The 60948-nt window shown below is 42.1% G+C and overlaps 2 long non-coding RNA genes and 1 pseudogene across 3 annotated transcripts; all 3 read right to left on the bottom strand.

The window, feature by feature from the left end:
- Positions 1-20197: 20197 nt before the first annotated feature.
- LOC131393774 (calicin-like) lies at positions 20198-22233 on the bottom strand (annotated as a pseudogene).
- Positions 22234-37779: 15546 nt separating this feature from the next.
- LOC131393126 (uncharacterized) lies at positions 37780-39413 on the bottom strand. 2 transcript variants are annotated; one of them, XR_009215868.1, is made up of 2 exons: positions 39091-39413; positions 37780-38418 (listed from the first exon to the last, which is right to left on the bottom strand). It is a non-coding gene; the product is annotated as an uncharacterized LOC131393126 (long non-coding RNA). The 2 variants fall into 2 exon arrangements; XR_009215869.1 differs by having other exon boundaries at positions 39095-39413.
- Positions 39414-45438: 6025 nt separating this feature from the next.
- LOC131393125 (uncharacterized) lies at positions 45439-55906 on the bottom strand. The gene is made up of 3 exons (XR_009215867.1): positions 55830-55906; positions 50209-50387; positions 45439-45721 (listed from the first exon to the last, which is right to left on the bottom strand). It is a non-coding gene; the product is annotated as an uncharacterized LOC131393125 (long non-coding RNA).
- Positions 55907-60948: the final 5042 nt, after the last annotated feature.

Below are 60948 nucleotides of genomic sequence, written 5' to 3'. Positions count from 1 at the left end.
CTTAGAGTGTGACATCAGCAAGATGGAGGGCTAGGAGGTCCCAACACTCATCTCCCCCACATAAAAACAAGAATATAAATAAGCAACTACAAACTAGAGAAAACAGCTCCGGGAAAGCTCTGGACTACAAGGAAAAAGCTGCAAAACCCTATGGAGGCAAGAGTCGAGGATGGCCACATAGAAAAATACAGGAAGCATTTTGCCTGCATCACCCCATCCCCTATCTGGGAGCAGCTCAACACCAGGAGGGATCTCTTTAAATTCAGTCCCTGGGGAAAGGAGAGCAGGAGAACCCCAGCAAGCCACCCCACCATAGATATTTGCAGCCTTTTTCTACAAAGGTCTCCACAGTCTTCACTGATGCTGATCCCAGTTGAAGGAGCAGCCCTAGAGGGCCCCTCTCTGTATCTACTCCCAAGACTGGAGTTGTCACTGTGGTGGGACTTGCCTTGGGCTCCAGTCACTGCTGTACCCTGCTCTCTGGGATGCAGATGCCACAGCACCTCATCATATATGACACCGGAGCTGCCACTGCCTTTTGCCTACAGGGTCCCAAGTCATGCTTTGCTGCCATTATCAGGGCTGTGCTGCTGGTGCCCTGAGTTCACATCGGATACCAAGTCACAGCTTTGAATCATCATTGTGAGCGGCCCCACCACTGCCTTGAGCCTCCCCCTCATGCCAGGTGGAGACTCCGACCCATCATTGCTGAGACTGGGCTGCTGCTACCCTGAGCTCCACCCCCAGGTCCCAGTAATGACTCTGACTTGTCATTTCCAGGGCTGCCCCTCGGATCCAAGATCATGGTTCTGAACCACCATTGCTGAGGCCATGATGCCATTACTCTGAGCCCAGATCCCCAGGTCTTGACACACAGCTTTAACAGACCACCACCAGGGACATGCTGCTGCTGTCCTCTGACTGCCCCCTGGGGCCAGAGTTGAGACTTTGACCCATCATCCCCATGCTGTGCTGCCACTGCCCCTTCCCCCTTTGCCAAAGCCACCACTGCATCTTGTCATCCTATGCCTCTGCTGCATTACCCCTTGCCAGCTGGAGTCACAGTTGTAAGCCTTGGAGCCCCAGGTACTGGTTCCATGATATATCTGCACACATCTGTACCCTAGACACCAGTGCAACACCACAGCTAGTGCACCTGTGCCCCAGGATGCAGGTGCTGTGGTAGTTCTATGTGCACCTTATCCTGAGACCTCAGCTCTAATACTGCTCTGAGTGCCAGCACACCAGAACAGGTGCTGAGAAGGATCCCCTTGGCTATAAATTCCTCCCATGGGCAAAAGAAGAGAGAACAGGAAGATCCCAGCAGCCTTAGCGTCCAAAGATCCAAGTTCCCTACCTGCCACTGGCACCTGCATGATGTCTGCATTTTTGGCCACAGAATTCATGCAATCAGGCCAATGTTGACCTCAACTGACAGAGAAACATGGAGACTACACCGCTGTGCTTTCTCAGGAACCAAAGATACTGCATCCCACCCAGCCCTTAAAGCTGCTTCCAGGTGAAAGTTTTTCTCCAGCAAAGCCAGTCCAAAAAGAATGGAAGAGGTGACTGAGCTCTCAAATGCACAGACATCAACTCAAAACCAAGAAACATGAAAAAGCATGGAAACATGACATCACCAAAAGAACACACTGATATTCCAGTAACTGATCCCAAAGAAATGGAGATCTGTGAGTTATCTTAAAAAAGAATTCAAAATAATTACTTTAAGGAAGCTCAGTGAGATTCAAGAGAACATAGATTGAAAAATCAATGAATTCAGGAAAACAATACATGAAAAAAATGAGCACCTCAACAGAGAAATATAAATCATAAAAAGGAACCAAACAGAATTTCTGGAGCTGAAGAATACAGTGAATGAAATGAAAAACATAATAGATAGCTTCAACAGCAGGCTTAATCATGCAGAAGAATGCATCCATGAGCTTGAAGACAGATCTCTTGATATTATCTAGTCAGAGGAGAATAAAGAAATTAAATGAAAAAGAGTGATGAAATCCTCCATGAACTGTGGGACAGCAGTGAAAGAATCAATATCAGTATTATGAGAATCCCAGAAGGAGAAAAGATGGAGAAAGGGACAGAAACCTTATCTAAAGAAATAATGTCTGATTACTTCCCAAATCTGGGGAGAGATATGGCCATCTAGGTGCAGGAAGCTCAAAGCTCCCCAAACAGATTCAACCCAAAGAGATCATCACTGACATACATTATAATCAAGCTCTCAAAAATCAAAGGCAAAGAGAGAATTTTGAAATCGGCAAAAGGAAAAAGACTCATCACATAAAAGGGAATCCAGCTAAGGCCATGAGCATATGTCTAAGCAGAAGCCTTGCAGGTCAGGAAAGAGTGGGATGATATATTTAAAGTACTCAAAGAAAAAACTGTCAACTAAGAATTCTTTACCCAGAAAAGCTTTACTCAGAAATAAAGCAGAGAGAAAGACTTCCCAGATAAACAAAAGCTGAGAGACTTGATCACTCCTAGACTTATCCTTGCCCTAAATGCTAAAGGAAGCTCTTCAAGATGAAACAAAATCTAACTAGTAACATCAAAAATTATCAAACAATAAAATCACTGGTAAAGCAAATATATAGTCAAATTCAAAATACTCTAACACTGCAGTGGTGGTGTCTAAATCATTCTGAAATCTAGCACATAAGTTAAGAGACAAAAGTGTTGAAAATAACTATAGCTACAATATGTTAATGGATACCCAATATAAAAAGATATAAATTGAGACATCAACATAAATTGTTGGGGGGAGGCAAGTAATGGGTAGAACTTTCTTATGCATTTTAAGTTAAGTTGTTAGCTTAAAATAGATGGTTAAAACTATAAGGTGTATGATGAAAGCCTTATGGTAACCACAGAGCAAAACTTGTAATAGATACACAAATGATAAAGAGAAAAGAATCAAATCATACTACTACAAAAAATCATCAACTCCCAGAGAAAGACAGCAAGAGAGGAAGAAAAGAACTAAAGAACTACAAAACAATCAGAAAGCAATTAACAAAATGATGATATTAAGTCCTTACTTATAAATAATTTATTTAAAAGAAAATGATTTAAAGTCTTGAATTAAAAGACATAAAATCTCTGAATGAAAAAAACAAAACAAAACTGAACTATATGTTGCCTACAAGAGACTCACTTAAGCTTTAAGGACACTCACAGGCTGAAAGTGACGGGATGGAAAAAGATATTCAAAGTAAACTGAAACCAAAAGAGAGTAGGGTAGCTATACTTATATTAGGCAAAATAGACTTTAAGTTAAAAACTGTAACAAGAGTCAAAAAAGTTCATTATATAATGATAAAGGTGTCAGTTTATCAGGGGATATATCAATTGTAAACATATATGCACCCAATATTGTAGCACCTTAATATATTAAACAATAACAGATCTGAAGGCAGAAATAGATGGCAATGACTAATAGTAGGGCCTTTAATACCCAACCTTCAACAATGGATGGATCATACAGACAGAAATTCAATAAATAAATAATGGGCTTGAATGACAGTCTAGATCAAATGGACCTAACAGACATGTACAGAACATTCCATCCAACAGCAGCAGAATACACATTTTTTTTAAGCCCACATAGACATTCTATAGGATAGGTTACATGGATGGTCACAAAACATGTCTTAGCAAATTCAAGAATATTGAAATCATGTCAAGTATCTTTTCTGACCACACTATGAAACTAGAAATAAATAATGAGAGGAAAGCTGGAAAATTCACAAATATGTGCAGATTAAACATGTGCTCCTGAATGACCAATGGATGCAAGAAGAAATACAAAAGGAAATCAAATATCTTGAAACCAGTGAAAATGGAAGCACAACATCTCAAAACCCATGGGATGCTGCAAAAGCATTTCTAAGAGGGAAGTTTATAGTGATAAATACCTACATTAATAAACAACAGAGCTCTCAAATAAACAACCTAACTTTACACCTCAAGGACCTAGAAACAGTAGAATAAACTAAGCCCAAAGTTAGCAGAAGAAAGAAACTAACAATGTTTACAGCAGAAATAAATGAAGTAGAAAGTAGAAAAATCAATAAAAAATATCAATGAAACTAAGAGCTGATTCTTTGAAAAGATAAACAAAACTGGAAAAAATTTAGCTAGATTAACAAAGAAAACTAGAGAAAAGACACAAATAAATAAAATCAGAAATGAAAGAGGAGACATTACAACTGATACCACAGAAATAAAAGGGGTTATGAGAGACTACTATGAACAATCATATGTCAACAAACTGGAGAGCCTAGAGGAATGGACAAATTCCTAGAAACATGTGACCTACTACGACTTAATCATAAAGAAATAGAAAATCTAAAAAGACCAATAACAAGGTCAGTCAATCAGTAATCACAAACCTCCAACACAGGAAAGCCCAGGGCCAGATGGTTTCACTGGTGAAATCTTTCAAACATTTAAAGAAGAATTAACACCAATCCTTCTCAAACTATTCTAAAAAAATGAAGAGGAGAAAATGCTTCTAAAGTCATTTGATGTGGCCAGAATTACCCCGATACCAAAGCCAGATAAAGACATTATAACAAAAGAAAACTGCAAGTTAATATCCCTGATGAACACAAATGCAAAAATCCTCAACAAAATATTAGCAAACAAAATTCAATTAAAAGGATCATTCACCATGATCAAGTGGGATTTACCCCAGGGATGCAGGGATAGTTCAACATGTGCAAATCAATAAATGTGATACACTACATTAATAGCATGAAAGATAAAAATCATACTATCATCTCAATAGATGCAGAAAAAGCATTTGACAAAATACAACATCTTTTCATGATAAAAATGCTTAACAAATTCAGTGTAAAGGCATGTTCCTAAGCATAAAAAAGGGCATATAGGAGAAGCCCATGGCTAACATCATACTTAATGGTGACAAGTTAGAATCCTTTCCTCTCATATCAGGAACAGAACAGAATTGCCCACTCTTACCATTTCTAGTCAATATAGTACTGGAAGTGTTAGCCAAAGCAATTAAACAGGAAAAAATAAATAAAAGGTGTCCATATCGGAAAGGAAGAAGTTAAATTATCTCTGATCACAGATGACACGGTTGTATACATAGAAACCCTAAATACTCCACTAGAAAAAGTTAGAACTAATAAATGAACTGAGTAAAGTTGCAGGTTACAAATCAACATAGAGAAATCAATCGTATTTCTGTACACTAACAACAAACTATCTGAAAGAGAAATTACCAAAACAATCCCATTTATTATATAGCATAGAAAACAATAAAATACTTAGGAATAAATTTAACCAAGGGGGTGAAAGACTAGTACATGGAAAGCTGTAAGACAATAATAAAACATATTTAAGAAAACACCAATAAATGCAAAGATATCCCAAGTTCTTGGAAAGGAAGAATCAATATTGTGAAAATGTCCATACTACCTAAAGCAACCTACAGATTCAATTTAATCTCAATCAAAATTGCAATGGCATTTTTCACAGAAATAAAAAAACTATTCTAAAATTTGTTGGAACCACAAAAAACCTTGAATAGCAAAAGGAATCCTGAGAAAGAAGAATAAAGCTGGATGCATCACAGTACCTGATGTCAAGCTATGTTACAAAGCTATAGTAACCAAAACAGCATGGTTCTGGCATAAAAACAGGAACAAAGAGCAGTCAGTGGAACAGAATAGAGACCCCAGACATAAACCCCCACATGTATGGTCAACTAATTTTTGACATGGATTCCAATTACACACAGTAAGGAAAGGACAGTCTCTTCAATAAATGGTGCTGGGAAAACTGGATATCCACCTGCAAAAGAATGAAGTTGAACCCCCTTATCTTACAACCTTACAAAAGTTAATTTGAAATGGATCAAAGATTTAGTTGTAAGACCTGAAACTGTAAAGTCCTAGGAGAAAACATAAGGAAAAAATCCTTGACATTGATCTAGGTGATGATTTCTTGGTTAAGACACTAAAAGCACAGGAAACAAGTGAGATACATTAAACTAAAGAGCTTCCACACAGCAAAAGAAATAATCAATAAATTGAAAAGGCAACCAACAGAATGGAAAAAATATTCTCAAACCATGTATCTGATGAGGGGTTAATATCCAAAACATATAAAGAATGATAACAATTCAATAGCAAAAAATAAATAATCCAATTAAAAAATGGGCAGAGGACCTGAATATACATTTTCCCAAAGAAGACATGCAATTGGTCAATAGGTATATGAAAAGATGCTCCATATCACTAATTTTCAGGAAAATGCAAATCAAAACCACAATGAGATATCACCTCACTCCTGTTAGGATAACTTTTATCAAAAAGACAAGATAACAAATGTCGGCAAGGAGGTCGAAACAGGGGAACCCTTATACACTATTGGTCAGAATGTAAATTGGTACAGCCATAATGGAAAACAGTATGGCAATTCCTCAAAAAATTAAAAATTGAACTACCATATGATCTAGCAAACGCACTCCTGAGTATATCCAAAGGAATTGAAATCAGGATCTCGTAGAGATATCTGTACTCCCATGTTCATTGCAGCATTATTCACAATAACCAAGATAGGGAAACAATCTATCAGGAAGGACAAACTGGAATTTCTGGGAATTTTCAGGAATTTCTGGGAATTTTCAGGAATTCCTGAAATCATACATTATTCCGTATTTTTCATAACATTTTATTTACATGCTTTTAAATAATAAATAACCATAATAATAAACAGTGAATAATTTTCTATGGTAGTATGATGTTAAGTTTCAGACATTTTTCAGTAAAAAATATGGTTTTATAGTTTATTATTATGAACCAATATATTGTGACAAGATTATTTCAATAACACGTAAAAATGATCTCTACCTGATATAGACACCAGATATAGAAAACCTTAAAAAGGAAACATTAATGCAAAATAAAATCACATAAAAATTGAAAGAGAATACCACAAATATTTGATATTTAAAAGTTATCATTTTAAAAATGAACTTTAAAAACACAAAGAATTAATTGCTTCATCCAATAGTTTCAATCTTTGCTTTGTGACAAATATTACAGACGTAGAAATCTGTCATTCATTTTGTGTTGATGTTGGTTGAATTAAGAGTGCGTCCCAGGGCCGGCCCCGTGGCTTAGCGGTTAAGTGCACGCGCTCTGCTGCTGGCAGCCCGGGTTCGGATCCCGGGCACACACCACTTCTCCGGCCATGCTGGGGCCGCGTCCCACATACAGCAACTGGAAGGATGTGCAGCTATGACATACAACTATCTACTGGGGCTTTGGGGGGAAAAAATAAATAAATAAAATCTTTAAAAAAAAAAAAAAGAGTGCGTCCCAAACCTCTTCAAGTTGGGCGTTAGGGAGCATGCTGCTTTGGAGAAGCACATTTCCTTTTTTAACAATAAACATTTTTTGTCTGCTTGCCCTCCTCTTGATTTTGCTGTTGAATTCAATATTGCGCTTACCGATTCAGATTTTAGAGCAGTTTCTAATTTCATGTTAGAGTGTTCTTGTCTACAATAATCACATCTTCTTTTGCAGCTCTTCTGTTAAGTATTTATAGTGAACTCAGCCTATGGCGAATACACAGACACTTGGAAATGCCAGCAATCATTACTGGGAAGTTTTCAAATAACATTAACGTTCAGACCCACTAGCAAGGTTAATAGCACTACACAGAATCACTTGTTGAGGGCCGGCTCTGTGGCTTAGCGGTTAAGTGCGCGTACTCTGCTACTGGCAGCCCAGGTTCGGATCCCGGGCACACAGACGCACCGCTTCTCTGGCCATGCTGAGGCCCCGTTCCACATACAGCAACTAGAAGGATGTGCAACTATGACATACAACTATCTACTGGGGCTTTGGGGAAAAAAAAAGGAGGAGGATTGGCAATAGATGTTGGGTCAGAGCTGGTCTTCCTCAGCAAAAAAAGAGGATTAGCATGGTTGTTAGCTCAGGGCTGATCTTCCTCACAAAAAAAAAAAAGAATCACTTGTTGAAATTGCCAATACAAGGACATATGTTGCTTCCAAAATTTATTTTTTTCTAATACTGGTCACAGGATTTGTATAAGTATCCTATGTGTATAAACTGACTTATATTTCTATTATTTTTTTTTTCTTCCAGAGATATTACACAGTGTCTTAATATCTTGCTTTTGTCACTAAACAATATACCTTGGAGAGTTTTCCTGGAAAAAACATATATAGGACTGCTGCATTCTTTTAATTGGCTGCATATATTCATTATAAGGAGGTACCACGATTTAATTACCAGTCTCATATTGATGGATATTTAGATTTTCCAATCTTAGGCTATTATAATCAGTACTACAACAAATACCCTTGCGCATTTATAATTTAGCACATGTTGTAAAATATACGTTTTCTGTACGTTTGTAATTTTGATAGATATTGCCACATTTACACATTTCTGTCATCAGTGTGTGAGGATGTCTGTTTCCCACACTCTGCCAACAGGATGTTGGTCTGGAGACTTTCTGGTCTTTGCCAACCTGATAGGTGAGAAGTGACATCGCATTATGTTTAAAACTTTTGGTTTTTAAAATAATTTAGAATGTGAAATACAGCATACACATATATAAGTGAATATAAAAGTATATAAAACACATACTTTAAATTTCAATAATAACAAAGTAAGCACCACCTAATTTAAGAAACAGAACACTGCCAATATGTTCGAAGCTCCCTGGCTGTCCCTTCCCACTCCTAGTCCTCTCTCTTCTCCCAGAGATAACCTCACCCCTGACTGAAGTTATAATCATTTCCTTGCTTTTCTTGAATTTTATCACCTATGATGCATCCTTAAACACTGTAGTGTAGATTTTCCTCTTTGTAAACTCTGTATAAACTGAATCATTTGTAGATGTTCTTTTTGACCTGTTTCTTCAATATCATGTTTGTGAGGATTGTTCATGTTTATAAGTGCACCTAAGTTCTTTAATTTGTATCAATAAATTCCATTATATCAATGCAGCAGTTATACATTCTACTTTGATGGATAATTGGGTTGCTTCCCGACTGAATGTTCTTATAAATGTTTTATACATTTCTCCTGACACACATAAGTATTCCCAACTGTCCTAGTTACGTTTACAACTCATCCTTTCTCCACCAATCTGCAATACCATCTCTGTCACATATCAAGTCTCCAAACATGAATGGGTCTGTATCTGGTATCTCTATTCTTTTCCACTGGTTTGTCTATTCCTGTGTCAATGCTACACTGCCTTAACTAATATTGCTTTATACTATGTTTTGATTTCTTATAGGGCAAGTCCCTTTTTCCCCACACAATACTTCTTCAAATGTATCATGGCTGTTCTTAATCCTTTGTTCTTCCATATAAGTTATTGAACCAGCTTCTTAAATTCTACAATAATTCTTTTTGGGATTTAACAATTGTGATTACATTGAATCTATAGATCAATTCGGGGAGGACTAACATCTCTGTAATATTGAGTTTTCCAACCAATGAAAGGGGAATATTTTTCTCTTTAATATCATATAAAATATTTTATAATTTTATGCATAAAGATCTTGGAACTCTTTTCCAGATTTACCCCGTATGTTGTTATTTATTTATTTTTTATTGAGGTCATATTGGCTTATAACACTGTGTAAATTTCAGCTGTGCATTATTATATTTCAGTTTCTGTATAGACTGCATCATGTTCATCACCAATAGTCTAGTTTTTAATCTGTCACCACACATGTGTGCCCCTTCATCCCTTTTGCTCTCCCTCCCACCTCTCCTCCTCTGGTAACCACTAATCTGTTCTCCTTATCTATGTGCATGTTACAACATGGATGAACCTTGAAAGTATGCTAAGTGAAGGAAGCCAAATAAAAGGACACATATTATATGACTGCATTTATATGAAGTGTCTAGAATAGGCTAATCCAGAGAGACAGAGAGTAGATTAGTTGTTGCATAGGGCTGGGAAGATGAGGGGGTTAGAGGGTGACAGCTAAGGGGTACAAAGTTTCTTTTGGGGGTAAAGAAAATGTTCTAAAATTGATTGTGGTAATGACTGTATAACTCTGTGAATATACTAAAAGCCATTAAATTGTACAGTTTATTTATTTATTTATTTATTTATTTATTTATTTATTTATTTTGTGAGGAAGATCAGCCCTGAGCTAACATCCATGCCGATGCTCCTCTTTTTGCTGAGGAAGACTAGCCCTGGGCTAACATCTGCGCCTATCTTCCCCCACGTTATATGGGACGCCACCACAGCGTGGCCTGACGAGCAGTGCATTGGTGCGCACCCGGGATCCGAACCCAGGCCACCAACAGCAGAGCGCACGCACTTAACCCCTATGCCACGGGGCCGGCCCAAACAGTACACTTTAAATGGGTGAATTATAAGGTATGTGAATTATATATCAATAAAGCTTTTAAAAATATGTCATCATTCCATCATGCTATTTAACATTTCTGAACAACCCAACTTGGACCAAAATACCCCAGTTTTTAACACCAGACTTCACATCTTAACAGAAACACTGCATAGATAAGACAGAAAAATACAACAAATTCTTCTTTGGATATTGGTGTCTTGATGAAAGGAGGCTTCGCTGGCGCCTCACTGACATGTTTACACTCTTACGTGGCATCCTGGGGCAATGCCTCCTAGGAAGATTTGGGATGGGTAAAGGTTGCTCTGTGTGTGTTTGTGTGTCAAGTTTTTGAAAGATAATTTTCAAAGGGAAGGTGGGAAAAGACAACTAGAATGAAATCTCTAGGTGTATTTTCAGGTAGGTCAATTTTAGGAAAAATGTGAGGATCTGGAAACTCATTCCCTTAAAACCATGCAGGTTTGAACTTTCTTGGAAGACCTTCAGGTACCCAGTGTGAAGATCTGAGCTGTAGTTCAAAACTTTGTCTTTCGGAGGAGTGATGTCAGCATCATGGCAGAGTGAGCTTTCCCGTAAACTCTTCCCCCGATAAGGTACAACAAAAGGGACAGTTACAGACCAACAAGGGACTCTCACACAGCAAAAAGGAAGAGTGGAAAGACCCACACTGCCGCACATCTGAGAGTGGACGTGCTGGGGCCCCCAGAGAAAGTGGGGAAACGTAAGGAGAAATCCTCTCCCTCCCCATCAGACCAGCGATTTGGGTCCACACGGCTCCCGGGGCGGGGAGGGGCGGTGCTCTGCGGGGAAACTGTAGCTCTTCAGGATCTCTCAGCCAGTGGGAAACCCCCATACAGAGGACTCAGCACTGCTGCAGGGGTGCCATCAACATTTGAGCACTCCAGGAGAGCGGATAATGAGGGGAGAGTGAGAAGCCCCCCACCCCAGTGACCCAGTGGGCAAAAGAGAGAGCCACACCCCCCACATGCCTGAAACTGCAGCTCAGCCAACCAGAGCAGCTGGGGTGGATGGCAGGGGGCTCCGATTACACAGCCCTTAAACCCCACATGGTGGCGGCAGGTGGAAACTGCAACCAGATATTTCCAGGATGAGGAAAAACAAAGCAAATACAGGAACCACAATGCAAAGGTAGATTAAATCGCCAGACCAGAGGGAAAATGACAAGCACCCAGAAATCAACCCTGAAGGCACAGAAATCCATAACCTAAACAACAAAGAATTCAAAATAGCTATCACAAAAAAGCTCAACGAAATACAAGATAACACAGACAAACAATTCAACGAGATAAGGAGTTTCTTGACAAGAGATTGAAATCATAAAGAAAAACCAATCAGTATTACAGAGATGAAGAACACAATGGAGGAGATAAAGGAGAATCTGGAATCTTTAAAGAATAGAGCTGACAATTTGGAGGAAAGAATTAGCATTATAAAGGATAGGAATACACATATGCTCCAGATGGAGGAGGAGAGAGACCTAAGACTAAAAGGAAACGAAGAAAGTCTCCAGAGAAATATCCAACTCAATTAGGAAATGTAACATAAGAATTATAGGTATTTCTGAGAGAGGAGAGAGGGAAAGAGGAACAGAGAGCCTATTCAAGGAAATAATAGCTGAGAACTTCCCAAATCTGGGGAAGGAGCAGGAAATACCAGTAAGTGAAGCCAAGAGGTCGCCTGAATACGCCAACAGGCAAAGGCCCACCCCACAGCATATAGTGGTAAGGCTGGCCAAAGTCAATGACAAGGAAACAATATTAAGGGCAGCTACACAAAAACAAAAAATAATGTACAAAGGAACTCCCATCAAGCTTTCAGAGGATTTCTCAACAGACACTTTACAGGCTAGGAGAGACCGGAATGATATATTCAAAATACTGAAAGACAAAAACTTTCAGCTAAGAATACTCTATCCAACAAAAATATCCTTCAAATGTGATGGAGAAATAACAACTTTCCCAGATAAACAAAAGCTAAGGGAGTTCACGAGACGCACACTACAAGAAATGCTCAAGAAGAGAAAAAAAGAAGAGAGAGGAATGCAAAGCTTGGAGCAAGGAGAAAAACAGATAGACAAAATCAGAGAAATATTAGATCTTTACCAGAATAGGTTAGCAACCACTTAAATACCAAAATCAAAGATCAAAGGAAGGAAAACACCAAAAATAAATATCATCTCATCACTGTAAACACACACCCATAACACAAGATAGAATAAGTTGTAACAAGAATAACTTAGAAGGGGAAGAGGAAAGAGGTCGAATTGACTTAAGATAAGGAAATAAGAGGCCATCAGATAACCGACTATCTCATACACAAGACTTTTTATACAAACCTCAAGGTAACCACTAAACAAATAATCAAAACAAAATCACATATGATAAATAAAGAGAAAACCAAAAGAGTCATAAGACAGAACAACCAAACTGAATTGGCAATCTGAAACACATGGGACAAGAAACAAACAAAACGCAAAAGAACTGAAAAATAAGTGACAAAACAGCAACATTAAGCCCTCATATATCAATAATTACTCTAAATGTAAATGGACTGAACTCTCCAATCAAAAGATACAGAGCGGCAGGATGGATTGAAAAGCAAGACCCGACAATATGCTGCCTCCAGGAAACACATCTCAGCTCTAAAGACAAGCACAGGCTCAGAGTGAAAGGATGGAAGACAATACGCCAAGCCACCCAAACAAAAGAAAGCAGATGTTGCCATACTCATATCAGACAAAGTAGACTTCAAGATAAAACAGGTTAAGAGAGACAAAGAAGGGCAATATATAATGATAAAAGGGACACTCCACCAAGAAGACATATCAATCATAAATATATCTGTACCCAACATAGGAGCACCAAAGTATATAAAGCAACTATTAACAAACCTAAAAGGGGATATTAACAACACAATAATAGTAGGGGATCTTAATACCCCACTTACATCAATGGATGGATCATCTAGATCAAAAGTCAATAAAGAAACAGTGGACTTAAATGAGAAACTGGATGAGATGGACCTAGTAGGCATATACAGAGCACTCCATCCAAAAACAGCTGACTACACATTCTTCTCAAGTGCGCATGGAACATTCCCAAGGATAGACCATATGTTGGGAAACAAAGCAAGCCTCAATAAATTTAAGAAGATTGAAATCATAACAAGCATCTTTTCCAACCATAATGCTATGAAACTGGAAATCAACTACGGGAAAAAACCTGGGAAAGTGACAAAGACGTGGAGATTAAACAACATGCTACTGAACAACCAATGGATCATTGATGAAATTAAAGGAGAAATCAAAAAATATCTGGAAACAAACGAAAATGAAAATATGCCATGCCAAATCATATGAGATGCAGCAAAAGCGGTCATGAGAGGGAAACTCATAGCGATACAAGCCCATCTTAACAAAGAAGAAAAAGCCCAAATAAGCAACCTTAAATTACACCTAACAGAACTAGAAAAAGAAGAACAAAGCCAAAAGTCAGCAGAAAGAGAGAAATACTAAAAATCAGAGCAGAAATAAATGAAATTGAGACCAAAAACCAGTAGAAAGGATTAATGAAACAAAGAGTTGGTTCTTTGAGAAGATAAACAAAATTAACAAACCCATAGCCAGACTTACTAGCAAAAAAAGAGAAAAGGCTCAAATAAATAAAATTAGAAATGAAAGAGAAGAAATTACAATGGATACCACAGAAATACAAAGAATTATAAGAGAATACTATGAAAAACTATATGCCAACAAATTGGACAATCTAGAAGAAATGGATAAATTCTTAGACTCATACAACCACCCAAAACTGAACCAAGAAGAAACAGAGAATCTGAATAGACCAATCACAAGTAGAGATTGAAATAGTAATCAAAAACCTCCCAAAAATTAAAAGTCCAGGACCACATGGCTACTCCGGTGAATTTTACCAAACATTCAAAGAGGATTTAACACCCATCCTTTTCAAACTATTCAAAAAAATAGAGGAAGATGGAACACTTCCTAAATCATCACCCTGATACCAAAGCCAGACAAAGACAGTACAAAGAAGGATAATTACAAGCCAATATCACTGATGAACATAGATGCAAAAACCCTCAACAAAATATTGGCAAACCAAATACAGCAACACATTACAAAGATCATACACCATGATCAAGTGGGGTTAATACCAGGGATGCAGGGATGTTTCAACATCCACCAATCAATCAACGTGATAACCATATCAACAAAATGAAGAATAAAAACCACGTGGTCATCTCAATAGATGCAGAGAAGTCATTTGACAAGATCCAACATCCATTTATGATAAAAACTCTCAACAAAAAGGGGTATAGAAGGAGTATCTCAACATAATAAAGGCTATTTATGACAAACCCACAGCCAACATCATACCCAACAGGGAAAGGCTGAAAGCCATTCCTCTGAGAACAGGAACAAGACAAGGCTGCCCACTCTCACCACTCTTATTCAACATAGTACTGAAGGTTTTGGCCAGAGCAATTAGGCAAGAAAAAGGAATAAAAGGAATCCAAATAGGCAATGAAAAAGTGAAACTCTCACTATTTGCAAACGACATGATTTTATATATAGAAAACCCTAAAGAATCCATTGGAAAACTATTGGAAATAATCAACAACTACAGCAAAGTCACAGGGTACAAAACCAATCTACAAAAATCAGTTGCATTTCTGTATGCTAATAATGAACTAACAGAAAGAGAGCTCAAAAAGATAATACTATTTACAATCACATCAAAAAGAATAAAATATCTAGGAATAAATCTTACCAAGGAGGTGAAAAACCTATACAATGAAATCTACAAGACATTATTGAAAGAAATCGATGATGACATAAAGAAATGGAAAGACATCCCATGCACATGGATTGGAAAAATAAACATAGTTAAAATGTTTATATTACCTAAATCAATCTACAGATTCAATGCAATCCCAATCAGAATCCCAATGACATTCTTCACGGAAATAGAAAAAAGAATCCTAAAATTCATATGGGGCAAGAAAAGATCCCAAATAACTAAAGCGATCCTAAGAAAAAAGAACAAAGCTGGAGGCATCACAATCCCTGACTTCAAAACATACTACAAAGCAACAGTAATCAAAACAGCATGGTACTGGTACAAAAACAGACACACAGATCAATGCAACAGAATTGAAAGCCCAGAAATAAAACCACACATGTACAGACAGCTAATTTTTGACAAAGGAGCTAAGAACATACAATGGAGAAAGGAAAGTCTCTTCAATAAATGGTGTTGGGAAAACTGGACAGCCACGTGCAAAAGAATGAAAGTGGACCATCTGCTATCGCCATTCACAAAAATTAACTCAAAATGGATCAAAGACTTGAAGGTGAGACCTGAAACTATAAAACTCATAGAAGAAAATATAGGCAACACACTATTTGACATCTGTCATAAAGGAATCTTTTCAGATGCCATGCCTACTCAGACTAGGGAAACTAAAGAAAAAATAAGCAAGTGGGACTTTATCAGATTAAAGAGCTTCTACAAGACAAATGAAACCAGGATCAAAATGAATAGACAATCCACCAGCTGGGAGAAAATATTTGCAAAACATATATATGACAAGGGGTTAATCTCCATAATATATAATGAACTCACACAACTGAACAACAAAAAAAACAAACAACCCGATCAAAAAATGGGCAGGGGAAATGAACAGACACTTCTCCAAAGAAGATATACAGATCACCAATAGGCACATTAAAAGATGTTCAGGGCCGGCTCCATGGCTTAGCGGTTAAGTGTGCGTGCTCCGCTGCTGGCGGCCCGGGTTTGATCCCAGGCGCGCACCAACGCACCGCTTCTCCAGCCATGCTGAGGCCGCGTCCCACATACAGCAACTAGAAGGACGTGCAGCTATGACCTACAACTATCTGCTGGGGCTTTGGGGGGAAATAAATAAATAAATTAAAAAAAAAAAAAAAAAGACATTCAACATCACTAATCATCAGGGAAATGCAAATCAAAACACTAAGATATCACCTCACGCCCGTTAGAATGGCTATAATCACCAAGACAAAAAACAACAAATGTTGGAGAGGATGTGAAGAAACAGCAACCCTCATACACAGCTGGTGGGAATGCAAACTGGTGCAGCCTCTATGGAAAACGGTATGGAGATTCCTCAAAAAATTAAAAATAGAATAAATACCCTATGATCCAGCTATCCCACTACTGGGAATCTATCCAAAGAACCTGAAATCAACAATCCAAAGAGGCTTATGCACCCCTATCCTATGTTCATTGCAGCATTATTCACTATAGCCAAGAAGTGGAAGCAACCCAAGTGCCCCTCAAGTGATGACTGGATAAAGAAGATGTGGTATATATATACCATGGAATACTACTCAGCCATAAAAAAAGACAAAATCGTCCCATTTGCAACAATATGGATGCACCCGGAGGACAAGTGAAATAAGCCATAAAGAGAGAGACAAACACCGTATGATGTGACTCATATGTGGAATATAAACCAACACATGCACAGAGAAAACTGTATTGTGGTTACCAAGGGCAATGGGGGTAGGGGGTGGGCACAAGGGGTGAAGGGAGACATGAATATGGTGATCAACAAACAAAAATGTACAACCAAAATTTCACAATGTTATAAACTATTAAGACATCAATAAAAACATACAAAAAAAAAAAACAAACCTTGTCTTTCAAGACGATAATCTCTGCTATGAATTGATCCAGCTTCCCTAGCAGCAATGCCAAGAATTTGACTCTGACTCCTCCATTCAGCTGAGCCAGCCTCCTCCAGGTGACAAGCCCTGAATGCTTCAGCCTCCTGGTCTAATTTTCATGTGGGAAGAGCTTAGGAAGGAAGAAGGAGGATCACATTGGTTAGTATATGAAATTATGATCCCACTATGCTAAAGATCTCCCATTTTAGCAAGCGCCCTAGCGATTCTGTTGCAGGTGGGAGTGGCCAGTACTGTCCAGCACTGCAAGAGAAAGAAACAATGCAGAGAAGAGGACAGAGCTCTCAGGAGACACTCTGGTGGCCTGGTGGGAACAGAGGTTGATCTGAAGCCAGAGAGCAGAGACAACACTCAGGAAGCTCAACTGAGGAAAGAGATGTGCAGACAGCAAGAGGCAGACCTCAGAGCAGAGGAGGGTTTGCTTTCAGGACAGGAGAAACTTGAAAATATTTGTGGGATGAAGGGAAGAAATCAGCAAGAGGATGTGGAGAGACAGGGAACTGAGGAGGCTGAGAAGTTGTGAGGGGACAGAAGGAAGACACAGGGAGGCATCAGCTTTGAATCGTGGACGGACACCTCTTCCTCTGAGGTGCTCAACAGCAGCAGCTCTCGAGATTTTTGGTGGACATGGGATTACTTATGGAGCTCAGATTATCTGACTCTATTTCTCCAGAGTTCTGGTGCCAGAATGAGAGGTAAGGGGCTGAGAAAGAAGACAGGGGAAGAGTGGGGCCCCAGGACACCAGAGAGGGTGGAGAGCCAGCTGTGGGGAATGGCATCTGGAGTCAGTAAGAGGTGACTCAGCGGTCAGCTGAGCCTGGTGGGGTGGGGAGGGGGCAGCTGGGCTTAGCTGCATGGATCTGGAAGGCCCTGCTCTTCCAGCGGGCGGATGGCAGTGAGGTGAGCAGAGGAGGGGGCTGCCCAGGGCTGGAGAAGTGAGGAATGTGGGAGAAGTTCCAGGGGACAGAGGGTCAGCTGTGAAGTCCAAGGTCCTGGCCTGGAAGGAGGAAAGTAAGACCTGGGCAGAGGGGCAGGCTTTGCAGAGAGAGGCCAGCCAACAGAGAGGTCAGGAAGACGAGGCTGAGCAGGTGAGCAGGACTGAGGGGGGAAAGGAAGGGGATGGAGCAGATATGAACCAGGAGGACATGTAGTGTCCTGCGTTGTCTAATAAGAGCCCCTATCCTCCTGGGGCCTCGTGTACGTGGTTAGTCCAAACTGAGCTGTGCTGTAAGTGTAAAGTATACACTGGATTCCGAAGACTTAGCATGAAAAAAAGAAAGTTAAATATCGCATTAAGAAATGTTTACATTGATTACTTGTTTAAGTGATATTTTGGATATATTGAGTTAAAATATAGTATTAAAATTAAGTTCACCTGTTTCTTTTTACCATTTTAACGTGGCTACTAGGAAAATTTAAATTACACACGCGGCTGGCATAATACTCCCGTTGCAGGGCACTGGCATAGATACTCCCTCCCAGGGATATGGATTGTCCGTGTCATGCCTGTGGCCCCAGCACCTGGAACAGGGACCTGCACGCAGAGGCCTCAGCGATGGTTTGTGTATATGAACTGACAAGTAGAGGAGAAAGTGAATTCATGAATGAATGAGAGAATGGATGAATGAGGATTCTATATGCTATCTCAAGATGTGGTAAGTTTCTTCTAAACTGCTGAGGACTATGTGTGAGTAGACACATGACTGAAAGGGAAACAGAGGGAGCAGGAATCGGAGGAAAGCTCACCAAGGCTTTGAGGGCAGGAGTCTCAAAGAGCATTTGATGGGACCTCACTTAGTATAAGGACTCTTGCCTCACCCCTTTTTTTTGCTCCTAGAAAAGGACTCCTGTAGCACTTTAATATACGCCAAGGATTTGGGGCCGGCCCCGTGGCATAGTGGTTAAGCTTGGCACGTTCTACTTTGGCAGGGAGGGTTCACGGGTTCAGATCCTGGGTGCGGACCTACACTACTCGTCAGCCACGCTGTGTCGGTGACCCACATATCAAGTAGAGGAAGACTGGCACAAGTCTTAGCTGAGGGCTAATCTTCATCAAGCAAAAAATGAGGAAGATTGGCAACAGATGTTAACTCAGGGCTAATCTTCCTCAGCAAAAAAAAAAAAAAGTATATATACACACATACACACAGACACACACACACACACAGAGCAGGGACTGTCCTTGGCATTTTGCATGTATTAACTCATTTAAACTTCCCACCACTCTATGAGGTAGCCACTCTTATTGCACCCCTTTTACAGATAAGGAAACTAAGGCACAGAGATGGTAAGTAACTCACCCAGGATGACCGAGGAAGTGATGGAACTGCTATCCGAACCAGGCAATCTGTCCCCAGCGTCCATACCCCTAACTCCTATACCTCCCTGTCTGTCCTATCCTGTCATCTCGCCTCATCTCCAAGCTTCTCTCCAATAGAGAAATAGGTTTCTTTTTCTCCCTTGACTGGCCTCTCTTCCACCCCCAGTCCCTCAGACCTCGTATTCCAGGAGAAAGTTCTCAATGAACTTTGCTCTCTGGAAACAATTGTGAGTAACCCCCCAAGTACCCCACAAATGAGTCACAAACACACCACAGCTGCACGGTCAAATACAACAGCCAAGTAACCCTGCCCCCCCATTCCCTCTGCCCCCATCCCTGAGCCTGGCCCACACCACCGTCTCCCTTCCCAGCCCAGGAGGCTCCTCTCCTAGACTGGGGATTGGCCCTCCCCGCCCTCCTGGGCAGACTCAAGATTAGTGACTGTTGGAGGAGCCTGAGGCTTCACAGTTCCAAGCAACTGCTTTACCTGTCAGTCTAGCAGATGCCTGCGAGGTGTCTACACAGGACAGAACAGGGGGTTTCCAGACACCACCTCGGCCAGTGCCCGGGAGATGCTCAGTCCCACCCACTAGGGACTCCATTCCAGCCTCAGCTTGGATTCCCCCAGTGACAGAGTAGCCCTGAGTTTCCACCCACGGGGAGCAGCCCTAGCCCAGGATCTCCCCTTCAGGGCCAAACGCAGACTGAAGCACTAATAAGAAACCTACAGGCCGTCTTCCTCTCTTTCTCTCTCTCATTAAATTGTGAATAATGCACTTACTTATTCTCCCACTTAAAAAGTGCTTTAATTCCTTTGAAGAACCTTACAAGGTAGCTTGGCTAGACAGCAGGGGGGACAGTCCAGTGCCTCCAGTGGGGGGGCCAGGGTCTTCCACTGGCCTGTCTTTTGGTCCAGCAAGTAGGCGCTTGGATTGATGGTGGAGTCTCTTTTGTGAACATTGCTGGCTGTGGTGACACCCCCACATATAAACAGTCCGCTGTCTCCAATGGAGCATATAGCATGGGACTCATCCAGGGGGCAGTTGTCAGGCAAGAGAGGCACTGATGTGGCTGTCTTGTTGGCCTTTATCTTCTGCAGTCTGATGTCCACACTGTGCCGGTAGCTGTGAACGCAGAGGGTGTTGTCATGATTGAAAGAGAGCAGGGGCCAGTGGTTGAACTCAATGGGGAAAGTGATACTCTGGACCATCTCCCCAGTGTTGGTGTCAAGCAGTCCACCACCCTGACCCAGGAGATGTAGCCCTTCACCAAGCACTGTCCAGTAACAACGTACAAGATTTGGTCACCCCTGGTGATCACAGATGTGCCATCCATAGAGATGCTCTCTTCTCTGCCAGGCACCAGGCCTCCTTGCACTCATCATAATGACAGATGTCAGAGACATATTCTTTTGGGGTAATGCTCCCGCCCACAGATTACACTGTCCCCCCACAGGTCACCATGGTGTGGAAGACAAGTCCAACTGTCAGGTCAGGGAACTTGGTCCAGGAGTTGTCATCCATGTCACACCGCCAAGCCATCTTCAGCCCTGAAATCCGGTCCGTGGTGCCACCCGAGATGTAGATGTAGCAACCAGCAGAGGTGGCACTAAGTGCTGCTGCCTGATAGGGCATCTCTGAGAGCTTCAACCACAGGTTCTCCTGAATGATATAGGCAAACACTCCATCGCTGAACTTGCCCTGGGGCTTCTGGCCACCTAAGATGACCACCGAATTAAGCAAGGCCCCCTTCCGCTGCTATCTCAACAGGATGGATGGCCCCTCCTGCTTTCATTCGTCAAGGACACTCTCAATCAGGGTTGTGTGGGCTGAGCTGTTCTCCATGTTTTTCAACTTGTTGCTGGCAAATGAGAGTGTCTTATTGGAGATGGCATTGAGATTGACCTAAGAGAAAAAGTTGTTGAAATGCTTCTCCTGCTCATCCTTCCGGAAGTACAGCCAATTTATGAGTGCCCTGAGAGCCTGGTCCTCATTGAGCACATGCAAGTTTTTATCTTGAAGCAGGCAGCCAAAGATGACAGGTGGACAGCACAGGAAGCCCTCAGGCAGGGAGCTCTTAGAACTGGTCCAATAGCGGAAGTTGTCGCGAATGCTAGAGTAGGCCAAGTCTGATACCTCTTTGAGCCCATAAAACTCAGCCAAGACGAGGTAGTGCAAGCAGCTGGCATGGCAGGTGGACTTAATCAGGACATCATCGCAGTGGATTTGAAGGCGTGGGGTGCTGAAACACCCAACGAAGGAGCTCCTCCACCTTCTGCTCCGAGATCACCACCTTGCCGCAGCAGAAGTAGTCCAGGGGCTGGTCCACGGTGGCCGGACTCAGATAGTTGAAGTCAAGGGTGATAAAGAGCTCATAAGTGGTCTTCACATCTTTTCTGGAGATGAGGCTCTTCACTGCTGGAGAGACAGCAGCCAGCACATTGCAATGTGCATAAAAGACATGGTGGTCCACAGTCAGGGCCATGTCCCAGTACTCTTTGTGCTTCCTCTGTTCGTTCAGTTTCTGCAGCAGGCAACCGTCATAGCGGTTCTCAGTGAATTCCAATTCCACGGTGCTTCTTGCTGGCTGAGACAGAAGATCAGCAGAAGGTACTGGAGAGAAGACTTTCTCAGGCCACTGGGATTCAGAGTGATGGTTGTCTGCAGAGCAGTTGACTGGGAAGGAGTAGAGGGTGGGAGAGAGGATGACGTCACAGAGCCATCACAATGCAGGCCCCCCTGAGGCCTTTCTCAGAGGCTCAAGGCCTTTCTTGCTTCTGATGGCTCCAACCTGTCAAGGCCAGATACCCTGTCAGGACCTAGTGCCCAGGGCCCAGAGCTCAGGAGGAAACTCAGAAACGGGTTGTGACTCCTACCTGGGACCTTCAAACCTCAGTTCAAGGCTGCTTCTGGAATGTCAGAGCCTGTTGGCCAAGGCGTGGTGTAAGGAGGGATAAGGGCAGGCTGGGGGAAGGAAAGAGATTATTAGATCATCCAGAAGAATCCTCCCACTGTACAGGAGGGAAACTGAGGCCCAGAAAAGAGAAGGGACTTGTGCAAGATCACACAGCCAATTGGAAGTACCTTTCTGTAACTTAGTACTCTTTCTACCCTTCCAGAAGCTTCTCACTACTCAGCTTTCCCCAGCCTCTGATTCTCAGGCCTGGAAGTGCCTTTCTCTGCCAAGGTTCTGCCCATCAGAGAAGAAAGGCTCTGTCCTTTGGCTTCTGACCTTTGTGGCCACAGACACCACTCTTCTTTAACATAGAGGGAGAGGTGGAGGCCACTCCCTGGAGCAGGGATGCTGGAGGTAGCATCTGGTGAGCGGGGATGGGAGGGCCTCAAAAGCCCCGATCATTTCAATTCCATGGCAAACTGGGACATCCTCTGCACATTCCCAAGTCTCTGGTGGTAAAACATTGGAGGCTGTGGGGGTCAGCTCTCTCCATCAAGTGTGGACTTGGACAAGTTGCTCAGACTCTCTAAACCTCAGTTTCCTCATGTGTGAGATGGGAACAACAGTACCTGCTTCAAAGGTTGTTAAGAGTTTAAATGAGAAAATGACTAGAGAATGTTAGCACAGTTTGGCTCATAGCAAATGTTAAATAAACCCTAGGTGCCATATTGTTTAGTGCCATCAAGTGGATTCAGACTCCTAGCCACGCTGTGTACAGCAGAGCAGAACCCTTCCTGGTCTTTTTTGTATAATCCTCTCACCATTTGGTGCTAAATTGGACAGCACTCCGCTGCTATTCATAAGGTTTTCTTGGCCAATTTTTTTCAGCAGTGGGTGGCCAGGTCCTTCTTCCTAATTTATCTTCGTCTGGAAGCTGTGCTGAAACCTGTCCATGATGGTGACCCTGCTGGTATCTGAAATCCCAGTGGCATAGTTTTCAGCATCACAGCAACTTGCAGCCACAACAGTATGATAACCAGATGGGTGGTGTGCTTCCCTGAGTAGGAAACAAACCCAGGGTGTTGGGTGTTGAGAGCAGTGAATCTTAACTACTAGACCACCAGGGCTGGCAGAATTGGTTTTTGATGTATTTGGTTAACATGAACAGTATTAATTACACTATTACTTTCTGCAAACTTTTCTCCATTATTTTCAGTTCAGTTATATAAGAATGTTCAAGATGCCATGATTCTCCTCAGGGTTATTTATAATCTACCTCAGTGGCTCTCAAAATATGCCCCTCCCACCAGCTATATTAGCATCTCCTAGGACTTTGTTTAAAATGCAAAGTATGAGGCCCCACCCTAGTGAGGTGAATGAAAGGCTCTGGAGGCGGAGCCCAGTAAACACGCTTTTAACTAGCCCTCCAGGAGACTGTTCTGCAGGCTAAACTTTGAGAGCCACTACTCCACCTCCTGGCTACTCAAAACTACCTTACCATCATCTGTGCCCTTGCTAGAACTCGGCATTTCAACAAGAACCAGGTGACGCTTAAGTAAATTAAAGTGTGGGAAGGGCTGATCTATCTCAGAGCCATAAATCTAACCCCAATCCAAATATGGGGTTTGCATTTATCCACCCCATCCCGCACCCACCCACACAAAGAGTATCTATGAGTGGTTTCTGGGGATGGGAAGGGGGGAGGCCAACAGAAAGAGCAGAGGCTTTTAATCTCTGAATTTGAGTCTATCACTCCTTTGGGAAAAACATCAGCACTGCATGTCCTAGTTAGGCAGAGCATGTTAGCAGTGCCATCTTTTGTTCCAGACAGACAGCACATAACTACCATTAAACCATCCTGGAAATGTATTGCTCTTAGGTGTCAGTGTTATTTCATAAGTTTTCATTTTTCTTTTAAAATAAGTGAATTTCAATTTTAATCCCAGGCATAATAAAATTACACAAGACTAGCTAACCTTTGTTTGTATCAACAATACTGTAGTGGGAATCTACCACTTTAAAACAAACCAAGGCGGAGGGGCAGGGGGGACTGGCCCGGTGGCGCAGCAGTTAAGTGCTGGAGCTCTGCTTCAGTGGCCTGAGGGTTTGCAGGTTCGGATCCCGGGCGCGCACCAAGACACTGCTTGTCAAGCCATGCTGTGGCGGCGCCCCATATAAAGTGGAGGAAGATGGGCATGGATGTTAGCACAGGGCCGATCTTCCTCATGAAAAAAGGGGAGGATTGGCATTGGATGTTAGCTCAGGGCTGGTCCTCCTCACAAAAAAATAAAATAAAATAAAACAAACCAAAGGGGATACACCTTTTCTGTTCTAACAAGGGTACCTTTACCTCAACAACTGCATCTACCCTCAACTTCCATGCTGCAGCCTCCACCTCCATACAGCTTGTGGGGAGTGGAAAATGTCCCCAGAACTCCACCTTTAACTCCCTGCAGCCTCCCTCAAAGGCTCAGAAATTTTCTTTGATAACCTGCACCCTAAGGCCCCTGCCTCAACCTCTCCCTTTGCTCTTCTCTCATTTTCCTCTGTTGAGCCTCAGGTCTGTCCTGAGTCGACTGTGAACATGCTGACTTTCTCAGGAAATTTGCCAGGTGAACTACACACACATTTGTGCCTGGGAATCAGTCTCCCTGCTCAATCCCACCTGACACAGCCCAATACTACAATCTGCCTTTTTAAAGCAGTTCCAGTTTCACTTCTAGTTCCTCCCAGGCTAGGGCCCCGCCCAATGCAACACAGCCCCTCTCTCTGAGCTTTCCTAACCCAGGAAGTAGCCTGGTCAATTCTGTGGGGTCCATACTCAATTTGACTTGCCTCTCTCCCTTCTTAAAGCAATCTCGGAATCAAAATTTCTGAAGCCCTTTTCAATTTGATAACTTTTCTTCCATAGAAGCAAAGACTTTTAATCAAGCCTTAAAATAAATTTGGGCCTTGGGTTTTTAATTATGTAGTATTGGGAAAAATAATGTAAGTATCCTATCAAATAATTTTATTTCAAAAGGAAACGTGTTGACATCTCAAATGTGCTATACAAAGATTTGGGTATGGTAAAACTAGTTTGATTTCTACCCCCACCCTACACAATTGTTTGTTAAAATCACTCATGTCAATTGAGACAGACTTCATTTTTTTTTTTATTGATGTTTTAATGGTTTCTAACATTGTGAAATTCTGGGTTGTACATTTTTGTTTGTCCATCACCCCATATATGACTCCCTTCACCCCTTGTGCCCACCCCCCACCCCCACTGCCCGGGTAACCACAGTCCAGTTTTCTCTGTCCATGTGTTGGTTTATATTCCACATATGAGTGAGATCATACAGTGTTTGTCTTTCTCTTTCTGGCTTATTTCACTTAACATAATACGCTCCAGGCCCATCCATGTTGTTGCAAATGGGACGATTTTGTCTTTTTTTATGGCTGAGTAGTATTCCATTGTATATATATACCACATTTTCTTAATCCAATCGTCAGTCGAGGGACACTTAGGTTGCTTCCACTTCTTGGCTATGGTGAATAATGCTGCAATGAACATAGGGGTGCATAAGCCTCTTTGGATTGTTGATTTCAGGTGCGTTGGATAGATTCCCAGTAGTGGGATGGCTGGATCATAGGGCATCTCTATTTTTAATTCTTTGAGGAATCTCCATACCATTTTCCATAGAGGCTGCACCAATTTGCATTCCCACCAGCTGTGTATGAGGGTTCCTGTTTCTCCACATCCTCTCCAACATTTGTTGTTTTTTGTCTTGGTGATTATAGCCATTCTAACGGGCGTGAGGTGGTATCTTAGTGTTGTTTTGATTTGCATTTCCCTGATGATTAGTGATGTTGAGCATCTTTTCATGTGCCTATTGGCCATCTGTATATCTTCCTTGGAGAAGTGTCTGTTCATTTCCTCTGCCCATTTTTTGATCGGGTTGTTTGTTTTTTTGTTGTTCAATTGTGTGAGTTCTTTATATATTATGGAGATCAACCCCTTGTCAGATGTATGTTTTGCAAATATTCTCTCCCAGCTGGTTGGTTGTTTGTTCATCTTGATTCTGGTTTCATTTGTCTTGTAGAAGCTCTTTAATCTGATAAAGTCCCACTTGTTTATTTTTTCTTTAGTTTCCCTAGTCTGGGTAGGCATGTCATCCGAAAAGATTCCTTTAAAACCAATGTCAAATAGTGTGTTGCCTATATTTTCTTCTATGAGTTTTATAGTTTCAGGTCTCACCTTCAGGTCTTTGATCCATTTGGAGTTAATTTTTGTGAATGGCGATAGCACATGGTCCACTTTCATTCTTTTGCATGTGGCTGTCCAGTTTTCCCAACACCATTTATTGAAGAGACTTTCCTTTCTCCATTGCATGTTCTTAGCACCTTTGTCGAAAATTAGCTGTCCGTATATGTGTGGTTTTATTTCTGGGCTTTCAATTCTGTTCCATTGATCTGTGTGTCTGTTTTTGTACCAGTACCATGCTGTTTTGATTACTATTGCTTTGTAGTATGTTTTGAAGTCAGGAATTGTGATGCCTCATGCTTTGTTCTTTTTCTTTAGGATTTCTTTAGCTATTCGGGGTCTTTTGTTGCCCCATATAAATTTTAGTATTCTTTTTTCTATTTCTGTGAAGAATGTCATTGGGATTCTGATTGGGATTGCATTGAATCTGTAGATTGCTTTAGGTAATATAGACATTTTAACTATGTTTATTCTTCCAATCCACGTGCATGCGATATCTTTCCATTTCTTTATGTCATCGTGGATTTCCCTCAATAATGTCTTGTAGTTCTCATTGTATAGGTCCTTCACCTCCTTGGTAAGATTTATTCCTAGGTATTTTATTCTTTTTGATGCAATTGTAAATGGTATTATCTTTTTGAGCTCTCTTTCTGTTAGTTCATTATTAGCATATAGAAATGCAACTGATTTTTGTAGATTGATTTTGTACCCTGCAACTTTGCTGTAGTTGTTGATTGTTTCTAACAGTTTTCCAACAGATTCTTTAGGGTTTTCTATATATACAATCATGTCATCTGCAAATAGTGAGAGTTTCACTTCTTCGTTACCTATTTGGATTCCTTTTATTCCTTTTTCTTGCCTAATTGCTCTGGCCAAAACCTCCAGTACTATGTTGAACAGGAGTGGTGAGAGTGGGCAGCCCTGCCTCGTTCCTGTTCTCAGAGGAATGGCTTTCAGTCAGTCTTTCCCCGTTGAGTATGATGTTAGCTGTGGGTTTGTCATATATGGCCTTTATTATGTTGAGGTACTTTCCTTCTATTCCCATTTTATTGAGAGTTTTTATCATAAATGGATGTTGTATCTTGTCAAATGCCTTCTCTGCATCTATTGAGACGATCATGTGGTTTTTATTCTTTGTTTTGTTGATGTGATGTATCACGTTGATTGATTTGCGGATGTTGAACCATCCCTGCGGCTCTGGTATAAATCCCACTTGATCATGGTGTATGATCTTTTTAACATATTGTTGTATTCGGTTTGCCAATATTTTGTTGAGGATTTTTGCATCAATGTTCATCAGCGATATTGGCCTGTAATTTTCTTTCTTTGTATTGTCTTTGTCTGGTTTTGGTATCAGGGTGATGTTGGCCTCATAGAATGATTCAGGAAGTGTTCCATCTTCCTCTATTTTTTGGAATAGTTTGAGGAGGATGGGTATTAAATCTTCTTTGAATGTTTGGTAAAATTCACTGGAGAAGCCATCTGGTCCTGGACTTTTATTTTTTGGGAGGTTTTTGATTATTATTTCAATCTCTTTACTTGTTATTGGTCTATTCAGATTCTCCATTTCTTCTTGGTTCAATTTTGGGAGGTTGTATAAGTCTAAGAATTTATCCATTTCTTGTAGATTGTCCAATTTGTTGGCATATAAGTTCTCATAGTATTCTCTTATAATCCTCTGTATTTCCATGGTATCCATTGTAATTTCTCCTCTTTCATTTCTAATTTTATTTACTTGAGCCTTTTCTCTTTTTTTCTTAGTAAGCCTGGCTAAGGGTTTGTCGATTTTGTTTATCTTCTCGAAGAACCAACTCTTTGTTTCATTAATCCTTTCTACTGTTTTTTTGGTCTCAATATCATTTATTTCTGCTCTGATTTTTATTATTTCTCTCCTTCTGCTGGCTTTGGGCTTTGTTTGTTCTTCTTTTTCTAGTTCTGTTAGGTGTAATTTAAGGTTGCCTATTAGGGCTTTTTCTTGTTTGTTAAGGTGGGCTTGTATCGCTATGAGTTTCCCTCTCAGGACCGCTTTTGCTGCATCCCATATGGTTTGATATGGCATGTTATCATTTTCGTTTGTTTCCAGATAGTTTTTGATTTCTCCTTTAATTTCATCAATGATCCATTGGTTGTTCAGTAGCATGTTGTTTAATCTCCACATTTTTGTCACTTTCCCAGTTTTTTTTTCCTGGTTCATTTCCAGTTTCATAGCCTTATGGTCTGAAAAGATGCTTGTTATGATTTCAATCTTCTTAAATTTATTGGGGCTTGCTTTGTTTCCCAACATATGGTCTATCCTAGAGAATGTTCCATGCGCGCTTAAGAAGAATGTGTAGTCACCTGTTTTTGGGTGGAGTGCTCTGTATATGTCTACTAGGTCCATCTCGTCCAGTTTTTCATTTAAGTCTAATATTTCTTTATTAACTTTTTGTCTGGATGATCTATCCATTGCTGTAAGTGGGGTGTTAAGATCCCCTACTATTATTGTGTTGTTGTTGATTTCTCCTTTTAGGTTTGTTAATAGTTGTTTTATGTACATTGGTGCTCCTATGTTGGGTGCATATATATTTATAAGTGATATGTCTTCTTGATGGAGTGTCCCTTTTACCATTATATATTTCCCTTCTTTGTCTTTCTTAACCTGTTTTATCTTGAAGTCTACTTTGTCTGAGTATGGCAACACCTGCTTTCTTTTGTTTGCCATTAGCTTGGAGTATTGTCTTCCATCCTTTCACTCTTTTCTGTGCTTGTCTTTAGTGCTAAGATGTGTTTCCTGAAGGCAGCATATTGTTGGGTCTTGCTTTTTAATCCATCCTGCCACTCTGTATCTTTTGATTGGAGAGTTCAATCCATTTACATTTATGGTAATTATTGAAATATGAGGGCTGAATGTTGCTGTTTTGTCACTTATTTTCTGGTTCTTTTGCATTTCCTTTGTTTCTTGTCCCATTTGTTTTGGACTGCCAATTCAGTTTGGTTGTTCTGTCTTATGATTCTTCTAGTTTTCTCTTTGTTTATCATATGTGGTTTTGATTATTTGTTTAGTGGTTACCTTGAGGTTTGGGCAAAAAATCTTGTGTATGAGATAGTCCATTATCTGATAGCCTCCTATTTCCTCATACTAAGTCAATTCAGTCACTTTCCTCTTCCCCTTCTAAGTTGCTCTTGTTATACCTTATTCTATCTTGTGTTGTGGCTGTATGTTTACAGTGATGAGGTTAAATTTATTTTTGGTGAATTTCTTCCTTTGATCTTTGAGTTTAGTATTTAAGTGGATGCTAACCTATTCCGGTAAAGATCTACTATTTCTCTGATTTTGTCTACCTACTTTTCTCCTTACTCCAAGCTTTGTGTTCCCTTTCTCTTCTTTTTTTCAGGCCTGAGGGCCTTCTTGAGTATTTCTTGTAGTGGGGGTCTCGTGGCCATGAACTCCCTTAGCTTTTGTTTATCTGGGAGAGTTACTATTTCTCCATCATATTTGAAGGATATTTTTGCTGGATAGAGTATTCTTGGCTGAAAGTTTTTGTCTTTTAGTATTTTGAATATATCATTCCAGTCTCTTCTAGCCTGAAAAGTTTTTGTTGAGAAATCTGCTGAGAGCCTGATGGGAGTTCCTTTGTACGTTATTTTTTGTTTTTGTCTAGCTGCCCTTAATATTGTTTCTTTGTCGTTGACCCTGGCTAGCCTTACCACTAGGTGTCGTGGTGAAGGCCTTTGTCTGTTAATACATATAGGCGTCCTGTTGGCTTCGCTTACTGGTATTTCCTGCTCCTTCCCCAGATTTGGGAAATTTTCAGTTATTATTTCCTTGAATAGGCTCTCTGTTCCTCTTTCCCTCTCCTCTCCCTCAGGAATACCTATAATTCTTATGTTACATTTTCTAACAGAGTCCGATATTTCTCGGAGTCTTTCTTCATTTCTTTTTAGTCTTAGTTCTCTCTCTTCTTCCATCTGGAGTATATCTGTATTCCTATCCTCTAAAGTACTAATTCTTTCCTCCATATTGTCAGCTCTGTTCTTTAAAGATTCCAGATTCTCCTTTATCTCCTCCATTGTGTTCTTCATCTCCATCAGCACTGACTGGTTTTTCTTTATGATTTCAATCTCTTTTGTGAAGAAACTCCTAATCTCATTTAATTGTTTGTCTGTGTTGTCTCGTATTTCGTTGAGTGTTTTTATGATAGCTATTTTGAAATCTCTGTCATTTAGTTTATGGATTTCTGTGTCTTTGGGGTTGATTTCTGGGTGCTTGTCATTTTGTTTCTGGTCTGGTGATTTCATATATTTTTGCATTGTGGTTCCTGTGTTGGTTTTGATTTTCCTCATCCTGGAAGTCTCTGGTTGCAATTTCCACCTGCCGCCACTGTCTGGTGGTAAAGGGCTGTGTAGTCTAAGCCCCCTGCGCTCTGCCCCAGTTTTTCTGCTGCGATCCGCAGTTTTGTTTTGTTTTGTTTTGTTTTCCCCACTGTGATCCACAGGTCCAGTCCAGTTTGTTCAGGTCTGCCTTGGATCGCTAGGTCTGGTCGAGCTGCAGACTCTGGGTTGCAGGGAGGGGGGAGCTCTCTCTTTTGCCCTCTGGGTGCCTGACGTGGGAGGCTTCTCGTTTGCCCCTCTTTATCCGCTCTCTGGGGTGCTGAGATGTTGATGGTAGCCCTGTGGCTCCTCTGAGCCCTCTGTGCGGGAGTTTCCCACTGGCTGAGAGAGCCCGAAGAGCTACAGTTTCCCGCCCAGGGCCGCCCCTCCCCCCTCTCTGGGAGCCGCGAGGACCGGGATCGCTGATCTGATGGGGAGGGAGCGGAGTTCTCCTTACCTCTCCCCACTTCCTCCGGGGGCCCAGCACGTTCCGCTCTCAGATGTGCGGCAGTGTGGATCCCTCCGCTCTAGGTTTTCACTGTCTGGGATTCCGTTGTTGGTCTGTGGCTGTTGCTTTTGTTGTATCTTGTGGGGGAAGAATTCACGGGAAAGCTCACTCCGCCATGATGCTGACGTCACTCCCAGACTTCATTTTTTTAAAAGATTTTGTTCTACAAAAAGTTAGCCTCAAAATATGTAGTGTTATCTAAACATTCTAGAGTCAAATTCTGACTTTGGTTTTGATCTCAACATAGAAATTAACAATTTCATGAGTTGCACACCAATTCATTTTAAGAAGGCAAATCTTTTGACTTGTCTTTGTTGGTTTTTTGGGTTTATTTGTTGTTGTTTTTGTGAGGAAGATCAGCCCTGAGCTAACACCCATGCCAATCCTCCTCTTTTTGCTGAGGAAGACTGGCTCTGAGCTAACATCTATTGCCAATCCTCCTCCTTTCCCCCCCCCCCAAAGCCCCAGTAGATAGTTGTATGTCATAGTTGCACATCCTTCTAGTTGCTGTACGTGGGATGCGGCCTCAGCATGGCCAGAGAAGCGGTGTGTCAGTGTGCGCTCAGGATCCGAACCGGGGCCGCCAGTAGCGGAGCGCGCGCACTTAACCACTAAGCCACCGGGCCTGCCCTATTTGTTGTTTTTTTAAACACATAATGGTATATTTCTGTTTTCAACAATATATGCATAGCTTTTAATAGATATTTTGGACAATTAGATTACAAGAGTTCATGACTCATACTGATAAACAGCAAAGAAAGTCAAGAATACTGCCTTCCATTAGAGCCCCCAAACATATTATAACTCTAGATACATTCTGAGTCTAAGGTTCTTAAAGAAACTCAAACCAGTAAATAGGTGGAAACTCCTCAATTATCTGGATTACTCAGTTTTTAGCCTGCCTGAATACAAAGAATATCTTCCTCCTATGAATTAATTCCATATATTGCTTAGTACTTTGAAAGGTGCAGAATTCATTTTTCCTTTCTAGGTATCTATAAGGAAAATAGGAGAAAAAGATTGAGTTGGCAGTGTTCTACTCAAAAACAGGCCATGTTCCAAAAATTTATAAGTACTGTACCTACTTTTGACCTTTGAAGCCCATTTTCTCATAGAAGATTTTCTAAATGGATGGCCCACCAATGCCTATTAAGCCCATAACACAGATGAAATAATATTAGAAACACCATCTATGATGGCTTAGGAGAAAATTTACTTAATCTCAGATTCCAACTTTAGGTAGGCCACCTAAAGACAGAGAATTTTTAACAAGCATTCCACCCAATTTTGAAGACCTCATTTGGGAATCTCTAGGCTACATTCTCTTTCTCAAATAATCCACTGTCTCAGAGGGCATCAACCCTACACCAGGCTCTCCAACTGGTGCCTAAAATGTTCCCATTCTATGCTACTGAATAAAGGGATATGTTTATGCTTTAGCTTGTGACAAATCAGAGTTTATCATGAAAATTAAGAAGACTAAAAAGAAGTTTAACATCCCGTCCTGTGCTGATTTTGGGGGGGAGGGGTACTCATATCCAAAGGTGGGATTTAGAAGTTCCTCTGAGTAGGGCCAAATTTTTCCTTGAGAAGTTTTGTATCTGCTTAAGTGTCCAAACAAGCACTCAGTTAAGACCCTAAGGTTCAGAATCATAGAACATGGGAGATTTTCTAAGAGGCAATTTAAATATGCCTGATCTAAAGTGAACCCACACCAATGCAGCTACTCCTACTCCTTATGTGAAAAAGTAATGAATGACTAAAAAAAAAAAAAAGAAAAAATCAATTAAATAATCCTAGCACAAGAATTCAGAATCAAAAAAAAGAAAGTATAGGGCCAGCCCCATGGCTCAGCGGTTAAGTGCGCGCACTCTGCTACTGGCGGGCCGGGTTCGGATCCCGGGCGTGCACCAACGCACTGCTTCTCTGGCCATGCTGAGGGCGCGTCCCACATACAGTGGCTAAAAGGATATGCAACTATGACATACAACTATCTACTGGGGCTTTGGGGAAAAATAAAATTAAAAAAAAAAAAAAAAGAAAGTATATTTCTCAGGAAGAGCAAAGGTAAAACTAAAAGACTGCAAATTCTCTTTAGTGGCTAACACAGTGATCACATTTGCTTATGTTCAAATCTTTTGTTACCAAAACTAACTGCTAAATTTGCTCAGGCTATCTATCTAGTGAGATGCAGTAAAGCATGATGGCTAAAAACACAGACTCTAGAACAAGACGGCTTATCACATCCCAGATAATACTCAAAAAGCTGGACCATCTCTAGAGAGTTAATAACTCTAGCGAGTTATTTTACCTCTCTGTGCTCCAGTTTCTTCATGTGCACAATAAGGATAATAATAGCATCAGCCATAGAGGACTGTACTGAAAATTAAATGAATCAATCCAGGTAGAGCACAAAGAACAGAGCCTTGCACATGAGCACACAGTAAGTGACCAGTATTATCTAGACATTAAGAAATAAGTAGGATTTGGAAAAACTACAGGAGGATAGGCATTCCAACAGCTGAAATAACAATCAAAGTACAGAGGAGAAAAAGATATACACACATGGACAACAGGGGATTCTATTTCCCTGGAGAATAACAATCATGAGGAAGAATCATAGAGATTGGGAACAATGAAGACCCAATTATCCTGGCCTTGAATGCTAGACCAAAAAATACTTCTTTTACTTAGAAAGCAGCCACTTAAATTTTTGATCTGATTAGATCTGTGCTTTAGCAACCTTAATTACCGAGCTTATATCATATCACTACTAGGAATGCGATTTTGATGTTCTCTGCCCTCTTACTAAGGGTTAGCAGACCCCAAAATGCATTTGTTCTGCTAACACACTGTCAGAATCTACCTCTGAACTGCTGCGTATCTGAATCATCTGAAATCCTCACTGTGCCTGGCACATAGTAGGCATTCAGTCAATGTTGTATCCTTACTTTTAGTGGCCACCAGAGAGCAGTGAGTAAGCAGAGACAAAGGTTAATCATTGAAGGAAAAATATATTATAAAGGAAGCAAATGAAGTAGCCAAATAACGGTTTACAATTAAGGTAAACTGTAAGTCACTGCTGATCAATATACTTGCCTAAAACAGTGGAGGTGGGAGGTCGGGATCAACCTTACTTTTCATTAAAAGCAGACAAAGTAGATCGCTGTGTATTTTTAAATCTCATTAAATTTAGCTGTCAAATTGGCACAGTCTTTTCAAATGATTATTTGGGCAATATCTTTGTAATGGACTACCCAGTAGTCTTGTGTGAAAATAAATTTAAGAAAGATTTCCTCAAGATACTCGGACTCCCCTGTTGATTGCAGTGTTACCGCCCAACGTAGGGCCTTCTGCTTGCCACAAGACATGCCAATAGTCAAGAGGCAAGGTGGTAGGTAAAAAAGGACTTTTTTATTACAGCTTGCTAGCAAGAGGGAAGATGGCCGACTCATGTCCAAAAGAACCATCTTAAGGGGGCACAAAATCTTACAGCAGTTATATAGGCCATTGGGTTATTGAGGAGGGGGTTAGGAATGTTGACCTTCTGGTGTTACAGACTGGGAGTGCCACACCAGATCTTTCAGTTTTCACTGATGATGGCTATCAGCATAGATTCTCTGTTCAGGGGTCATCACATTCCTAAGGAACTCAGAAAAACAAAGTTATCATCTCATCGTAGCTGGGAGGTACATGCACAAGCAGGGGTCGTAAAATCTACAGAGCAGTTAGATCTCCTGGGGGGTGCATATCCAGCTGGGTTAGTTTGTCAGAGGTCATGCAAAGTTACAATAGGGCCAGCGCAGTGGCTCAAGTGGTTAAGTGCACGCACTCTGCTGCGGAGGCCGGGGTTTGCCGGTTCGGATCCCGGGCGCACACCGACACACCGCTTGTCAAGCCATGCTGTGGTGGTGTCCCATATAAAGTGGAGGAAGATGGGCATGGATGTTAGCCCAGGGCCAGTCTTCCTCAGCAAAAAGAGGAGGATTGGCAGATGTCAGCTCAGGGCCGACCTTCCTCAAAAAAAAAAAAAAAAAAACCATCTATAGGGGCCGGCCCCGTGGCTTGGCGGTTAAGTGCACGCGCTCCGCTACTGGAGGCCCAGGTTCGGATCCCGGGCGTGCACCGACGCACTGCTTCTCCGGCCATGCTGAGGCCGCGTCCCACATACAGCGGCTAGAAGAATGCGCAGCTGTGACATACAACTATCTACTGGGGCTTTGGGGGAAAAATAAATAAATAAAATTAAAAAAAAAAAAAGTTACAATAGAGTTTTTCTTTTCTATACTATGGCTTCCCTTATGCCAACCTTATCTGGAGCCGGTATCAGCAGCATTAATCACAATAGCTAAGACAGGGAAACACCCTAAGTGTCTGACAGATGAATCAATGAAGATGTATATACAGACAATGGAATATTATTCAGCCACGAGAAAGAAGGAAATCCTGCTATTTGCGACAACATGGATGAAACTGGAGGACATAAAGCTAAGTGAAATAAGCCAGAGAAAGACAAATACTATATGACCTCACTTGTACACGGAATCTAAAAACATAATTTTTTTTAAATTTAAAAAGTCAAACTCACAGAAACAGGAGAATGGTGGTTATCAGAGGCTAGGGAGTAGAGGAAATGGGGAGATGCCGGTCAAAGGGCATAAGCCTTCAGTTACAAGATGAGTAAGTTCTGAGGATCTAATGTACAGCATGGTGACTATAGTTTATAATACTGTATCGTATACTTGAAAGTTGCTGAGAGAGTAGATCTTAAGCAGTCTCACCAAAAAAAAGGTAACTATGTTTGGTGATGGATGTATTAACTAACCTGATTGTGGTAATCATTTCACAATGTATACATATATAAAATCATCATGTAGCACAGTTTAAATATACACAATTTTGTCAATATAAAAGGTAGATTTCCTCAAACAGGACAAAATCATGCTAGACAGTAAAACTAAAGGTCCAACTCCTGACCCGACTCCAACAAGTAATTAGAGGAAGGGCCAGCTTACAGGAGCTGCAGGTTCCCACGGAGTACACACCGCCTACCTGGCTGCTTCACTCGCCACAGGCGTCAGTGCTAACGACAACAAAAAGGACCCTCTTCCCCTCACCTCGAGTAAGGATGACTAGAGTCCACCATCCTACAGATAACCTTTGCAGTCAACTGTTGGGTGCATTTCTTAAAAAAAAAAAAAAAAAGAAAGTTTGTTTGAGACACCAGTAAGAGTAATATACTAATAGTTAACATAGTAAGAAAAAAGGTGTTCACTAAAAGATTGCCAACAGAGCTTGGAAGCACACCATGACATAGGAGGGGTGAGTGATATAAGAGTTTATTAAGCACATATCCCCAGATTATTGTTTTTTTCTGGTGGTGGTAGGGGAAAACCAGCTTCCCAAAAACGTCAGTCAGTGCTTACTTTCAGAAACTTAAAAAAAAAAAATAGGATTAGTAAGAGCAGCCCTTGGATAGTAAGCAAGTTATGTATTTGGCTTTCTTGGGCCATCAATCATTCTGGCAACACAAACATAAAGCAAAGTAGGCCCAGATTTCTACATACCTTCTTCTAAAGCACTTTTCAGTTACAATTTTAGACTAAAAAAGTGGGGGGGAAAAGTTCCAGCTGTCTCATGCTTTTTAAAGCTTCAAGTATAAGTATTAGAATTTAAAACTCTGAAATGGGCCGGCCCCGTGGATTAGCAGTTAAGTGCATGCGCTCTGCTACTGTCGGCCCAGGTTCGGATCCCGGGCGTGCACCAACGCACCGCTTCTCCAGCCATGCTGTGGCAGCATCCCACATACAGCAACTAGAAGGATGTGCAACCATGACATACAACTATCTACTGGGGCTTTGGGGGAAAAAAAGGGAGGAGAAAAAAAAAAAAAAAAAGGAGGAGGACTGGCAATAGGTGTTAGCTCAGAGCCGGTCTTCCTCAGCAAAAAGAGGAGCGTTAGCACGGATGTTAGCTCAGGGCTGATGTTCCTCACACACACAAAAAAAATAATAAAAAATGAAACCTTGAAATGTATTCACTTAAACACGTTCTCGTCAGCATCACCAACAACGCCCCATTATCCGTTCTGGTACTGTCTCCAGATGATTTTTAATCCCGCCTGGCTTCTCCCTACCAACAAGTACCTGGATACCTACCCTGCCTGCCCCCATTGCTTGTGTCGGGGGAAGAGGGAGAATCTCCCTCTGCCCTTTTCCTTAAGGTTCTTCTGGCTGGCCAAATAATTAACAAGACAGGTTAGCAGGAGAAAATAATACCAAGTTTAATAACATGTATACATGGGAGAAACTCAGAAATGAGCAACTCGCCCCTCTGTCTAACCTGCTTGCTTAAGTATTGCAGCTAAAGGCGAGGAACGTGTTGGGGGTGGGTAGTGGCCTGGGACTTCAGAGGGCAGGAGGACAATTCTTTTCATCTATAGATAATGTGGTCAGGGAGAGACAAAGTTTTTGATAAAAGGGGCTTGGTGCCTTTCCTATTATAACCTCTATCCTACATTATCTTTATAGCCATCATGATAGAAGATCTGTTCCAGGAAGGAGCCACCATGTCAAATTCTTTAGGCAGTTAGTGGGGGAGGTCAAATGTCCCTCAGAGAAAACAATAAAGGTAAAGAGATATATTTTAGGATGGCCAAATCTTGATCTCCCACAGTCCCGCCTTTGAAACTAAAAGTTTCACAGTCCTTTTGAAACTTAAAGAAGTTTCATAGTCCAGAAGCTGAGTTGGTAGATTGTTTCATCTCACTGAACACATTTCTTAGTCCTGATAATAGATCAGTTCACTTAAGTTCCTTTTGGAAGATGGTGATGCAGGTGGGCTCTCAAGGTTACGCCTATATTGCGGAAGCAAGCAATCAAGTATTTAATAAGAAGCATTTCTATGGAAACAAAAGAAAAACAAGGTTAATGGTTGGAGCAAATTGGAAACGTGTTTCTGAGATAAGAGGACAGCCAGTTAAGAAGATTTTTAGATGTCAGCGTCAAAGCATCTTTTACAGTTTAAAATGTCTCTGATGGTGTCATCGAGTAATCTCTTAAGTTTGTATCAAGTCTATCAGCTTCAGTTTGTAAGGCTTCAGGAAAAAGGGCAGGTTCAGTTCTCAGTGATTCCAAATGAAAATGATGGAAAAAATCAAAAACGTTAGTTTGGAGATCTGTAGTCAATTATTTTAGGAGACTAGAAGAAATCAGGATCCAGTCCAGTCAACAGATAAAAAACAAAAACCTCAAAAGACAACAAAACTAGGATCTAATATCCACAAATGTATACTAGAGTTTTTACTGAAATATAATTTTTCTCTCTAAAATCACCCTCATTTTTATTAAGATAGCCAAATTAAAAGTAACTAGTTTGCAAAATAAGTCTAGTTCCAATAGAGTTGGCCCAATTATTTACATAAGTACAGCAAGAATAGCAATTAATCATATAGACTCTTTCAAATCTGCTTTGCTGGAACTTTTTATAAGGAATCTCAGATTGAACTTTAAAGGTCTCTCGAGGCCAGGAAAGCCAAGCCAAGGATTTTGTCATCAGACTTCGCCTGTAATACCTACAGATTTGGATGAATTCCTCTCTTCCGAGGTTCCCCCAAAATATTTCGAGGTTCCTTGTGCCTGCCAGATAAGTGACATTCTTTACTTATCCTGGTAAGTGCCGCTTGGAACATAAGGTACCAGGCCAATATTTCCACGTGGCTTTATTCCATAAAGTCCAATCTTCATTCCTCAAAAGCTGTATGGTTATATCGCAAATATGATGTTCCAGTCACAGCCTTGGTAATATAAGCAGTGTTTCCAATTGTGTCCTGTTATAAGGAGAACAGATTCTTATTGAACTTATGCAAATAACTATATTGCCATGAAAACAACAATACTCACTTACTAAGAGTTTCCAAATTTGAGGGATCAGATAGAGAGAAAAAGATAAATATTTTAATTTTACTTACAAAGGTATCATTTACCAAATTGCTATAAGTCATAGCTAGCTCAGGAGAAAAGAGAAAAAGTTTTCCTTAAATCTGAAAAAAACATTAAAAATTCAGCAATACTTCAAATGAAAAATCATAAAAATTATAATCATCCTTATCAGTTCATTCAGTCCTGTATAATCCATTGTTGATCCCAATCTTTTTGTTAGCAGCTTCATGAAGTTACCCGTCTCTCCAACAGATTTTTGTAATTTCTTACCAAGTTCAGTTTTATGATCAGAAAGTTTGTCAGAAACCTGTATCCCAGTGTAAATGTCAGAGTCCTTTCCATGAATTTTTCTGAAGTTGAAACATTTTGCAAAAGCATTAGAGCAAAGAAATAAGTCTGTAAACAACAACACCTCAAAATGGCAACTGACAAAGAAATTTGGTTAATTTTGTGACATACAACACTTTAAAATAATAATAACCAGAATTATGACTGATAATCAGGACAGATCAGCATTTCAGTAATGTTATACAATTTTAAAACACCTATGTCAATAACATTTGCCCACATAATAGCACCTAAGCAGGCTTATCATCACTTGTCTGACAATGCTTTCCATGTAATTTAACGTATTGAATAAGCCTAATGAGTTTAGTATCTTTCTCTTTATAGGAAGAGAGCAAATTTCTTTGAGAAGTTCCAGGACCCTTTGAAAATTCTCAAAGAAAAAAAGTAAAAAAAAGACTTTATTTAAGATATGAATTTTGGGGAGGCTTGTCAAAAATACAAACAGTCAAGTCAATGCAAACAGAGCACTAACAGTCCAAAAAGCCTCAATAGAGAGAACTTTTTTGAACACAGGAAATTAACAGGTTTTTTTTTTTTTTTTAGGTAGACTTACTCAAAGGTAAAGAAAAATCTTTTATAACCTCTTTATCAAGTTTAAGCAAATTATCCTTTTAAGAGAAATAAGACCAAATTATAATTTTGTACCAGCTTACTTCTGATATTAAAACTCATTTACTTAATTAAATTCATTTCAATCTTAGCCAACTTGACCATGCAAAAACTCCTTTTCCAGAATTCCTCTTCCACAAACCTTCTATAACTTTCTTTTTACATTCAGAATTTGTCCCATGTCTTTCTTTTCCCTCCTAGTACTTGAGGACAAATTTATCTTTCTTAATCAATCAAACAAAATATTTCCATTCTTTGTTCCTTCTTTATACATCTTACTTTCCTTGTACACAGACATATTTTTCTTAATATTTAGTAGCTTCAATCACATATACTAATTAGAAATTTTAACCTTTAGAAACCTTAATTTGTAAGTAAAAATAATTATAAACCTTTTTTACAGTAGCATTTCATGGCTTGATAAATTTATAAACACTTCATAACTTCTAGAAATATGTTACTTTATAGTACAATCTTTTAATAAAACACATGTTTATCAATAGACCCAAAACACCTTTTAGTTTTCCTGTAATGAAAAGCCAAATGTAGACAAACGTACATTTAGCAATCAATGTCTAATATCTTATTTGGAAATGATGATACTCAGAGAATTTTTATCATAAAATTTAGCAAAACTCTAAAGTTGTAAGTCACCAAAAAGAGTTTGGAAGCTGTAACCACCATAACACATAATTATTGTTTAAAGTTCATCCAACATTTACCTTTTTCACAACTATTTAGTTACTTATTCCCAATAATTATTTAGATTGCCTACAAGACTTCCTAAGACATTAGATAAAATTAGCCATCATTTAAATTACTATTTTTGTTAACTAGTACTGTAATAGAAATAACATCAGTTTTTTCCTACAAAATTTCATGCAATTTTCATCACTTCTTATACCTTTAAACATAGTTATCATTAAGATTTTTATCAATAGGTCTTGGTCTTCTAATTTTGGACAAGAGAAGCATTCCCAGTCAGACATTTTAAAACATACTCAGGCAAAGTTCATGTAACCTCTTTATATAAAATTAGCTCAAACATTCCAACCTTTATAATCTTATCAACACTTACACTTTTACATGTTCTCAATTCAATTGTAACCTGAGTCAAGGTCTTAAGGTTAGTCAAATTTTTCCCTTCCTTTTTCCGGCCTTTTCTTAGGTACCAATTAAACAATTATGTGAGAGCTCTCAAAACAATTTTTTTTCCCCCAATTTAGAAGTTTTTCCAATTCAATGGATTCGTCGTCTGGCCATTAACGAGTAGGATCTTCATTTGTATATTTATTCCAATAGTGACTCGAACCAATAAGCCTTTTTAAGGAAAGACCCGGAGGTAACTTTCCACGCTTAGAATAAATCTACCATGGACGCAAGAGGCGTCCCTGGTGAGGGCGCAGATGATGTAGCCCCCATGATCCACAGAATTCACTCCCAAAGATATTCAGAGACAGTAAAGACCTTCGTTGCACAGGCGGTAAGGATGGTGTAGTGAAAACGGTGTCTCCGGTCTCCCACAATAGTGTGGGACGCCTCCAGTCACAGACCCGCTAACCTGTGACACCGGGCGGGCGATACTGGAATGGGATTTTTCCAGCACTAACAAGCAACGAAGGTTAAGACGACAAAAGCCCTTATGGACTGGGCCCTTTATGACAAACTCCCCTGAGCGCCTGGCACAGCCGGACAAAGAGACAGTTCGGAACCCCAGTGTACTCGACTGGCCACCAAGGTGCACTCCGGTAAATGCACCTTCCGTATGGTGGAGACCAAGGAGAATATTCTCACTGGTCACAAAGCCAAGTTCTCAGGACACAGAGCAAGACAGAGGTTACTCTGGGAGGAAAAGGGATCAAGATCAAAACCAAGAGTACTCTACCAAATTTAAACCAAGAGTCACTAAAAGCACAAGAAACTAGTTTCCCAAATATTTTCTCCTGCCAATCTAAATTTAGAAAGAGAAAAAATTCTCACCATTTCCTTCCGCCGGACTCCACAGATAGAGATTCCGGGAGGCTGACATGGTAAGAAGTCTTACCTTTTTGCCGGCTTTCGTCAGGCGTTCCCGTATCTCATCATCTGCAGTAGTCCAGGGAGAAGGCAGGTCTTCCAGCCAGAGAAGGCAACTTGCCAGCCAGTGTGGCTCCTGGCGACTATGCCAAAACTGTCGGGGGAAGAGGGAGAATCTCCCTCTGCCCTTTCCCTTAAGGTTCTTCTGGCTGGCCAAATAATCAACAAGACAGGTTAGCAGGAGAAAATAATACCAAGTTTAATAACATGTATACATGGGAGAAACTCAGAAATGAGCAACTCGTCCCTCTGTCTAAGCTGCTTGCTTAAGTATTGCAGCTAAAGGCGAGGAGCGTGTTGGGGGTGGGTAGTGGCCTGGGACTTCAGAGGGCAGGAGGACAATTCTTTTTGGGGTCATCTATAGATAATGCGGTCAGGGAGAGACAGAGTTTTTTGATAAAGAGGCTTGGTGCCTTTGCTATTGTAACCTCTACCCTACGTTATCTTTATAGCCATCATGATAGAAGATCTGTTCCAGGAAGGAGCCACCATGTCAAATTCTTTAGGCAGTTAGTGGGGGAGGTCAAATGTCCCTCAGAGAAAACAATCAAGGTAAAGAGATATATTTCAGGGTCGCCAAATCTTGATCTCCCACACTTGGTTGTGCTTAGGGAATTATAATTACAGTGATCCTGCTTTTAGAACATCCTTGGAGCACAAAGCCTCTTTGTATGACTGGCAGGGGGCACCTTCCAGGCTCCACAGCAAAGGGTGGGCGGTAGCAACACAGGCAGCAACGAAGGAAGAGGAGCTGGAGCCCTGTGGTGGCCCTCAGTCTGGCTCAATACTGTTCGAGGGATTTACTTGCGGGTGCCCAGTCCAAAGAACGGGACAGGGCCTGTCCTAACAGATGGGCAGATCACCACCAAGCCCAGAAGGCCAGGAAGCGGAAGGAAGCATGAAGAAAGGGAAAGAAGAAAGCAACGGCTGAAGCACACTCCTCTGTGCTGTCGTCAGTGCCTCAGGTAATGAAGTCTCCGACAGTGAAGGCCATCACCCCAATGAATCGGTGCTGAGTACTGGGAATACTGGCCCCCAGAGGTGCTCAAATATGTACTGAGGTGGCAACAAAAATCTACACAGGAAGACAAACCTATTAAATATTCTAAAAAATAAAACAGCCTAAAAGCCAAAGGAAAAATAATTTTTGTTCGTTATGAGAGTCCCAACTCCTATTTGCAAAAGCGATTATGAAATAAGTACTTGTTTTACTTTTAGCCTACCCTACCACCTCAGTCTAGTCTCCAAAATGGCTACTCTCTAGCTCTGTGACAACAAAATAGGTTTCAACTGAAGATCAGTAAGCACCATCTGCAGACACTGAAATCAGAGATGCTGAAGCAGAACGGATACAGACAGGTAACTTTCAACTCGGGACATCCCCAAAGCTACAAAACGTCCCACCACTTGAATGTTTGCCACTCTCTCTTCCAGGGTTGGAGTTTTTCCTCTTACCACTTCCTCCCTCCCTCTTTCCCTTCAGCAGGGTCAAATGATTATATACATCAAAAGTCACAATATCTCCCTGATTTCTACACATATTTTACCACAAAAGCAGAGAAGGCAGGAACAGCTTTCCACATCATGAGTGGAGGGAACTACTGACCACCCCTAGTATAATCCCGTCATTCTCCTCCTCCACCTGCCCAAACTCACTCCAGGTAAGTGTTCTGAGCAGTCCCTAGAACAGCACTACAAGAAAAAAACCAAACTGCTTTGGGTAAGGCCTACAGGTGAGGACTGTTTATGTTTGTGTGGGCATAAGACGACTCATGTCAAACATTTTTAGTTTTATTTACACACATTTCCTTCAAAAAAATTCCTTCAAGACAGCAGCAAAGGCACAATGGAACTCTCTATCCATCATCCTCGATCATGTTTAAAAATAATAAAAGAGACAACAGAAACCACTTCAAATGTCCCTCTCCCTTGAGCCCACAGAGCAGCACTCTGCCCTGACAACTGTTCTGAAAACCACACTGCCATTCTGTGCGAGAGCAGAAGGAAGTGCAGTCTTGTCCTGGGTTCAGCTCCGCCCACCACTCTCTCTCCAGGAAAAGATGAAACAGCAGAAGCGTCAACAATCACTTAATGGAAAATACAAATGGGTAAATATTTTCAAAATTGGCTAAAAAGCCTCAGGTCTTAAGAAATTCAAGAATGCTAGTATGAGGGAAATAGGAAGAGAAAAATAACATCCTATTTCCCCCTGAAAGTGAGCACTGCAAGAATGCAAAGGCAAATGTGGCATATTATACCCACTTTCTCTCCTCCACTTACCAGACGCTTGTCTTTTTAGCGATTTCTCTCTCATTCTGTCTTTCCATACATAATGGTATTGTGGGGGAAGAGGGAGAATCTCCCTCTGCCCTTTTCCTTAAGGTTCTTATGGCTGGCCAAATAATTAACAAGACAGGTTAGCAAAAGAAAATAATACCAAGTTTAATAACATGTATACATGGGAGAAAGCAGGGACACTGCGTTTCTCAACACAATAGTAGAAATTCTCGTCTTAAATACCATGTTCAGCCAAGGAAAACGGAGGATGTTGGGGGTGGGGGTATTCAGTTACAGGAGATTACCACTAAAGCACAGTAAACAAGAGTAAGGTTATTATACAGATTTAAGGCCTCACCTTCCACATTGATAAGCCTCTAGAAATGAGGCCATCCCCAGCTCTTCCCAAAACAGAGAGGGAGATACCTTTACAAATGGAGATTTCCCTTATAAATGTAAATGTTTGTCTGGCAACTCGTGGCAGGGCCATCCAGAGAATGTGGCCAGAGAGACAGAACTTCTGATAAGATAGGCTTATTGGTGCCTTTCCTATTGTAACATTTATCCTACATTATCTTTACAGCCATCATGATAGAAGATCTGTTCCAGAGAGGAGCCACCATGTCAAGTTCTTTAGGCAGTTAGTGGGGGAGGTCAAATGTCCCTCAGAGAAAACAATAAAGGTAAAGAGATATATTTTAGGATCGCCAAATCTTGATCTCCCACAGTCCCGCCTTTGAAACTAGAAGTTTCACAGTCCTTTTGAAACTTAAAGAAGTTTCATAGTCCAGAAGCTGAGTTGGTAGGCTGTTTCATCTCACTGAACACATTTCTTAGTCCTGATAATAGATCAGTTCAATTAAGTTCATTTTAGAAGGTGGTGATGCAGGTGGGCTCTCAAGGTTACGCCTATATTGTGGAAGCAAGCAATCAAGTATTTAATAAGAAGCATTTCTATGGAAACAAAAGAAAACAAGGTTAATGGTTGGAGCAAGTTGTAAAGCAGTTTCTGAGTTTAGAGGACAGCCAGTTAAGAAGATTTTTAGATGTCAGCGTCAAAGCATCTTTTACAGTTTAAAATGTCTCTGATGATGTCATTGGGTAATCTCTTAAGTTTATATCAAGTCCATCAGCTTCAGTTTGTAAGGCTTCAGGAAAAAGGGCAGGTTCAGTTTTCAGTGATTTCAAATGAAAATGATGGAAAAAAATCAAAAACGTTAGTTTGGACATCTGTAGCCAGATATTTCAGGAGACTAGAAGAAATCAGGATCCAGTCTAGTCAACAGATATAAAACAAAAACCTCAAAAGACAACAAAACTAGGATCTAATATCCACAAATGTATACTAGAGTTTTTACTGAAATATAATTTTTCTTTCTAAAATCACCCTCATTTTTATCAAAGATAGCCAAATTAAAAGTAACTAGTTTGCAAAATAAGTCTAGTTCCAATAAAGTTGGCCCAATTATTTACATAAGTACAGCAAGAATAGCAATTAATCATATAAGCTCTTTTAAATCTGCTTTGCTGGAACTTTTTATAAGGAATCTCAGATTGAACTTTAAAGGCCTCTCGAGGCCAGGAAAGCCAAGCCAAGGATTTTGTCATCAGACTTCGCCTGTAATACCTACAGATTTGGGTGAATTCCTCTCTTTCGAGGTTCCCCCAAAATATTTCGAGGTTCCTTGTGCCTGCCAGATAAGTGACATTCTTTACTTATCCTGGTAAGTGCTGCTTGGAGCATAAGGTACCAGGCCAATATTTCCACGTGGCTTTATGGAATAAAGTCCAATCTTCATTCCTCAAAAGCTGTATGGTTATATCGCAAATATGATGTTCCAGTCACAACCTTGGTAATATAAGGAGTGTTTCCAATTGTGTCCTGTTATAAGGAGAACAGATTCTTTTTTTTTTTTTTTTTTTAAAGATTTTTATTTATTTTATTTTTTCCCCCCAAAGCCCCAGTGGATAGTTGTATGTCGTAGCTGCACATCCTTCTAGTTGCTGTATGTGGGACTCGGCCTCAGGATGAACGGAGAAGTGGTGCCTCGATGCGCACCCGGGATCCGAACCCGGGCCACCAGCATCGCAGCGCACGCACTTAACCACCAAGCCACGGGGCCGGCCCTAAGGAGAACAGATTCTTATTGAACTTATGCAAATAACTATATTGCCATGAAAACAACAATACTCACTTACTAAGAGTTTTTAGATTCTGGAGGGATCAGGTAGAGAGAAAAAGAGAAATATTTTAATTTTGCTTACTAAAGTATCATTTACTAAATTGCTATAAATCATAGCTAGCTCAGGAGAAAAGAGAAAAAGTTTTCCTTAAATCTGACAAAAACAAAACATTAAAAATTCAGCAATACTTCAAATGAAAAATCATAAAAATTATAATCATCTTTATCAGTTCATTCAGTCCTGTGTAATCCATTCTTGATCCCAATCTTTTTGTTAGCAGCTTCATGAAGTTATCAGCCTCTCCATCAGATTGCTGTAATTTCTTATCAAGTTCAGTTTTATGATCAGAAAGTTTATGTACTCGGGCCGGCCCCCGTGGCTTAGCGGTTAAGTGCGCGCGCTCCGCTGCTGGCGGCCCAGGTTCGGATCCGGGCGCGCACCCACACACCGCTTCTCCGGCCATGCTGAGGCCGCGTCCCACATACAGCAACTAGAAGGATGTGCAACTATGACATACAGCTATCTACTGGGGCTTAGGGGGAAAAAATAAATAAATAAAATTATATAAAAAAGAAGCCTGTACTCCACTGTAAATGTCAGAGTCCTTTCCATGATTTTTTTTGAAGTTGAAACATTTTGCAAAAGCATTAGAGCAAAGAAATAAGTCTGTAAACAACAAGACCTCAATATGGCAATCGACAAAGAAATTTGGTTAATTTTGTGACATACAACACTTTAAATAATAACCAGAATTATGACTGATAACCAGGACAGATCAGATTTTCAGTAATGTTATACAATTTTAAAACACCTATATCAATAACATTTATCCACATAATACCACCTAAGCAGGCTTATTATCACTTGTCTGACAATGCTTTCCATGTAATTTAACATACTGAATAAGCCTAATAAGTTTAGTATTTTTCTCTTTAGGAAGAGAGCAAATTTCTTTGAGAAGTCCCAGGGCCCTTTGAAAATTCTCAAACAAAAAAAGTAAAAAAAAGACTTTATTTAAGATATGAATTTTGGGGAGCTTGTCAAAAATATAAAAAGTCAAAGCAAACAGAGCATTAACAGTCCCAAAAGCCTTACTAGAGAGACCTCAGTCTTCTGAATGCAGGAAATTAACAATTTTTTTTTTTCCTGTCTTTTAGGTAGACTTACCCAAAGGTAAAGAAAAATCTTTTATAACCTCTTTATCAAGTTTAAGCAAATTATCCTTTTAAGAGAAATAAGACCAAATTATAATTTTGTACCAGCTTACTTCTGATATTAAAACTCATTTACTTAATTAAATTCATTTCAATCTTAGCCAACTTGACCATGCAAAAACTCCTTTTCCAGAATTCCTCTTCCACAAACCTTCTATAACTTTCTTTTTACATTCAGAATTTGTCCCATGTCTTTCTTTTCCCTCCTAGTACTTGAGGACAAATTTATCTTTCTTAATCAATCAAACAAAATATTTCCATTCTTTGTTCCTTCTTTATACATCTTACTTTCCTTGTACACAGACATATTTTTCTTAATATTTAGTAGCTTCAATCACATACACTAATTAGAAATTTTAACCTTTAGAAACCTTAATTTGTAAGTAAAAATAATTATAAACCTTTTTTACAGTAGCATTTCATGGCTTGATAAATTTATAAACACTTCATAACTTCTAGAAATATGTTACTTTATAGTACAATCTTTTAATAAAACACATGTTTATCAATAGACCCAAAACACCTTTTAGTTTTCCTGTAATGAAAAGCCAAATGTAGACAAACGTACATTTAGCAATCAATGTCTAATATCTTATTTGGAAATGATGATACTCAGAGAATTTTTATCATAAAATTTAGCAAAACTCTAAAGTTGTAAGTCACCAAAAAGAGTTTGGAAGCTGTAACCACCATAACACATAATTATTGTTTAAAGTTCATCCAACATTCATCTTTTTGACAACTATTTAGTTACTTATTCCCAATAATTATTTAGATTGCCTACAAGACTTCGTAAGACATTAGATAAAATTAGCCATCATTTAAATTACTATTTTTGTTAACTAGTACTGTAATAGAAATAACATCAGTTTTTTTCTATAAAATTTCATGTAAATTTCATCACTTCTTATACCTTTAAACATAGTTATCATTAAGATTTTTATCAATAGGTCTTGGTCTTCTAATTTTGGACAAGAGAAGCATTCCCAGTCAGACATTTTAAAACATACTCAGGCAAAGTTCATGTAACCTCTTTATATAAAATTAGCTCAAACATTCCAACCTTTATAATCTTATCAACACTTACACTTTTACATGTTCTCAATTCAATTGTAACCTGAGTCAAGGTCTTAAGGTTAGTCAAATTTTTCCCTTCCTTTTTCCGGCCTTTTCTTAGGTACCAATTAAACAATTATGTGAGAGCTCTCAAAACAATTTTTTTTCCCCAATTTAGAAGTTTTTCCAATTCAAAAGATCTGTGGTCTGGCCATTGACGAGTAGGATCTTCATTTGTATATTTATTCCAATAGTGACTCGAACCAATAAGCCTTTTTAAGGAAAGACCCAGAGGTAACTTTCCACGCTTAGAATAAATCTTTACCATGGACGCAAGAGGCATCCCTGGTGAGGGCACAGATGATGTAGCCCCCATGATCCACAGAATTCACTCTCAAAGATATTCAGAGAAAGTAAAGACCTTCGTTGCACAGGCGGTAAGGATGGTGTCTCCGGTCTCCCACAATAGTGTGGGATGCCTCCAGTCACAGACCCGCTAATCTGTGACACCGGGCGGGCGATACCGGAATGGGATTTTTCCAGCACTAACAAGCAACGAAGGTTAAGACAACAAAAGCCCTTATGGACTGGGCCCTTTATGACAAACTCCCCTAAGAGCTTGGCACAGCCAGACAAAGAGACAGTTTGGAACCCCAGTCTACTCGACTGGCCACCAAGGTGCACTCCGGTAAACGCACCTTCCGTATGGTGGAGACCAAGGAGAATATTCTCACTGGTCACAAAGCCAAGTTTTCTCAGGACACAGAACAAGACAGAGATTACTCTGGGAGGAAAAGGGATCAAGATCAAAACCAAGAGTACTCTACCAAATTTAAACCAAGAGTCACTAAAAGCACAAGAAACTAGTTTCCCAAATATTTTCTCCTGCTAATCTAAATTTAGAAAGAGAAAAAAATTCTCACCGCTTGCTTCCACCGGACCCCGCAGATAGAGATTCCGGGAGCCTGACGTGGTAAGAAATCTTACCTTTTGCCGGCTTTCGTCAGGCGTTCCCGTATCTCATCATCTGCAGTAGTCCAGGGAGAAGGCACTTCTTCCAGCCAGAGAAGGCAACTAGCCAGCCAGTTAGGGTCCCTTCGTGGTCGCCAAAACTGTGGGGGAAGAGGGAGAATCTCCCTCTGCCCTTTTCCTTAAGGTTCTTATGGCTGGCCAAATAATTAACAAGACAGGTTAGCAGGAGAAAATAATACCAAGTTTAATAACATGTATACATGGGAGAAAGCAGGAACACTGCGAGTCTCAACACAATAGCAGAAATTCTCGTCTTAAATACTATGTTCAGCCAACGACAACGGAGGATGTTGGGGGTGGGGGGAGTCAGTTACAGGAGATTACCACTAAAGCACAGTAAACAAGAGTAAGGTTATTATACAGATTTAAGGCCTCACCTTCCACATTGATAAGCCTCTAGAAATGAGGCCACCCCCCTCTTCCCAAAACAGAGAGGGAGATACCCTTACAAATGGAGATTTCCCTTATAAATGTAAATGTTTATCTGGCAACTCCTTGCAGGGCCATCCAGAGAATGTGGCCAGAGACAGAACTTCCGATAAGATGGACTTGTTGGTGCCTTTCCTATTGTAACATTTATCCTACATTATCTTTACAGCCATCATGATAGAAGATCTGTTCCAGAGAGGAGCCACCATGTCAAGTTCTTTATGCAGTTAGTGGGGGAGGTCAAATGTCCCTTAGAGAAAACAATCAAGGTAAAGAGATATATTTTAGGATGGCCAAATCTTGATCTCCCACAGTATATTCTAAACAGTTCATTCTGTACATATTTCTGCAGCCCCATTCAACTGAGCATGGTGATGAAAAGCCAGCGGTAGGTCCCTTCCCGTAAAAGCTCACGTGCAGCCCTCTTTGCAGAACCCGTGATGAGTATGGACGGCACCGTTAGTTACAGCTGGACCCACAGGGCCCCAGCTGCAGGGCCATGCTGGTTCATAAAGCACCTCTGTGAGAATGAGAAAGGGGTGCCCCCTCTCCGAGGCAGCACAGTTCCACATGAGGCGCTCATCCTGGTAAGTGGAGCACAGAATGGATTTCCACTCCCACTTGCCGCCCAACACAGGCGTCCTTGTGCTGCGCCCAATCTACACAACCCTACACAGCAGCCCTGCAAAAATGTACCCAGGGCAACACTGCACCTCCAAAGTAGGTTTCCAGAAAGAATCACCTCACCAAAGACAAACAGGCATTTCACAAATTTCATTACTAGAAATCCTCACATTTGTTAAGAGAAATTCACCCCTAAGCATAATAGGACCAGAGCAAAAGGGGTCCAGCAGAGACGGAAAACTAGCAAATATGGGAAAAAGGAAACTCTCACATCTAAAGGGACAATCAGTTGTTTCCTAAAGACTGTAATCTTAGACTACAGGTTCCAACAGCTGAACTTCCAATGCATGTCATAAGCTAAACACTAAAACAATAACTATCATCTGCAGAAGAAGGCATGATCACATACATTTACCTTTGGGGGTTTACATTCTCCAAATTTAATGGTTTTCCTTCTTTGTTAGACCCTTTTTGCTCCTATCCTATAGTTATATGAAACCACATATAGTGACAAACGTGGTTAAATTTGTAAAACCTGATAAACAGCCCTCGTGGGAGGTGGGCCCCTTAGCTACCTGCATGAAAATAAGAGGAATAGCTAGCCTGGATTACGAAGGGCTTAACATTCAACGGCTTCCAACCCTAACATTCTTTTGCACCCTGCAAAAGAGCTAAGTATCACACGGGTCCAAATTAGTCCCAGTTATGCAGGACGGGCAACAGAAGGCAGCAAAGCTGAAATGCAGTACAGCCCAGAGTCAGAAGTCTAAGGCAGTGGTTCTTGAACTTTAGTGGACATCAGAATCTACTGCGGAAGCTTTTCAGAACCAGATTTCTGGGTCCCTCCCTACATCTGATAAGTCAGCATGTCCTGGAGCACTTATATTTTGACAAAGCTCAAACTGCTGACCTAGGTCACTAGCATGTTTAGAGAGACTGGGAAATGCTCCATGCCTATCAGCAATCCCAAAATAAAAGTTGGCCACCGCAACACTAGGCTGTGCGGGTCAGAAAGGGGTGAGAAAAGGATCACGAGCCTGCAGCCTAACAGGCTGTGCTGGGCGGGGGCCTGTAGCTAGAGCTTCATTATTACAGGGCAAAAACCCTGTGCTCTATGAACAAAAAAATTTTTTGCATGTGAGAAATATTTCAAACGTCTGAAAAAATGTTTAAAATAATATAATGAATATCTCTGTACCCTACACCCGATATAAGCAAATCTTAATCTGCGATGATCCGATTCAGATGTTCTCAGTAACAGACTATTACAGATATAACTAAAGCCCTCTGTGTACCCTCATCCAACCCCATTCATCTTCTCTTCTGAGAGATCATCACTATCCTGAACTTGGTGTTAATCATTACCATGCACGTTGTTATACTATTACTATGTACGCACACAGCCACAAACAATATAATTTTTGCATGTTTTCAGATTTTATGCAAGTGGAAACACTCTGTTAAGAATTTTTCTGTTTCTTGCTTCACCATCCCATATTATATTCATGAGATGCAACCACTTTAATGCATGTGGCTATAGTTTATTTGTCACAATGCTATACCTTCAATCATGTGGGACTGTCTAACTATTCGTGTATTCCAGTTTGGTGGACATTTAAGCTGCAGTGAGTGTTCTTGTACCTATTTTCTTGGACAAGTATGCAAGGATTTCTTAGAGTATATGCCAGAAATGGACATTTTGGGTAAACAGGTATGTCTGTCCTCCTTCAACTAGACATCACTACACTGCTCTCCATGGTGGCTGGACCCAGTCACATTCCCACTAGCAGTATACAAAAGCTGACTTCCCCACAACCTTATTAACACTTGGTTATCACAGCATTGAATTTTTGCCAATCTGATGGGTGTGAAACGGCATCTCGTTGTTGTTTCAATTTGCATTTCCCTGATTATAAGTCTTTGACAGGTAAATTTACATGCTTTTATATATATCTGTCAAATACGTGTTAGTTTAGAAAAATCTAACCCATCTTGTCTGAATCGGGGCAGTTCTTCACCAAGTACCCTGTCAACAGCCACCACAGCTGGAAAGCTGAGGTGCAGGAGGGCAGCAAAAAAACCAGCTGAGTTAAATAAGGAATCATCTAGGACAAAGGGGCCTAATTAATGCATTTGCTAATTAGTCTTTTCCTTTCCTCCTCTGTCAAGTCTTACTTCCAAGACAACACTATGGGCCTGCAGCCTTACAACAGGAGACACAGTGGGGGTGGGGAGTGCGAAAGCTAAATGTTCATATAAAAGTACTACCACCATCCGTGCTCAAAGAAAACGCAGTGACTGCAGACCAAAACCTATTACTCAACCTTGTAAGATACTGTCCACCCCCAACCAACTCCTTCAAACTCATCAGTTTGGCTCCCTCTTTGAAACATTCCCATCTTTTTCTCTAGACCAGACACTGTCCCCCTCCCATCAGCAGCCCTTTCATCTCCCTTCGCCCACAAGACTGACTAGCCTCTCCTTTGTCCCCATTCCACAGCTTCTGGTGTCTAGCTCCACATGAGATCCGCAGAAAGCTAGATATGAGCTGGGAGCAAGGTCACTCCACCACGTGCAGCATCCTAATTGCGGGGCAGCGACTCTTCGGATGTGCAACACTCCCCCCGACCCCCACTGACGCCAAGGTCACTCCACCAGGTGCAGCGTCCCAATCACCGGGCAGCAGCTCCTCCCATATGCAGCACTCCCCCGACCCTGACCAAGAGTAGCCCCAACCCTTATTATACCCTCATTTGTATTCCGGGGGGGGGGACACCGCCATGACAGTTTCGGAGATGCCTATGTTAAAGAAAAAATCTCCGCCTCCCGATGTGGGGATAGAAACAATGCCCCGGTTGGTCCACCTTCCAAGACCCTCACCCGCCCCTGGGACCGACCTTCCAAAGCCACTATCCACCACAACTTTGGTGCAGTTGCTCCCCTTGAGCCTGCCCGCCCCCCCTTGGGGGTGTATTTTCGCTTTGCTAATAAGTCCTCCTGTTATAACTTCCGCTGTGCGTCCACTTTCAAATTCTTTTGTGTCTGTGGACCAAGAACCTGGGACCCCACAGCACCGATCCCACTGGTGCCAATGACACACAGGACCCTCTGCATTGCCTATAACATGTGCCCTCTCCCTCTCCTCCAAAACTCCAGTCCTCTCTTCCTTCCCTTCCCAAGATGTATCCTCAGTAAACAACCTACCCAATCGCCCACCCCAAAGAAAAACAGGAATCCCCTGCAGTACACGGCCCTGCGTTACATGCCAGGCAGGCGGGTGACTTGTCCCCATGCTCCCAGCTTCCTTTCCCCCTCGCCTGGGACAGCTGTCCTCTCTCTGGGGGTTCTCCAAGGGTGACAGGTCCAGACCACCTGGAAAAAGCTCATTCCAGGCAGCGCGGTGGCTTAGCGGTCAAGTGGGCGCGCTGGCGGCCCAGGTTCAGATCCCAGGCGCGCTGATGCACCGCTTGTCCGGCCATGCTGAGGCGGCGTCCCACATACAGCAACTAGCAGGATGTGCAACTATGACATACAACTATCTACTGGGGCTTTGGGGAGAGCAGGGGAAGAAAAAAGGAGGAGGATTGGCAATAGATGTTAGCTCAGAGCTGGTCTTTCTCAGCAAAAGGAGGAGGATTGGCATGGATGTTAGCTCAGGGCTGATCTTCCTCACACACAAAAAAAGCTCATTCGGCCTTCTGTGGCAGAAATGTCCTCACCATGGCCATATATGCAGTTCTGTTCCGGGCATGAGCGAAACTCGGGCCCTATGGTGAAAAAGACACCTTACGGGCGTCTCCGCAAAAGCAGGCAGGCCTCCCTCCTAGTCAGCCCAGCGGGGTTGGTGTAGTCTGGTAGGGAAGGTGGCCTGGCAGAGACCAAACGGTCCCCGCGATGAGCAGTTTCTGAAGCTCTGGCCCACTCGCTCAAGAAAGCCCTCTTCCCCGAGAGCACACCCCTTACGGGGGTCTCTCCCCCTGCGGCTCCCCAAATCCGCTCCCCAGGGCACCACCAAGCCCAGAGCGGCCCCTGCTCCTCCGTCCCACGCCGCAGAGACCTCTTCTCCCAAGCCAGCCCAAAGAGCGTTGGGTGGGCGAGCCTGGGACCAGGGCCCAGCGCCCCCTGCTCCCCATCAATCTCTCCCGGTTCTCGGGCGCGGGGGGCTCTTCCTCCTCCCAGCCCCCTGCGGCGCTGGGTGCCAGCCAGGCGACGACTCTCACCGGTATGTGACCTCGGGCAAGTCACTGCCTCCGGAAGCCTCAGTTTCCTCCTGTGCCGGGCGGAGACCTAGAGGGGTCCTGCCCTGCCGCCCGAGGGGACCGGGCTGCCCCGGTGGGAAAACGCTTTGAGAGCCGCTCGGCGCGGCAGGGCGCGGGGCTCCCAGGGGCTCCGGGCGCACAAAGCTCACCCCGACCACGCTCCCCGCCTCGGCGGGGCCGCGCGGCTGGACCGCACGCCCTCGGCCCCCACCCCGGAGCCCACCCCACACCCCTCCCCGTCTGGCCCGCTGCCGGCCCCCGTACCTGCTCCCGGCGCTCGGCCGCAGGCGCCGCCACCCTGGGCGCCCGCCCGGAGAGGCCCGTGGCCCGGAGGGCTGAGGCGGCCGGCGGCGGCAGCTGTGGCGGCGGCAGCGCTTCCGCTCATGGCGGGGCCGCGGGCAGCGGCTCCAGCGGCGACTCGACTCTGGCGCGGCGGGCGCTGGCTGGGCCCCGGCCGGGGGCGGCGGCAGCGGCGGCGGCGGCGGCGGCTCCCGGAGAGGGAGGAGGCGGAGCCGGGAAGCGGCGGCCGCAGCGGCGGAGGAGGGGGCGGGCCCGGGGAGGGGCGGGGACGCCGCGCCGCCGCCGCCAATGGGCGCCGGGCTCCCGGGCAGGGCGGGTGGCGCTGGGGGGCATCATGTGCCGGGGCCGCTCGCGGGGCGGGGAGCCTGAGGGCCCGCGGCCGGGAGAGCCCTGCTCGGGGGCAGCCCCGCCCGGCTCCGCCTCCGGGGGCGACAGGGGCCTCCCGGCCAGGCCTCGCGCCACCCGGGCCCGCCTGCGCCTGGGGCTCCGCTCGCGGCTGCCTCGGCGCCGCTGTTCGCGCCCGCGGGGTAGCCAGGCGCTCGGCCCGGGTAGCTGCCGCCCGCCCGCCCGCCGGCCTCCCGTTGCGCGGCCGTGTCGCCGCGGCCTCCTCCCTCCGCTCCCACACTGGAGCCGCGGTCTCCTCGCCGCTCGCTCTCCTGGCTGTCTCCTCGCACTTCTTCCCGTCCCGGCGCCTCGGAAGAAACTCCCTCTCCTCTTCTTAGGCTGCGTCTCGGCGCGAAATCGGCCCCCGCGGCCCGGAGAGGACAGCAGAGGCGGAAAGGCAAGAGACGGAGATGCGCTGCCTCCTCTGAGTCTGGAGACCCGACTTGAACTCGGAGCAGAGGCCAGCTGCCTCAGCCCCGGCCCCTCGCCCCTTTCTCTGTCTTGCTCTTTCTTACTTTAAACGCCCTTGTGGAAAGACTTAGAGCAAACCATCCCACCCAGCCGGGCCTAGTCTCAGAAGAGGGAGAGGCTGTGAGGTGAGGACAGGCTTTTGAGCTGTGCTGACAGTTTTGCTGAGAGAAGTCTGCAGATTCATGACCCCCTTGGCCACCCTCCTCTCCTTGGATGTGATGCTGGTCCCTGAGCCCATTTCCTTTTCATGTTTCTCTGACTCCCATATCAAAGCAGTAGAGGACAAAAGAACTCAGCCGTGGGCCGGGAGTGCCTCTAAGTACAGCCGTGTGGGTGAGGGCGCAGCTAAACTGCTGCCTAGATCATTTCAATGAAGTGTTATCCTCAGCCGTTCCCCATATGCAGCCACCAACTGGGGACTGAGCAGAGACAGAGCTGCAAATTGACAAGGCCCAGTGCCACAGTGGTAGGCTGGCCCCGTGAGAGAGAAGTGGGAATGGATCTTTGGCAACAGACATTTCAGATGCCAGCCTGACACTTACCAGGTGCGTGATCTTGCGTTCACCCGGTCGTCAACAGTGTTAGGCACTGGAGGTACAGTGATGAAGGTCGAGTCCAGGCCTTCAAAGAGTTGACAACCTCCTTGGAGGATGGTGAGATATATTCTTGGAAGTTAAGAACTTCAGAATGAGTAGGAGGGCCGGCTTTGTGGCTCCCAAAGCGGTTAAGTGCGCGCGCCCTGCTACTGGCGCCCTGGTTCGGATCCCGGGCGCGCACACACGCACTGCTTCTCTGGCCATGCTGAGGCCGCGTCCCACATACAGCAACTAGAAGGATGTGCAACTATGACATACAGCTATCTACTGGGGCTTTGGGGGAAAAAAAAGGAGGAGGATTGGCAATAGATGTTAGCTCAGAACCGGTCTTCCTCAGCAAAAAGAGGAGGATTAGCATGGATGTTAGCTCAGGGCTGATCTTCCTCACAAAAAAAAAAAAAAAGAATGAGTAGGAGTTTACCAAGTGGAGCAGGTTGGAGGAAAGTGGACTGGGAAGACACTAAGATTATTGGCCAAGGGACCTAGTATTTCCTGAATCCCATTCTTGATTTTCTGGTCACAAAGGAGGCAAATAATGTCATACTACTTGCTGGGGCTTCAGTCCCAATGCCCTCTGTAGAATGCCTATGAACTATGCCTATAAACTATGACATTCTTCTCTCCTTTGACAGGGCTCAGCAGCCTTGAACAAAATCAGACCTATTTTCACCCCAAAGCTCAAACCCAGTTGAAGTTTGTACAACCCCAATTTGGTCAAATGCCTTGCCCAATAGCCGTAGAAGAAAAGGAGCAGGCAAGCAGTTTAATCCAGTAACCAAAGGAGCCCACCGAGGCTGCCCTGGAGACCAAGAAGATACAGGGAGAGGGCCAGCCAGGCCCTAGGCCACCTCACCTTGCCAATTAAGGAGTGCAAAGGAAAGAATGGACCATGTTCATGTGTGCTGTCATCCTTATCTCCGAAAATTTCCATCCTCCATCAATCTTCAGGAAGACAAATGAACATGATGTGTTTAGGAAACCACAAGTTGAAAAGAGCTGGAGCGCAGCCTGGGTGATGAGTGGAGAGTTGAGAGGAGACCAGAAGACCATGAAGAGTCTTGCATGCCATGTTGAGGCATTTAAACTTAACCCAGGTGACTAAAGGGAGCTATTGAAGAGTTTAGTGAGAGAATGACGTGATCAGATTGGATTTTGGAAAGACTCTGGCTGCTGTGTAGAAAATGAATTGGAGAGGAACAAGAAGAGAAGCAATAAAACTGGCTAAAAAGTTATTTGGCAAGGGATGAAAGTGACACAAATTGAGGCAGAGATGGTAGGAAGAGAGAGATATTAAGGTGGTAGAATCACCAAGACATAGCTGTTGAGGAAGAGAGGATCAAGGATGACAAAGTTTTTTGGTGTGGGCAACTGGGTGATAGTGGTGCCATTCCTAAGATAGGGAATACAGGAGGAGGAACAGAGAACTATGATCCTGGTTAAATCATTCGTTTCTGTGACCCTCACTTTCCTCATCCGTATAAGGCAGAAGGGCTGAGGGAGGTGGACTAGAGTCACTACTATACAGTTACTAATGTCCTTCGGAGATTGGCATCCAGAGATTTACAAAGGAGAGGCAAGATAGCAGATTGCCCATTTCACTTTTTGTTTCCCTTTTTTTTTTTTTGAGGAAGATTGGCTCTGAGCTAACATCTGTTGCCAATCTTCCTCCTTTTTTCCTTTTTTCTCCCCAAAGCCCCAGTAGATAGTTGTATGTCATAGTTGTACGTCCTTCTAGTTGCTCTATGTTGGATGCCACCTCACCATGGCTCGATAAGCGGTGAGTAGGTCCACGCCCAGGATCCGAACTGATGAACCTGGGCTGCTGAAGCCGAGTGTGTGAACTTAACTGCTACGCCACTGGGCTGGCCCATCCATTTTTTTAAATTGTGGTAAAATATACATAACATAATTTTATCATTTTAACCATTTTCAAGTATACAATTCAGTGGTATTAATTACTGACAACTCAGGCTTCCATAAAAAAAAAAAATACCATACGCTGGTGGCTTAAACAACAGAAATTTATTTTCTCACAGTTCTGGAGACTAGAAGTCCAAGATCAAGGTGCCAATGTGGTCAGTTTCTGGTGAGAGCTCTCTTCCTGGCTTATAGATGGCCAGTTTCTTGCTGTGACCTCACGTGGTAGGAAGAGAGAGAGAACCAACTCTCTGGTGTCTGTTCTTATAAGGACACTAATCTCATCTTGAGGGCCTCACCCTCATGACCTCAAAACCTAATTATCTCCCAAAGGCCCCATCTCTAAATATTACCACACTGGATGTTAGGACTTCAGCATATGAATTTTGTGGGACTCACAATTCAGTCCATAGCAACTACATTCACAATGTTATTCAACCATCACCACCATCCATTTCTAGATTTTTTTATATTAACCTAAACAGAATTTCTGTACCTATTAAACAATACCTTTTCCATTCTCTCCTCCCTCCAGCCCCTGGTACCTCTATTCTACTTTCTGTCTCTATGAATTTGCTTATTCTAGGTACATCATATAAATGAAATCATACAATGGTTGTCCTTTTGTGTCTGGCTTATTTCACTTAGCAGAATGTTTTCCACGTTTGACCATGTTGTAGCCTGCATCAATTTTATTCCATTTTAAAGCTGAATAATATTCCACTGTATGTATATTCCACACTTTGCTTACCTATCATTCACCCATCAATGAACATTTATGTTGTTTCCACCTTTTGGCTATTGTGGATAATATTGCTATGAACATTGGTGTACAGGTATCTATTTGAGCCCTGCTTTCGATTCTTTTGAATAGGAGTGGAATTGCTGCATCATATGGTAATTCTACGCTTAACTTTTTGAGGAACCACCAAACTGTTTTCCATAGTGGCTGTACCATTTTACATTCCCACCAGCAATGCACGAGGGTTCCAATTTCTCCACATCCTCATCAACACTTGTTATTTTCCTTTTTTTTAATGTTAGCCATCCTAATGGGTGTAAAGTGGTAACTCATTGTGGTTGTGATTTGCATTTCCCATTTCACTTTCAAGCCCAGCATATCTATTACTTGCATTTGTCTTCCAGCTTGGCTTGCAATTGTTTTGGCTGGGGGGGTGGGGTGGGTAGAAGAGAGACATCATAAAAAAATACTGAAAGAGTTATTTACTGAAAAATTGTTACACAATGATAGACTTCTAATAGCATGTAAAACCAAAAGAAGAGCAAGATTGTCTCGGCTACACCACGGAAGAATACTCTGCAGCCTTAGCAACTACAGGCCTCCAGAAGAGGTGGAACTCAATGACAGTCGTAACCATGCCCAGCAAAGGCAGTGGAAATAGCAATGCCAAATGGAAGGGGTGGAGCAGGAGATGATGAATTTAACCACCAATACCTCCTGACTACACTTGTTCACAAGCAGATCACAAACACCTGTGAAACACCTCTGAGGTTGCCCTGAAACACCCGGGGATGGGTATTACAGGGTGTGGGCGAGGGCAAAAGGACACACCCTGACCCTTTTTCTCACTGTTGTAATGCTAATAAGCGTGACTTTCTACTTCCATAGGCTAGATTCCTAAAACTAGAATTGCTAGGTCAATGTTTTCAAAAGTTTTACTTCCCAGAAAAGTTGTAACAATTTAATCATTTCT

The sequence above is a fragment of the Diceros bicornis genome, chromosome 28 (genome assembly GCF_020826845.1).
Source record: "Diceros bicornis minor isolate mBicDic1 chromosome 28, mDicBic1.mat.cur, whole genome shotgun sequence".
Classification (NCBI taxonomy): Eukaryota; Metazoa; Chordata; class Mammalia; order Perissodactyla; family Rhinocerotidae; genus Diceros; species Diceros bicornis.
This window is presented reverse-complemented; position numbering and strand designations above follow the sequence as displayed.